This window comes from Elaeis guineensis, chromosome 6, assembly GCF_000442705.2.
Source record: "Elaeis guineensis isolate ETL-2024a chromosome 6, EG11, whole genome shotgun sequence".
Classification (NCBI taxonomy): domain Eukaryota; kingdom Viridiplantae; phylum Streptophyta; class Magnoliopsida; order Arecales; family Arecaceae; genus Elaeis; species Elaeis guineensis.
The window spans coordinates 36,614,734-36,686,822 of NC_025998.2; the positions used below are offsets into that span (position 1 = coordinate 36,614,734).

The following is a 72,089-nucleotide window of genomic DNA, read 5'->3' on the forward strand; positions in this document are numbered from 1 at the left end:
AGAGATTCGTTTACAACTATTTGAAAGCTTTTAAAATCTTTATATATATATATATATATATATATATATGAAAAAATAATAAAATTCATGCTTCATAAACATTAATTTTATAAAAACATATTCATAGAATTACTTATCACAATAAAATATATTTTTTCATATTTCATATGCTAATTCTTATTTTATAAAAAATATAATTTTATACAGTAATAAATCAATTACATAAAAAATATGATAATTTAAAAATAAATAAAGAATATAGGATTTATTTATCTTATCTATCCTAAATTTTTAGACTTTATTAGGAAAATCAACTAATCCTATTTAAAATATTAAATCATAATCAATTTTTTTAATTAATTAAATAAAATTAAATAATAATAAAAAAAAGTTGTTGACCAAATGATCGATCTGATAGGCTGGATACCAAAGTGGTTCCAGATTTTCTTACTAGGATCAACATAGGTCCCTATAAGAGGGAGCTATGAGTCGCTTATGGGTCCATAGATCTTTTTAAAGAAAAAAATGAATAAAAAGAGAGAAAGTAGAGAGAATAAGTCTTATTCTTCTTATTTCTTTTTTTTTCTCTCTTTTTTTTCTTAAGAGAAAAAATGGTGGGCTAGGATCTAGTCATTATCTAGAGAGAGTGGAGAGAGATATTAGAGAGAGAAAGTAAGAGGAGAGAAAAATTCTAGAGAGAAGAAGAGAGGGACATAAGAGAGAGAATCCTTCTCTCTTTATCTTTATCTTTACTTTTCCTTTCTTCTCTTTTTCTTCTTTCTTTTTTGCTTCTTTTTTTTTTAGTTGAATAGGGGAACACTACAAGAAAACAGATTATTAGCGATGGCTAATTGCCATCACTAATAACCCAATCTCCATCGTTAATAATATTAGTGACAGACTCCCATCGCTAAAAGTTCGTCAGAAATACGATCGTCACTAATTACCATTATTAGCGATGGCAATAAGTCCATCACTAATTCATGTAATTAGCGACAGTATTAGCGATAATAAAGCCATCGTTAATATTTTTTATTTTATTTTTTTTAAATTAAAATTTTAAAAAATTATCAGCGCTGGTATTGTCGACACTAATACTATTGGCAATAGTCTTTACCGACGTAATTAGTATAGCTAATGCCATTACTAATAATTTTTTATTTTTTAAAAAAAATATAATTAAATTTTTTATAATCTATTTTAATCATAGTAACAAGTAATTATATTTTTTAATTTTTTTATAAATAAAATAATAATTATTTATCATAATCATAAATATAAAATTAATTATATTATATTAAAAATATAAATTATATAATTTTATAAATTTATACTGCTTTACAAATATCAAAATTACTACATATCCAAAATAAAAAAATTATGTGAGATCCTTCTCGGCATCTTTCTCATCCTTCTTCTGCTCCTGTACATCCTCTCCAGTAGCTGGTGGATAAGAGTCAGATGTCCCAGCATTCTGTAATGAAGAAAATAAAATATTATTAATAAGTTTCGATATGAAAGTGTATATATCGATACAGAGACATATATTTCGATATACTACTCCGATTCTGGAACAAATTATTCTTATACGTTTCATTCGATGATACCGAGCTATAGACATCCCGATCTATCGTTTGGATAGTTAGATTAAATTTTTATCTAATAGATTTCTTTTTAGACTCAAGCCTAAACATGTGAAGCTTCTAAATATAAAAATTTAAAATAAGTAAAAAAAATTATTAATAGACTTATCTACTTTGATGGCTGTGACCACGAGCCTAGTTGATCGTGCAGATACAGATCTTGGAGAATTTCAATGACTGTATCGTGAACGATGTCTTGGAAGCTCTGAGGTTGTTGGCTCCAAAGCCTCTGCACGATCTCTTCTATATGTGCATCACCCCACATTTGGGTTGTCGAGGCATGAGAGAAGGATGTCGAAGAGTTTCGAGCTACTGGAGGGTCGAAGCTATGGCCGAATCTTATGATCCGACTCCTACTCATCCTTTCGATAGCCCTGAGCCATCCCTCGAGGTCGAGGGACAAGCATCAAATTTTTTTTGTGCCTCGCTATCCGACGGATGACTCATCGTATCGATGAGCTTACGAATCCCTTCTTTGTGCCATCTCATTTGTCTAATAATACTCTTTGATAAATAGAACCTCCAAAGTCTAGGAGTGAGGGGAAGTATCAAAGAACCTTATATGGTATATCTTTCTGATTTTTACTTTCTTACTTTGGCTTAAATCGACTTTCACCATATACGTCACATGAGCTCTTCAGTTGGTCTTCTTTGTAAAAAAATACACAATCATTAAGGCATGCATCTATCTTCTCATATCCCATGCCTAACTCTTTCATCATTTTTTTGAAGCATAGAAGCTCTCAACAAGCTTCTCATCCTTTGGTAGCATCTTTGTTATTATTGCTACCATCCCATCATAATAATTGACCATCATATTAAATTTAGCCTTCAAGTTTAATAACTCTGATACAGCTGATAATATAGTGTATGTTTTACATCCCAGCCATAGTGGTTCATCAGCATCTTTCAACATATGATAGAAATCGTCACTGCCAGCTTCTGTATCGTCCTCCATATTTCAATCAAATTTAGGACCAGCCATATCGATAACTATATCTATCATTTTATCTGTGTCACTGTCCTACTGACTTCTAACCATTGCAATTGTCTCCCACATCCCCCGATGTAGGTACCGATACTTGTAGTTTGGTATAAATCCACTCCTATATAAATGGGCAATTATTGTATCCCTATCAAATATTTCTTTATTGACACATCTCTTATAAGGACATAAGCCCATCTTTGAACTAAGAGTACCATATTCCTAAAAACATAATCATAGAAGTACTTGACACCCTCTTTATATTCAGCAAAAAATATCCTGTCGAGTACTCGATGGTCCATCCAACTACGGTCTATGGTACACTATCTAAAGATTCTGTATATACAAATATAAGATAAAATGCTTATCAATTATTTTATCATTTAAAATAACTTACGTAATAAATGCATCCTATCATCAACTAATAGGTATAGAAGATCCTATCCCATTCAAAAATTATATTAATTTTATAGATCAATTACAGTAATTAAACGATATATAATAAGGACTGAAAAAAATTTCAGCAGTATTTCTTCTTAGTTCTTCCAACATGGCTGAAGATGTGTGAAGAGAACTGTTGGGTACAAATTACCCACAGCCGAAATCGACAGCAGAACGGCTCCGCCCGGACTCCTACGGAAGCCGGGCTCCTCCTTCAACAGCAGAACGGCTCCGCCCGGACTCCTACGGGAGCCGGGCTCCTCCTTCAACAGCAGAACGGCTCCGCCCGGACTCCTACGGGAGCCGGGCTCCTCCATCAACAGCAGAACGGCTCCGTCTGGACTCCTACGGGAGTCGGACTCCTCCATCAACAGCAGAACGGCTCCGCCCGGACTCCTGCAGGAGCCGGGCTCCTCCATCAACAGCAAAACGACTCCGCCCGGACTCCTACGGGAGCCGGGCTCCACCATCGACAGCAGTTGCAGCTCCTCCCGGACTCCTGCAAAGGCCGAACTCCGACCACTGCCGAGCCTTGATCAACAGATCTGTGTCCCCTGGCAGATAACAATAACTGCCATGATCCTGTAGCGGATTCCACGCGGCTCCACCTCCCCCTGCGAAAGGTGCGGCACGATCCCACTACTCTCTGACAGGCTGTGTCGACAGCTATAATGCTGCTCCGCTCCCTGCGGCAGGTGCTGCACGATCACACTACTCACTGACAACTAGCAGTAACGGACGCCGCCCCACTACCTGCAGCAGACCCTATGTGGCGGGATATGATGATGGCCACGTGTCTGCTCCACTATCTTTCGCAATCAATTCCCCTGACCATGGGCGGCCCACTACCAGGCGGTTGCAGACGTCGCCATCAGTCCGTTGCTTCCCCCGCCTATAAAAGGGGGGACTCAGATACGTTATTCCTTAAGCCCTTTTGCCTTATCTCAAAACTCTGCTAAATTCTCCGTTCGAGCACTCCATTCTTGTTGAGGCAGAGAACTGACTTGAGCGTCGGAGGGTCTTGCCGGAGCAACCCCACCTCCGGTTTAGACTTCCCTTGCAGGTCCCGGCGGCGACCGCGGCTTCCTCAACTCCAGCTTCTCCGGCGCAGGCGGATTTTTGCACCAACAGGATTGACGCTAGAGGAAGGGGCTGTGTCTTCGCAGCACCCTTGTTCTTGAAGGAGCGCTCAACGGACCCGCTTCCGACCATCTTTTCCGGCACCCAATCCTCTTTTTCTCATCCGATGCCCTCCTGTGAGGTTTCCGCACAACTACCTCCGGCTATGGTTGATGATAAAGGGGGGCCAGATAACCAGCCTTCGCCGGATTTCGTCAACGTCATCTCGGGAGAATCTCGACCGGAGGCAACCAGCACATCAGCTGCACCCCTCAAGCGGCAAAAAGTTGAAGAGCCCATAGCCTTCACTGAAGAAGACGCCCGGAGAGTCCAATTCCCTCATAACGATGCGGTCGTAGTTTCCTTGAGCATAGCAAATTATGATGTCCGTCGTATTCTCGTCGACAACGGAAGTTCGACCGACATCTTATTCTACAGCGCCTATTCGAGGATGGCCACTCTTGACGGTCATCTAAGACCGATGTGCTCTCCCCTGATAGGGTTTACTGGTGACGCCGTTCCGACGGAAGGAATGATAGCTCTAACTGTGACCGCTGGTCAGCATCCAAAGCAGTCCAGAGCCCTGGTGAATTTCCTGTTGGTAAAGGCGCCGTCTGCCTACAATACAATTCTCGGCCGACCCAGCCTCAATGCCCTTAGGGCCGTTGTTTCAACCTACCATTTGAAGTTGAAGTTCCCCACTGACAAGGGGATTGGAGAAGTTCGGGGAGACCAAGCGCTGGCCAGGCACTGCTACAATATTGCCCTGCAAAGAAGCTATCAAGCGGACCTCTGTCCAGTCGACGGGTTGGATGCGCGTGACGACCTCACTGAAGAGAGGGGCGGCCCGATCGAGGACTTAATACCAATTCCTTTGAATGATGGGAATGCGGAGCATGTGGTGTTAATTGGCTCTAACTTGGAGGAGGAGGTGCGGACGCATCTCGTGGATTTTCTCCGAAGGAATGCGGACGTTTTCGCATGGGTCCCGACGGATATGCCGGGGATTGAGATGGAAGTCATGGAACATCATCTGGCGGTCGACCCTAAACATCGGCCAACAAAAGAAAAAATCCGGAGTCATGCCCCGGAGAGGCAGAAGGCGATAGCCGAGGAAGTGGATAAACTTCTCAAGGCCGGATTCATCAAGGAGGTCAATTATTCAGAATGGATCTCCAATGTTGTCTTGGTCAAGAAAGCAAACGGCAAGTGGAGGATGTGTATCGACTTCAAAAAGCTGAATAAAGCTTGCCCGAAGGACAGCTACCCCCTTCCCAGGATCGACCAACTGGTGGACGCTACCTCGGGCCATGAGCTTCTCACTTTCATGGACGCATTCTCCGGCTATAACCAGATTAGAATGGCATCGGAAGATGAAGAAAAGACTGCTTTTATCACTAATCGCGGCCTTTACTGCTACAGGGTTATGCCATTCGGCCTCAAGAACGCGGGTGCAACCTATCAACGACTGGTGAACAAAATCTTCAAGGAACAGATCGGCCGAAATATGGAAGTTTATGTGGACGATATGCTCGTGAAAAGCAGGTCTTCCGGGAATCATGTCACCGACCTCGAAGAAACTTTTGGCGCTCTTCGAAAGTATAGAATGAAGCTGAACCCAACCAAATGCGCCTTTGGGGTAACCTCGGGGAAGTTCCTGGGCTTCATGGTATCAGGGCGCGGGATCGAGGCCAATCCGGAGAAAATCCGCACCATCCAAAATATGATTGCCCCAAGAACGATCAAAGAGGTTCAGTGCCTCACGGGAAGAGTTGCGGCTCTCAATCGCTTTATCGCAAGGTCGGCCGAGCGATGTCTGCCCTTCTTTCAAACTCTCAAGCAGCCGAAAAACTTCTGTTGGACCCCTGAATGCCAGCAGGCATTCGAAGAGTTGAAAAGCTATCTTGGCTCACCCCCGCTGCTGGCAAAGCCCGAGCCCCAGGAGAAATTATTTTTGTACCTGGCGATCTCTCCCACAGCCCTTGCAGCCGTCCTTGTTAAGGAGGAAATGAAAGTCCAGCGACCGGTCTACTACGTTAGTCGCGTGTTGAGGGACGCCGAGACCAGGTATACTAAATTAGAAAAACTGACCTACGCCTTGTTGATTGCAGCCCGGAGACTCCGACCTTACTTTCAAGGGCACACGGTGACGTTACTCACCGACCAACCGATCAAGGCGATTTTACACCGAGCTGATATCTCCGGAAGAATGGCTAAGTGGGCCATCAAGCTCACAGAATTCGACATCAACTACAAGCCTAGACCGGCGATAAAAGCCCAAGTGTTGGCGGATTTCATAGTAGAATGCACCATCCCCGAGGAGGCCGAACCCGAGCAAAGCAAAATCGACGACCTGAGGACCCAACACCAGTCCCCCGACGAAGAAGCCAGTTCGTCCGATGACTTTTGGACCCTCCATGTGGACGGATCATCCAACATGGCGGGCGCGGGTGCAGGACTGATCTTGGTCAACCCGGAGGGAGTCGTCGCGGAATACGCTCTGCATTTCGAGTTCCCCGCAACAAACAACGGAGCGGAATATGAAGCTCTGATTGCAGGATTAAGGGTCGCCAAAGAACTTGGAATAGGTCGACTCCGGGTGCACAGCGACTCCCAACTTGTGGTGGGGCAAGTCAGCGGAAGCTATGAAGCACGAGAGGACAGTATGGACAAATATCTTGAGAAGGTGAAGGAGTTCATCCCTGCCTTTGGCGATTTCGACATCAGGCAAATTCCAAGGTCGGAGAATACCAGAGCCGATCTTCTCTCCAAACTGGCGACATCGGTTCCGGCCGAATTGCCAAAAGGCGTCCTCTTTGAAGTTCTAAAGCATCCGAGTACGGAGGAGCCGCGACTCGTAATGGAGATCGACCATGAGCCCAGCTGGGTCGACCCGCTAATAACCTATCTTAGAGATGGGATTCTCCCCCAGGATGCGAAAGAAGCCCGGAAACTCCGAAATCAAGCCTCCCGGTACATCCTTTATGAGGGCAGATTATACAAAAGATCGTACTCCTTGCCTCTCTTGAGGTGCCTCCGACCCTCAGAAGCTGACTATGCTTTATGGGAAGTGCACGAGGGAGCTTGCGGAAGCCATTTAGGTGCCAGGTCTCTATCCCACAAGCTACTCCGTCAAGGGTATTACTGGCCAACAATGCACCATGATTCAATTGAATATGTTAAAAAGTGTGATCGATGCCAGAGATACGCCAGCATCCAGAGACAACCTGCTACCGAGCTTACACCCTTGAGCGCCCCATGGCCTTTTGCGCAATGGGGAATGGATATTCTTGGCCCCTTTCCCATGGCGTCTGGTCAGAGGAAATTCCTCCTTGTAGCGATCGACTACTTCACCAAATGGGTCGAGGCCGAGCCACTGGCCAAGATCACAGAAGCGAAAGTGCAGGATTTCGTCTGAAAATCGATCGTGTGCAGGTTCGGTTTACTTAGAACCCTCATCACTGATAATGGACGGCAATTCGCGGGAACCAGATTTGCTGAATTCTGTGAAGACCTAAACATCTCCCATAAATTCACATCAGTGGCCCATCCTCAGGCGAACGGCGAAGCCGAGGTAACGAACAGAACCCTTTTGCAGGGGATTAAGACCAGGCTCGAAAGAGCAAAAGGGACTTGGGCAGACGAACTTTATCATGTACTATGGACTTATCGGACCACCCAGAGGTTGCCTACAGGAGAGACTCCCTTTGCTCTAGCCTTTGGTACGGAAGCCGTCATCCCGATCGAGCTCAAGCTCCCGTCGGCACGAGCCGTGGCATTCGACGAACCCCAAAACGCGCAAAGTCTCAGAGCCAACCTCGACCTACTGGAAGAAAGGCGGGAGATTGCTCAGGTTCGAATGGCAGCCTACAGACAGAAAGTTGCCCGATATTACAACGCCCGAGTGAAGAACAAGGCATTCAAAGCAGGGGATCTAGTGCTCCGACGAGCTGCTGTCTCACAACCTCAGAGCCAGGAGAAGCTTGTCCCAAACTGGGAGGGACCTTATGAGGTCAAGGAAGTAGTCCGACCTGGAACTTGTTATCTCAGGGAGCTTGGGGGAGCTGACCTCCCGCGACCGTGGAGCTCAGAAAACTTGCGGATGTACTACCAGTGATTTCGTCCTAATCAAAAAATGCGTGCCCATTTGTCTTAGGACAATTCAAGCAGGCGGTATCAAGAACAGGAGGGCAACCTTATAAAAGTCGAAGGCCCGGTTCTTTTAGACCGGATGAGGGGAGAGGCCTTACAACGCCCATATGTGCCCCCACAGCCCTGTTAGGGACAGGAGGAGAACCTCGCCCTAACTTGAGCAAAGTCGAAGGCCCGGTTCTTTTAGACCGGATGGGGGGAGAGGCCTTACAACACCCATATGTGCCCCCACAGCCCTGTTAGGGATAGGAGGAGAACCTCGCCCTAACTTGAGCAAAGTCGAAGGCCCGGTTCTTTTAGACCGGATGGGGGGAGAGGCCTTACAATGCCCATATGTGCCCCCACAGCCCTGTTAGGGACAGGAGGAGAACCTCGCCCTAACTTGAGCAAAGTCGAAGGCCCGGTTCTTTTAGACCGGATGGGGGGAGAGGCCTTACAACGCCCATATGTGCCCCCACAGCCCTGTTAGGGACAGGAGGAGAACCTCGCCCTAACTTGAGCAAAGTCGAAGGCCCGGTTCTTTTAGACCGGATGGGGGGAGAGGCCTTATAACGCCCATATGTGCCCCCACAGCCCTGTTAGGGACAGGAGAAGAACCTCGTCCTAACTTGAGCAAAGTCGAAGGCCCGGCTCTTTTAGACCGGATGGGGGGAGAGGCCTTGCAACGCCCATATGTGCCCCCGCAGCCCTGTCAGGAATGGGGGAAGAACCTCGTCCTGACATGAGCAAAGTGGAAGACCCGGACTCCTACGGGAGCTGGGTCCCTACGCCAGGAAAACTCCGCCCGGACTCCTACGGGAGCCGGGTTCCGCCGCCGAGAAGACTTCACCCGGGCTCCTACGGGAGCCGGGTTCCGCCGCCAAGAAGACTTCACCCGGACTCCTACGGGAGCCGGGTTCCGCCGCAAAAAAAAAAAAAAAAAAAAAAAGACTTCACCCGGACTCCTACGGGAACCGGGTCCCTACGCCAGGAAAACTTCGCCCGGACTCCTACGGGAGCCGGGCTCCACCGCCAACGACAGCTACAGGACGACTCCGTCCGGACTTCTACGGAAGCCGGACTTTACTTATGACTTTGATTGCAGAAAAACTCTGCCCTGGCTCTTACGAGAATCGAGCTACTCCAACTCCCGGAGGGCTTCTCCGTTCGGACTATCAAGGGGGCCGAACTCGGCCCCGACTTCAGCGGAGAAGAATCCGAGCGAACCTGACAAGTGGGTATCTCCGAACGGCACAAAAGCCGAAAAGGAGCTCGGCAAATGACGACCCCACATGAACTGAAAAAGTCGCTGACGACCTTGGAACAACGTAACACAGACAGAGAGAACGAAAGAAAAACGAAGAAGTCCGGCAGACAACTATTTAACACAAGATGCAAACAAGGTACTGAAATCACTTTTTCATTTAACAGAAGTACACATTACAGGACCCGGTGGGTCAGGAAAAAAGAAGATACACGTCATCGCAAGTATCGCGGGCACGGTTCGGGCAGGACGAACCGGAGACCGCTCCGAGCTACGAACTTCGTCTCTGTCCTTCTCAATCGCATGCTCCAGTGCGTGTAACAGCTCTCGCCATCTCACCTCATTCTGTTCCCGAGGTCCCAACCTTGGCAGAAAAGGGGTGGGGTAGATCCCCGGAGGTGGAGGAGGCAACGACGGCCGCCACCCGAGACACTCCGGCAAGGTCGGCATGCGTTACTTCCACCGCCCCCGCAACAAGTTCTACTGCCCCACCGTCAACGCCGACCGTCTCTGGTCTCTCGGCCCCGACGGCGTCAAGGATCCCGTCATGGCTTGTGACGTCTATTCTGCCCTCTTGACCGGTATCACCCCGCCTTGCTGCCCCGAGATTCGCGGGCAGAATAGCTTCCCCGATAGCCCCCGTTATTAAACCCCTGTTGTTGAAGGAATTCTTCCTTGGGCTCCCTCTAGAGCGACGGAGATTCTCACCGGCCGCCATTCTCCTTCTCTCCTTCCTCCAAACCCTAAGAACTCCCTCGAGGACAGCCTCCCAAGTAGATAACATGGTTTAAGGGAAGGGGACAAGGACTGGGGCGAGAGAAGCAGGGCTCTCAGATGAAAGAACAACGCCGGAATGAAGCTACGAAGGGGCCGAGGGGTTTAAATAGCCGATGAATCCTGGCGCAGTTATGGCGGCGGGTATTCCTGGGCCAACTAAGGTGTGCCGCGTGGCGCGCTTATCCCCTTCACCGCCATCGAGGGTTGACCGCTCGCAAATTCCCGCAAAGCGACGCTTGGGATCGCGTTTCTGCGGGGGTTCCGAAAAGACTTTTCAAGTCACCTTCACCGAAAAACGGACTCTGACGTGCGCGCATTAAATAGGGGCGGCAGTGCGCAGGATTCGAAGGGACAATTCCGGCTGCGCACATCCCTCTCTGCATACTTCCTTCGCTTGAAATTCAAACTCGGAAGTAGGGGGACTGGTGTTGGGTACAAATTACCCGCAGTCGAAATCGACAGCAGAACGGCTCCACCCGGACTCCTACGGGAGCCGGGCTCCTCCTTCAACAGCAGAACGGCTCCGCCCGGACTCCTACGGGAGCCGGGCTCCTCCTTCAACAGTAGAATGGCTCCGCCCGGACTCCTACGGGAGCTGGGCTCCTCCTTCAACAGCAGAACGGCTCCGCCCGGACTCCTACGGGAGCCGGGCTCCTCCTTCAACAGCAGAACGGCTCCGCCCGGACTCCTACGGGAGCCGGGCTCCTCCATCAACAGCAGAACGGCTCCGCCCGGACTCCTGCGGGAGCCGGGCTCCTCCATCAACAGCAAAACGACTCCGCCCGGACTCCTACGGGAGCCGAGCTCCACCATCGACAGCAGTTGCAGCTCCTCCCGGACTCCTGCAAAGGCCGAACTCCGACCACTGCCGAGCCTTGATCAACAGATCTGTGTCCCCTGGCAGATAACAATAACTGCCATGATCCTGTAGCGGATTCCACGCGGCTCCACCTCCCCCTGCGAAAGGTGCGGCACGATCCCACTACTCTCTGACAGGCTGTGTCGACAGCTATGATGCTGCTCCGCTCCCTGCGGCAGGTGCTGCACGATCACACTACTCGCTGACAACTAGCAGTAACGGACGCCGCCCCACTACCTGCAGCAGACCCTATGTGGCGGGATATGATGATGGCCACGTGTCTGCTCCACTATCTTTCGCAATCAATTCCCCTGACCATGGGCGGCCCACTACCAGGCGGTTGCAGACGTCGCCATCAGTCCGTTGCTTCCCCCGCCTATAAAAGGGGGGGACTCAGATACGTTATTCCTTAAGCCCTTTTACCTTATCTCAAAACTCTGCTAAATTCTCCGTTCGAGCACTCCATTCTTGTTGAGGCAGAGAACTGACTTGAGCGTCGGAGGGTCTTGCCGGAGCAACCCCACCTCCGATTTAGACTTCCCTTGCAGGTCCCGGCGGCGACCGCGGCTTCCTCAACTCCAGCTTCTCCGGCGCAGGCGGATTTTTGCACCAATAAGAACTAAAGAAAAATACTGTCCAAATTTTTTTTTGAACCTTCAATATACCGATTAATTATGTAATTACCTATAGAATTAATTATAATTTTTAAACTATCTAAACTGGACAGTCAATTGATCAATATACATAATTCTCTTATCTGTATAAAAATATATAAATGTACGGATGTTGTAGAATATGTATATTAATCAAAAGATGGATCTATAGTTCTATACAATGTAAAATTTTTAAAAACAGATGATTGAATAGAAAAAAAAATAAAAAGTAGAGTAAAGCAAGAGCAAAAAGAGACTCAGAAGATACAATATCCATTCTAATAAGGATCATTAATTGAAAATTAGTCATTCAAAATCATCATCATAGTTAAATAAAACACCTAATTAATTAATTAAATTAATATCTAATTAATTAATTAAATAAATATTTAATTAAAATTAATTAATATATTAAAATAAAAAGACTTTTAACGATGGCTCTGCATGAAGGAACTCTAGGTGATTCACATGTAAATTTTTATCACATGAAAGGAAGCAGCAGAAGATAAATATTATAATAATTTTAATATTAAAATAATGCCTTGATCTAATCAAGAAATCATCTAAGGATCGATTAACATGAATGAATAAATTTTACAACTAGATTTGAAATTGGAACCAGGAAAGAAAAGGATTATACCTGAATCACTTTCTATTGTCTTATTCGGATCAGATCGTGCAGATTCTTGGGGTTCCTAATGTAGCTGTGCAAGCACTTGGCCTTTTCTGGTATCCACATGAAGATGACTTGATTGGAGCACCGAGGCCATTAGAGTGCTAGCACTTTATAGGCCTCGCTCCTTTAATTACTTGGATCTAGACTGCTTCAAGATTTCGAAGAATAGGACTGCAGCACGATTTCATTACGCTGATCTGATGGGATCTGAATGGAATGATCAAGAAGAGAAGAAAATCTCTTTTTCTTCTCTTCCTCTCTCTCTCATATCCTATCTAGAGGGAGAAGGGGCGTTGGGATGTGGAAGAAAGGAGAGAGAGGTGGCGTTGAGAAAGTCTTGCGGCAAGTAAGAAAACATTTTGAACCCCCCACACGCTAATACATGCCACCCTTTTTAATTTTGTCACACAAAAATCTCTCAACCTCTTACCATATGGGATAGGATACTCTTCCTAATCTGAATTAAATTCAAATAGAAAAGAGTGTCCAAAAAGAAAAGAGAGATCTAGAGAGGTGGGGCGCCAACTATTGGCGTCCCCTTTTCCTTTCATGCATGCAAGGGCATGCTCTCTCTTTCTCTTGTTATTTTGTCGCACAAAATAAGTCTCCTACATCCAAAATTGATAAGAACTAATCCAATTCAAATTTGAATTCGAATTGGATTGGTTCTTATCCAAAAAGGAAAGGGGAGGTGCCAACTAGTGCCTCCACATACCTTCACACGCACAAAAGAAAAGTGGCATAATTTCTCATGCCCCAGCACCTCTTGATCGACCAAATAAGGAGAGAGAAGCTCAGATGAAAGTGGGCTCAGGTGGTCATCTTCAATTGGATCCAATTTGGATTCAAACCAAATCCAATTCAAGTCTGATTCGAATCCAATTTGAAAAGACTATCAAATCTGATCCAATCAGGATTGAAATTCAAGTCCTACTTAGATAATTAAATCTAATTAATCTTAAATTAAGTCAAATCTAATTAAATTAAATCTGATTTAAATTAATTATGACTTGATCCATAATTTAATCAGATCCAATTTTATTGCAATACTTGTAATTAAGTCTCTTATGCTAACAATTAGCAGTTTCCAAATTTGTAACTCTTACAAATTGATCCAAATCATCAATCCAATTGATAATTTGATTATGATTCAAGCTATTGATCAAGACGAGCTCCTTTTGTGTGAGATCCCTCATGTTCTATTTTGTCTGGTAGTGAGACATACTATGATCTCCATTACAGTATCATAAAAAATCTTTTTGATGGGGTGGAACAATTCCAACTCACCCCAATAAGGATCATTGATCCAAAAATGATCATAGTAAGTTCTCACAATCTACTAGTGACGTTTAGCAGCATGTAGTGACAATCCAGCAGAATAGAAAGATGAACCCTTAGGTATAATTACCGTATAATCAAGTTCTTCTATCAAGAATCCCAATAGGATGCAGGTCATAGAACCTCGTCAAATCTTAAGCATCCATCATATGTCAGACTTAATTAGCTCGAGTCAATCATGAATCCTATGAAAATTTTTTTCTATAATCACAATGTTGTGGCCACAGACTTATGGACTCATCTTTTTAGGTCACATAGCACTACTCTTCAACTACTAAGGTCGATAGATCTCTTATAAGTGCATTCCTACTCTTAAAGTGAACCTACTGCAGCTAACATCCACTACAAGGATCTATATTGCTAGGAACCTTATTTATGTATAGTCAAACTATAGCAATCCTGCTATGAGCAGTCAAGACATCGTAGATCAAAGAACCACTAATATAACTATAGCATCGAAAAGTCACTGATAAGTGAGTGATATCTATGTGACTTCTTATTCTTGATAATACTCAGTACTATTGTTCTCTAATAACCACCTACACTCTCATTCTAGTGTTCGCACACTGTAGACTCAAGACTGTCTACCCAAAGGAAAGCGAGTCTTATCGGATCAATCTCCATTTTCGTGATGATAATCGACTGAAAGTAATTTAAAAATTAATCTATAATGACATATATCTTAATTCTCAACTCTTGAGAATATGTGTCATTGACCATTAATTCTTTGAACAATTCTAGGACACATTACTTTAGAATAAAAATAATTATCCATAATTTTTAATTTCAATAAATCAAGTACAAACTTATGTCTTGAAAATTATAATATGTCAGTCAATAATTATTTTTTCAGATCACACATATAACAATCTCTCACTTGATCTAAAGTTAATTTACTGTAAAACTAAGTCCCATCTTCTCAAGATGAATATCAATCTTTAGCTGGCTAAATGACTTAGTCAGTGGGTCCACCACGTTTCCATGGGATCTACTCTCTTCGTCATGACATCTTTCATGTCGAGGTAGTCGCGTATTATTTAAAGTCTCTTTTTTCATATGGTGGGCATTCTGGTGAGACCAAGACTCTATTAGCTAAGGGCTATGGTGCCAATATTGTCACTATGATGATATCTCATGACATCAATTGCAACAAAGTTACTTGGATCAAAAGATCTTACTTAGCATCTTTGAAAATGATGACTAACTAAACTTTCTATAATGATTGATTATTTAGAACTCTTTCAATCTATCAATTTTCTCATTATATATATCCTGATGTAGACTCTCTACCATCAGTGTCAGATACAAAATCTGAGCATGTGAACCCATAAACCCCGCAACTCAATATTCTCCTCCAAAAATCAAGAACAAATCCTTAGTACTTTTCCAATACTTAAGAGTGTTCTTCACAACTATCTAGTATATACACTCGGAACCGACTGATATCTGCTCGTGACCCTTACAGCAAGATTATATCAAATTGAGTACATAGCATGACATTCATAAGGCTCCCTATAGTCGAAGCATAAGAGATCTAGCTCATGAGATCATGCCTTGCCTAAGGGGTAGAAGTCTCCTTTTCAAGTTTCTATGCTGAACCTCTTCAGCACCTCCTTTATGTACTTTTCTTGTGAAAGGTCTAGCATCCTATTAGATCTGTCTCCACAGACCTTCAATCCAAGATGCTTACCCTTAGTCTTTCTTAGAGGATCTTCTTGATAACCAACTCTTGACCAAAGTCAGCATGGGAATAACTTTTCTAATCAAGAGAATCTCATCCTCTCACTGATCCTTTTTAAAAAAAGGTTCTTTCTTATTTTTGATGAAATCAAACTATTTGATTGCAGTAATCCAACACCGAGATGCTTGCGTTAATTCAAAAAAAATAGATCTATGTGGCTTGCAAATCTTATGATCTTCATCATCGAAAATCCATCAGGCTGCTCTAGATAGATATCTTCCTAAGATATCCATTAAGAAAATAATTTTCATATTCATCTGCATCTAATTTTTTTTTGTAGATTTATTTACATCCAGTGGGTACAATACCCTCTGATGGATCCACTAATGTCAAACTTGGTTGGAATGCATCAAATCAACCTTTGACTTTAGTGCTTTCATCTATTTTTCAGAATCGATGTCGTACATCGTCTCATCATAGGTCTTAGGATCAACTACTTGATTCCTATCTCTTATAAGAAACACTTCCTCTACATCCTTTGAAAGCATACCCAAGTACCCTTCATGAGGATGGAGACCTTTATATGAGGTGGTGGAGATCCTATACTAACTAGCTCAGAATAAATAGGTACAATCAAAACTCTAACTTATTGCTTTTTAGAGACTTTCTCTTCGAGCTCAATTTTCTCTCACTACCACTATCTTAAATAAACTATTTTTCTAGAATGTGGTATGATAGATCATAATCATATTGTGATCCACTGAAAAGTATAATTAGTATCCTATTTAATAGATTAAAGTATGTCTCTAAAGAGGTAAGGGTTAGTGAGTGAATCCCACTATGGACCGGACCATATCTAATAGGGTCCTAATTCTCTATTTCGATATCCTGTTAAGTTGAGGTGAATCAAGAAGAGTCCACTGTGAAACTCATCATTTTCATAAGATAATTTTAAAATTTTCACTAAGGTATACACCTCCTCGATCCAATCGAAGAACCTTAAGAGATTTTTCATCAAATGGATCTATATGTAATGATCCTCTCCTCATGTTTTATAAGAGATAGTTTGGTCAATTTTTCTAGAAGGCAGGATCTACAAACTCAGAATTCATGTGTCAAGGAGATGATCTCTTTTAAAGTTTGTATATTCTTTTCTCTTCAAAGTGACCTTACTTGAGGCACCATATATACTTAAGTTTATCTCATCCGTAGATCTCTCAGATCCTACGGCAAACTCACTGTCCAAATATATCAATATGCAAACAGATCTGACATACCTTCACAAGGTGTATCACCTTTCTTCTTTAGGCTATCCAGATAGGAGGACAATTCCTATCTGAGTGGCGGTCAGTACTGTAGTGAAAATACTTTCCTTTGACTGATGTCTTCTCCTTGAGAAGATCCTTTCTTGGCTCATTATCCTGTAGACCTTTTATTCCAAGAGACTCTCTCCTTAAATCAGATTTTTCATAGTAAGAACATAACCCCTTGAAATTTTCAAGATCTCTATAATGATCACCAATATGTTCAGCAATTTTGGTAATGCGCTATCATTCTCGTTCATATGGAAGTTTACTATAAACTGATCAAATGAACCATTGAGCTCATAAGGCCCTTAGTTCCTCATGCATGGTCATCTTGAGCTCATAAAGTCCTTGAATATTGTCAAACAATGATCATGGATGGACTACTCAATATGCAGTCTGACTCTGCTCACTACATAATTATTATAGATGAGTTATCATAGTCCTGAATTCTTGATGCCCTCATACTAGCACTAAGGTGAAGATATAGTGCCTAACTTAATTGATGTCATCCATCTATTTCTCAAGCACTGAACGTTTCTGCGGTTGGATGGTTTGGTGACCAAAAAGAATCCTGATCTAGAACATACCCTAACCCTTTCCAGTGTTTAGAACTATTTTGAAGTCCTCAGTCAGTTCTTTATAGTTCTTCTCATTCAATTGGTTATATCTTGGACTTGGTCCAATCCGATTGGGTTTGGATTTCAAAATAAGTCAAACACTTATTAAGTCTAATCCTATTAGACTAATGAAACCCAGTCTGAGTCAAACTCAAACTTGAATCTAACCAAATTAAATCTGATTCAACTTGATCAGGACTCAATCCTATTATTTGATCAAATCAAATAATTTAACAACTATTACAATTTGAGAGAGTCCCAGTCCAGTGGGATTTAGTTCGGGTTATGGGGTTTGAAGTTGAGTTAAACTAAAGAGAGAAGAGAATTCTAATTAGATGTTTGTACAAGATTTTAAAATTTATTCTAAAAAATTTAAGAAATAAATTAGACTCCCACTATTTCTTCTAATCCTAACACTTCTCGAGTTGGAAAGCAAAAATCTCTACATGAGTTAAGGTTTCTAGTAGGTACTGCGGTCTCACCGATTAGCACACCATCTCATCTGACAGATCTTAGTGAATGGTCAACCATTGGGTGGATAGCTTTTGCCCAATGCTTCTCAAGTAAATTACAACAAACTTGATCTCTAAATTCTGAGATCTCATCTGATAGATCTTGATCTCATTTTTTAGTTAAGTTAAACCCACCATTGAGCACGAGTGAAGCCGTCACTGGACCATCACCTGATAGATTTTGGACCTAATCCTATCTCCATCCCGTATATAGAGTGGTTGCTTTTCTCCTGATGCAACTGAACTACTGTATCCAATCGAGAACAATCAACATCGGAGAGGGCATGGTACTCTACAATGGTGAAAGACCCCTTGACTTAATAGTATTAAAAAGGTTTTATTTAGGTCTCTTTTACATAGTCATACCCATCTTATGTAAATGATAGGTCTAGTTTAGATCAACACATCTCATGACTAACTAATCTGATTTAAGTCAGCACATCTCATGTCTGATCTAACTTGATTTAGATTAGCACATCTCATGTCTGATCTAATCTAATCGGCATGAGTGAACTCGAATGACCAAGTAATCTTACTCAAGACTTAATCGATCAAGTTGGCCGGATAAGAGAGATCGATGGGAGGGTCTGTCGATACTTGCCTTAGACACCAATGAATTGGCTAGATAAGTATGCTCCCAATTAAAAACCATCGATAAAAAATGCTAAACTTATCTTAGACACCAATTGATCAATTAGAATCGAATAGATCAGTCTAGCTATTCAGACTCGATCCACTGAGCTAAATTCGATCTTGAGTCAATCAATTCACATTAAAATATGAATCGATGTGACCAACTATAACTAAACTCGATTTTGAACCCCTTTGATCTAATCTTGATCAACAATTGATCAGATTTGATGAACTGCTCAAATCGACAAGGATTCTAACCTGATCTAATCAAAAAATTTAATTGTAGTCAATCACTAGACCTAATTTATTCAACCCATACCCTAATGTATAACCTAAATTGCAGATTCTAAAAATAATTTTTAGATTAGGTTCAAGTGCATAAATTGATGGCTTATGATCTCGAAATAATTTCAGATTTAAACCTAATGTCATATATCATATATATATTTATTTTAGGCCTACAATTAACTATTACATATCGCATATATGAAAATTCAAATCTAAAACTAACTAAGCATATATCACATACATACAAATTAGATCATAAAAAGATGATTAAAACAATGTGAAAATACTTTTTGTTAACCATTCAACATCTTAATTTTAGATCTAATGTTTAGGAATAACTTGTTTTGAAAATGGTTTTCAACACTGATGAACTTTTTGTGGTTCTTCTTTATGAGACATCATAAGTGGCACCCCTATATGCCATAAGAGAACTCATCGATTAGACAAGAGAGGGACTTTAATCCCTGCTTCTTCTTATGACCAGATGACTATGGTGATGTACCCATTTCGAGTACTAGGCTACTAAGATATTAAACTAGATATACATCATGCATCATATACATAAAAATTTAGATCTACCACATGAAAATTTAGATCTACCACATGTATCATATACGTGAAAATTTAGATCTACTACATGTATCATATATATGAAAATTCAGATCTACCACATAGATCACATACACGAAAATTTAGATCTACCACATGTATCACATACACGATCATAAATTTCAGATCTAAAGCTTATTCCATGCATGTTAAAAATCAACGTGGCTCTGAAACCACTTGAAGGAATTCTAGGTGATTCATATGCAAATTTTTATCACATGAAAAGAAGCAACAGAAGATAATTATTAAAATAATTTTAATATAAAAACTATGTCTTGATCTAATCAAAAAATCACCTAAAGATTGATTAACATAAATAAATAAATTTTACAACTAGATCTGAAATCAGAACTAGGAAAGAAAAGGATTATACTTGAACCGCTTTCCATTGTCTTACTCGGATCAGATCCTGCAGATTCTCGAGGTTTTTGACGTTACCGCATAAGCGTTCGACCTCTACTGGTATCCATATGGAGATGATTTGATTAGAGCATCGAGACCATCAAAATGCTAGTATCTTGTAGATCTCGCTCCTTTACTCGGATCTAGATTTCTTCTTCAAAATCTCAAAGAACAGGACTGCAGCATGATCTCATCACGTTGATCTGATGGGATCCAAATGGGACCATCAAAAAGAGAAGAATTTTTTTTTCTTATTTCCCTCTCTCTTTGATCTCTCTCTCTCAGATCCTATCTAGAGGGAGAAAGGCATTGGGATGTGGAAGAAAGGAGGGAGAGGTGGTGTTGAGAAAGTCTTGCAGCAAATAAGAAAACATCTTGAACCCCCCACACACCAATACACGCCACCCTTTTCAATTTTGTCGCACAAAAACCTCCCAACCTCTTACCATATGGGATAGGATATTCTTTCTAATCTGAATCAAATTCAAATAGAAAAGATTGTCTTAAAAGAAAAGAGAGATCTAGAGAGGTGGAAAGAGTGTCTAAAAAGGAAAGAGAGATCTAGAGAGGTGGGGTGCCAACTATTGGCGTCCCCTTTTCCTTTCACGCATGCAAGGGCACGCTCTCTCTTTCTCTTCTTATTTTATCGCATAAAATAAATCTCCCACATCCAAAACTAATAAGAACTGATCCAATTCAAATTTGAATTCGAATTGGAATGGTTCTTATCCAAAAAGGAAAGGGAAGGCGCCAACTAGTGCCTCCACACACCTTCACACACACAAGAGAAAAGTGATGTGATTTCTCACACCCCAACACCTTTTGGTCAGCAAAATAAGGAGAGAGAAGCTCAGATAAAAGCAGGCTTAGGTGGTCTTCTTCAATTTGGTCCAATTTGGGTTCAAACCGAATCCAATTCGAAAAGGCTGTCAAATCTGATCCAATTATGATTGAAATTCAAATCCTACTTGGATAATTAAACCCAATTAGCCTTAAATTATATCAAGCTTAATTAAATTAAATCTGATTTAAATTAATTAAGATTTGATCCATAATTTAATCAAGCTCAATTCCATCACAACACTTGCAATTAAGTCCCTTATGTTAATAATTAGCAGTTTCCAAATTTGTAACTCTTACAAATCGATACAAATCATCTATCCAATTAATAATTTGATTATGATCCAAGCTATTCATTAGGATGAGCTCTTTTTGTGTGTGACTCCTCAGATTCTATTCTGTCTAGTAGTAAGACATACAGGGATCTCCATCACAATATCATCAAAACTCCTATCGATGGATTGAAACAATTCCAACTCACTCCAACAGGGATTGTTGATTCAAAAATGATTCTAGTAAGTTTTCACGATCCATTAGTGATACCTAGTAGCATATAGTGACTACCTAGTAGAACAAAAAGATGAACCCTTAGGTGTAGTTACTGTGTGATCAAATTTTTTCATCGAGAGTCTCAACAGGATGCAGATCATGGAACCTCGTCAAATCTTAAGCATCCGTCATATACCTGACTTAATTAGCTTGAGTCCAATCATGAATTCCATAAATTTTTTTTTTCATAATCACATTGTTGTTGCCATAGACTTATGGACTTAGCCTTTTAGGTTGCATAGGACTACTCCTCAACTACTAAGATCGATAGATCTTCTATAAGTGCACTCCTACTCCCATAGCAAACCTACTACAGTCAACGTCCACTGTAAGGATCTAAATAGATAGGGATCATATTTCTATGTAGTCAAACTATAGCAACTCTATTGTGAGTAGTCGAGGCACCATAGATCAAAGAACCACTCACACAACTATAGCATCGAGAAGTTACTGATGAATGAGTAGGCATCCATGTGACTTCTTGTTCTTGATCACTCTCAATATCATTGTTCTCTAATAACCATCTGCACTCTTGCTCCAGTATTTTCATACTGTAGACTCAAGATCCGTCTATCCAAAGAAAAGCAATCCATGCATCAGTCTAGTCAGATCAATCATCGTCCCCATGATGATCATCGACTGAGAGCAATTTAAAAATTAATCTATAATGCACATGTCTTAAATTTTTAACTCTTGAGAATATATGTCATTGGCCATTAATTTTTTAAACAATTTTAGGACACATTACTCTAGAATAGAAATAATTATTCATAGTTTTTAATTTTAATAAATCAAGTATATACTTATGTCCTGAAAATTATAATGTATTAACCAACAATTGACTTTTTAGATCACACATCTAACACTGCCATCGTTGTCGCTGTCGTCACTAATACTCATCGAAAGAATGGATGCACGAGCGTCGGGACGATGATGTGAAGATGGAGACGGTGATCTGACATGGGTATGATCGATCCGACAGGGAGAGCGGATCTGGCAAGGGAGGCAGTAGATCCGACAAGGGAATGGTGATCTGACAAGGGAATGGCATCACTGGTGTAGGGAGAGTGGATCCGACAAGAGAAAAGCGGCATAGGGACTCCAACGGTGTGGGGATGGTGAAGGGGGAGGTAGTGGCATATGGATGAGGAGGGCGTGAGCTGGGGAACCGGGAGGGGATGCGGTGCAGAAAATCTGACAGGCGAACAGCAGCAATGGAGAAGTGGCACAGGGATGCCAGTAGGCACGATGGCACACATGAGCTGTGGAACCGGGAGAGGGGGAGAAGGGGGGTCGGTCAGTCGCCAGTAGGGGAGACGAAAATTGAGGGTTGGGGGATGGGGGAATAAGGGGATAACAAGAGGGTGGGGGGAGGGTTGGTCGATCAACAACGGGGGAGCCAAGCTAGAAAATCAAGAGGGAGGTGGGAAAAAATGAGGTTGGGGACGTTAATAACCATAGGGAAGCCAAAAACTGAGGGGGGGAGGGAGGGGAATCGATTGGGGGGGGGGGAGTTTAGGGGTATTAGTGATGGCTAAAGCCATCACTAATATTCCATTGTCACTAATACTATTTCGTTTAAAAAATTAAAATTTAATATTTTTAGCCACACTTATAAGCATCACAAAAAAAATAAATTAGCCATCATTAATAAATTTGTTATTAGTGATGACTTCATACCATCGCTAATACCATTTTTCCATCACTAATAAGCTTATCGATCAAATAAAAAAATAAAATTACTAGTTATTAGTGATGCTTATAAGAGTCGCTAAAAACTAAAAAATTCATCGCTAATAACTTTTTTTTTTTGCAATGGCTTCTCTTTTGGTTGCCATTGATGGTTGGTAAAAATGATTATTAGTGATAGCAATATTGCTGTCACTAATGGCCATCGCTAAAGGTTCATTTTCCTGTAGTGGAAGAAGGTGGGTGGTGGCTAGTTACTAGAGGACCGACAAAAGGCGATAGCGGGTAATGGTGGATGACTGGTGCCAATGGCTACGGCCAAAAAAATAGGAATTTCTTCATGGTAGATTTCCAGCAAAGCTGGTAGCCGGTAGTGGCACCTAAGGCCAAAAAAAGAAGGGAAAGAGAGAAGAGGAAGGATCGGGTTCTTACATTGGCTCCGACGGTGTCTCCGGCTCCAATTTTTGGTGGGCACAAGAATGGTAGGCCGTGACTTCAATGGGAGAAAGGGAAGAGAAAGAGGCTTAATGTTCATCAGTGAAGGGCCATAGGGAGATGTGGGGGCTATTGATTATAGAGAGCCCTAGGGTCCTAGTTACCCCAGGACTTCGACTCTTCCTAGAATCAAACAGAGAAGAAGACTGGGAGTCTTCTTCCAATTTTATTTTTATTTTTTTGTTATTTATTTTTTTGCTGATGGGTTTCAATTTTAGGATTGGACTGAGTTAGTGATGGGCTGGTCCAATGGACTAGGCCATCATATTCTACCTTGTTATAAAAGTTTTGTCTTCAAAACTTATTGTATATTCATTCTCAAACCAATAGGGGTGCTTAGTCTTCATCAAATACTCCATAATGCTTCTATTACATAACTCTGACCTAAGCTCATGCTTCTAGAACTTAGTTCTCTAGATCAATTTTTATCAACCTTAGCTTCGTCATCTAGAATGATATAATTCTTAAACAAAATATTGATGAAAATAACTTCTTAAGAGAAAACATAACATATAGTGGCTTATTCAATTCTACAAATATATAGTTAAACTTAGAAGACATAAAGGAATGAGAAAAATTTATAATCAAATAGTGTATGAGCATCTATGGGTTGATTAGAATGATACCTGTAACTACTTGATTGCTTGTGCCGGCATCCTGTTGGGTCAAAGCAAACATCCATACATTTTCTTGTTGTTTTTGATCTACCAATTTGGATGACTTTGAACCATTTTTTTCTTAATAGGATAATCTCGTGCCATATGTCCTACTCCATCGTATGAAAATCATGCTCCTAGCTTTTTGAGATAAGATCCATAATAATTTTTACCACAATATTCAAAGGTCACAACTTCTTTATTTTTATCTGAGTTATTTATTGAATTTTTTGTTGGTCACTTAGATTTTCTACTGATCTTAGCTCTTTTTGTTATTTCCTCTTTTGTTTCGATTCTTTTATCTCGGATTCTACTTTCAAAGTTCATTCTAATACATCTTTACAATCATTAAAAAGATGAGAAGATAAATGAGACCAAATCTCATATCTTAAATCTTGCCCAAAATATTAGCTTTGCTTCTTCCAAACTCCATGAGTTGGGGGCAGAAATGGCTTAACTTGTTGAATTTGTTTGCAAACTTCATTACTGTCATATCATCTTTCTATCTCAAAACCAAGAACTCATTCTCTTTTATAATATTATTGACTTCGGGAAATACCGATCATAGAATATTTTCTTAAACTCCTCTCATGTTAGCTGGTTACCATTATTTTCATATGTAGCCTTTATTGTAGTCCACCAAAACTTAGCATAGCTATGGCTAACCTGACCTTCACATCCTCTGGATACTATAGGGCATCAAACGTCTTCTCCATTTTTCAAATCCAGATCTCTGCGACCAAAGGGTCAAGTCCACTCTCAAATAGTGGTGGGTTGAGTCTTCTAAATCTCTTGTAATATGATTCCACAGATAGTGTAGGTTGAAGAACAGCTTGTGTCTACTATTATTGCTAAATAAGCTGAGTCACCACTTTGCATATAGTCCAGCAATGTCTATTTGAGTGGCTAGCGTATTAGGAGCCTGTTCAACTGATTGGTTGGTGTTGGCATCTCACCTCGTAGTCATTCTTGCTCTTTCTATTGGCAAAGTTCACTAAGACTTTATAATCTCTGTTGCTCATTATTCATCATCCAAAATGTTTAACATTAATCAACCTCCATAGTTAAGCAATACTAGGATTAAGAAAATCTATCTATTCTTATTCAATTAAATAGGATTTAACTAAATATAACCTAACTATCTACTTTAAGTTCTATTTCTGATCAAACCTATTGCTCTGATACTATAAAATATTATACCTCAAATTTAGAACATAACACGACCATGCTACCGAGGGATGCCGCCCTCGATAACATGAAGCCAACATACATTATATTAAATAGAATAAAAAATACATCACAAATAAAAAATAATAAAGAGGTTCAATTCAAACCATTAATTAATCCAAAAATACTTCAGAGTATATAAATCCAAAATCAAATATTAAACCCATATCTTATAATTCATAAAATAATTGACTATAAGTTCATAATAATCCAATAAATTAAGTTCAGCTATAAAATTTTTAAGATTGCTAGCGTAGACCCCCAAGTCTGGATCCTCCATTGTTCCTAACTTTATTTATTTGTAAAAGAAAAAGAAAAAGAAGGTATAAGTTGCATAGTTCAGTAAGTAAAATCTATACCTCTTTATAAGATTAGGTATGAAGTTTTCTATAATAATACAATATTAAAAAAATAATAACTAATATAAAATAAAATATTTCATAGAATATATAATAAAATAAATTATAAACTAATCGTGCATACATAAATCATGAATTTTTTTATAAATATGATTCATAAGTTATTCTTATCATATGTTCATGTCATTGTTTAAATTACTCTCAGATATTTGTGCTACGATCACTTTATATCTAGGACCGAGCCCTTGTTCTTAATTGATAAAATTTTTGTATGTGAACTTTATACTTGTTGGTAGGACTTATGTTCATATGAATACTAGCTTTGGATATCAACCTTGCTAATTTTAAAAATTCATTCATAGCTATCTGAAAGCTTTTAAAATCTTTATATCTTTTTTTTAAAACATACATATATATGAATGAAAAAATAATAAAATTCAGACTTCATAAATATGTTATTTTTTATCAAAATATATTCATAAAATTATTTATCATAATAAAATATATTTTTTTATATCTCATATGTTGATCTTTATTTTATAAAAAATATGATTTCATTCAACAATAAATTAATATATAGAAAATATGATAATTTAAAAATAAATAAAGAGTATAAGATCCACTTATCTCATTCATCCTAGATCTTTAGACTTCGTTAAGAGAATCAACTAATCCTATTAAAAATATTAAATCATAATCAATATAATTTTTAATTTAAATAAAATTAAATAATAATAAAAAAAAATTATTGATCTGATGATCGATCCGATAGACCATCCAAGATCAAAGCGGTTCCAATTCTTCTTGTTGGGGTCAACATAGGTCTCTGGAAGAGGGAGCTATGACTCGATACGGGGTCCACAGATCTTCTTAGAGAGAAATAATGGATGAAAAGATAAGAAATAGAGAGAGAAAGTGGAGAGAGAACGTCTTATTCTTCTTGTTTCTTTTCTTTTCTCTTTTTTCTCAAAAGAGAACATAGTGGATTAGGATCCAGTCATAATCTACAGAGAGAGTAAAAAGATACTAAAGAGAGAAAGTAGAAGGAGAGAGAAATCCTAAAGAGAAGGAGAGAGAGACGAGAGAAAGAGAACCCTTCTTTCTCTTTTCTTCATTTTTTTTTCCATTCTTTTCCTTTCTTCTTCTTCTTTTCTTCTTCTTCCTTTTTTTGGCCAAATAGGGGAAGGTGGGTGGTGGCTAGTAGTTGGAGGACCAACAATAGGCGATGGTAGTAGGCGGCTAATGGCAGGTAATAGTGGAAAGCCGGTGCCAGTGGCTACTGGTCAAGAAAATCATAGCAAAACTATGAAAGATAGGGGATTCGACCCCCTCTTCTTAGATTTTTGATCATTGGCCGCTTATCAGTGCCATAGCCTTATCGAGACAAAGTTATAGGAAGGCCGAGCAACCTGATTGAGGGTCCTACATCAAGTGGTGGTAGCACTTATGGTCAAAAAAAGCCAAAAAAGGCTAAAAAAATAGAAAATTTCTTTATGGTGGATTTTTGATGAAATCGGTGGCCGACGACGATGCCTAAGGCTAAGAAAAGAAACAGAAGAGAGAGAAAAGGAAGGATCAGGGTCTTACCTTGGCTCTGGCAGTATCTAATTTTTGGTGGGCACAAGAATAGTAGGCTATGACTTCAATAGGAGAAAAGGGAGAGGAGGAGGCTTAATGTTCACTAATGGAGGGCCATAGGGGGAGGTGGGGGCTATTTATAGAAAGTCCTAAGGTTGTAGTTGCCCTAAGACTCCGGCTCTTCTCAGAATCAATCAGAGAAGAAGACTTCATCAGGAGTCTTCCTTCAACCATTTTTTTTTTATTTTTATTGTTTTTTTATTATTTTTTTTGCTGATGGGTTTAGTTTTAGGATTGGGTTTGAAACCATTGCAGTGGGCTGGCTTGAATCCCATAGGGAGAGAAAGGACCTCGGTATGTATAAAGGCCTTTTATGAGATTTGGGCCAGCCTATTGCAATAGTTTTCTCTGTATATATAAAGACAGGTTGGGTTAGATCTCATTTTGGTGGTTGAATTGGCCTAAGCTCATGATTCCTAAGAGATTTTGGGCCCAGACATCCAACATGCCTTTAATGTTTTAAAAATCCAGCGGTGACACTTGCCCATATCTGGATGAAAATTTGCTTTTTCACGGCCTTAAATGGTTACCGCTCAGCTTTATAACGGCCAAGAACCTCACACCAGAAGGTACTGAATTGCTGGGCTATGTATAAAGGTCTAAGATCTTCTCAGCATATTATTAATACCTAATTGTAAACATCATGATTAGCTCAAACTTTGCTTAAAAGGACTCCTGCTGCAGCGATATCTCCTTGTCCGGATGAGCCACGCTCTTATATTATTTATAACGATCTATAATCTCACTCAAAAAGATTAGTAAGAGCCAGTAATCTTCTCAGCACATGACCAAATAGGAAATAAATATATACCTGCATGGTTTTCCCTTTGTTTAGTCTGTGACTCCTACTGTGCACCCAAAAAAAATACATACCTGCATGGTTCCTCTCAGGCCCAAGGGTGTGAGTCTCTGCGGTTCAATACTATCATATTGCCAATGACCATCTCATTCACACGACCCTATCACCTGGATGCTAGCCCATAAACTGAATAACAATTGTGGATGGCTGCAATCTAGCCCATGAATTGCATGACCAATGTGGCCTGAAGAGTTGGAGCATGCATCTGTCTCTCTCTCGTGTGTGTGTGACCCAGGGATAGATGCACCCTTCGACCAACCAGGCTTGATGGCATGCCAAGATTACAGCCATAACGGGTCCACTATCCTTCACAAATCCTACACATGGACCGGATTATTATGTCAGCGCAATTACAATAATATCGCATTTTCGTTTTTCAGTAGAAGAATCGTGTAGCATTTGTTGCGTTTTCTCACATTTCTTAAATATTTTTGCTGCCAGCAAATCATGCATAATGCACCTCATAAATATGAACAAAGAGTAACGACGTACAATGGATTGGGGGATAAGATCTTGTACCTACCCACCACCTATCCAATAAAAATAACAACACACTTGCAATAGTCTTCTTGATCCTATTTGGACATGACCATGCTTACCATATTTCCCTTTTAAGGTGGAATATTGTGACCACCTTCAGGTATAATATAAGACGAGCATAAACTGAAAATTACTCAAAACACCTTGCAAGGAAACAGAATCCGTTGATACCACCTGCACTCACGACTGGGATACAACAAGATGTACATAACAAAAGCGGACATGATAAACCTAGCTATTGGTATGCAAAATACTTTCAAATAATTTGAGGGAAGGAACAACACTATTTGTAACTTGCTTTACAGATTCTCCATGAACCCGAATATAGCTACTCATGGAAAGTAAGGGAATATACAAATTTTCCCCAACTGCAAAATGTTTGACAGCCTATCATGCTTCACGTACAAATGTTGATAGTGCTAGTTGAATAAGAAAATAGACACTTGATATGAATCAAATGATAACAAGCTTTTTTTTCTTTTTGGAAGTCTTGCCGATCATAAATTAGTTCATAGAATCGCCAAAAATATACATCCAGGCAAATCTGCATCACATGGCCTACCACGGAAGAGTATACAATATCGGAAAAAATATTTGATTCCATTTCTTTTTCCATACATACCACAAAAACCATCCAAATATAAAAGAATCACCAGCTCTCGTGGAACTCATCACGCGAGATACTCGTAATATTGTTCTCTCTGGCAGAATTTGCAAGCCAGTCAACCACATCCCCTTCATTATCATCAATATAAGTACGTAACTCCGAATTGGAGTGTTTATATTATTTCAACTTAGACCAATCAATGTTGTCAATCTCTTCCCTGTCAAACCCTACTGTAAACAGTAATTCTATTTCTATTATTCAGTTGCAGTATAACAGCACATTAGCCGCTAAGCTCATCATACATTTCATCTCTCTCAGCTCAAACATGTCAGTCTTCATACATGGATTCCGATAAACTAAGAATTTTTAGTTAAATATAAACCAGAGTAACCAAATTCATGCATTCTTAATGTGCTTCAACATAAGCAAGAACAGCACCTCAAAGAATTCCACAATTCCGGTTCAAGAACAATATATTAAGAAACTTGTGCCAGGAAACATTTACAAGTCTCCCTTTAGGTTTCACATAATCCCTACAGTAAGGTAAATGAATGCAAAGAAAAGGAGAGTAAATTTAAGAAGTATCAGCAGTCCTGGAAGCAAATTTAAGCCTATTATTGGCCAATCAGCTGCTTAGACTTCTCAAGGGGATTGCTGCATTCCAAAATTTCAAAAGCAGCAAAGAGGTACAATAAGTTTCAGAAATATTTTGATCACATAACAATATTGATGAGGTTAGTAATAAGCTTCCAAAATCTTGAGACGAACTCAGAAAGGAAAGATGTTGCAGTCCGACTCCTCTGTGGAGTTCATTGCTGCTAGTAAAGGTCCCCTTACTCAACCTGATAGGTTAAGACCTAGCTGGAAAGAACTCGAGCATGAATCAACTTTGTCTGGGCCCTGACACAGCAATATAGACAGGGTTGTGTCTGCAAAGTAGTCTCTACAAAGCAAGACATTTACAGAGAGGTGTCCATTGGATAAGAGCCGAGAACTCGAAGGAATGTCGCAAACTCCTACACAAGCACAGTCATGTTTCAAGTGGTCATTGAAGAAACGACGACTTACCAAGCAAAACCATATTGGTAATACAAAGCTCGTGACTCCTAGGATGAAATATGTCAGAAAAATATAGGCAAATAAGCAAACAGATTCTCAAAACAAATTATTGTTTCATGGACATTCTGAATGGTTCATCAACTACATCATTAACTAAATATACTAACCTAAATGAAAATCTTCTTCATGATTGTTATGCACACAATCACTGCAAATAAGAAAAGCTAATAGAGAATGCTATAAAAACAAGAAGGATGTGCATAGGAATTGATTAGATACAGATTTGATGCCATTATACCTACATACATATTTCCCATAGTAAATTTGCATCATTTTTCATCATAAGAAGCAAGAATTTCATTATTTTGAGATTGAAACATATTGTAAACTCATTAGTTGGATACCAGACTTTAAGAGGAATGCAGCTTTTAGTCCAACTCAAACTAGAGCAGAAATGCACATGCAAACTCCAAGCATGACACCAAACCAAAATGTGCTTGTATAGAACCACTGCAAAAACTCTTCGTCAGATACAATCTATGCACATACATACATAAAAAGATGCATATGGACAGCACATACCTTTCTTTTATTTTATTTTTAGATAGTATGGAAACATCATTTAATAAATTCTGAACCACAACAATGAAAACAGGGAGAAACATTGCTGAAATCAACAAAATTTTCTCTTTTGGCATCAAAACACTTAGCACCATGCTCTTTAATAGAAAGACAATTTACTTCGAGGTGCTTCCTTTGAACTATTCGCTGAGTGCTATTAGTTGTTATTATCATGTAGATGATATACACAGAATCACAGTCTAGAAATCTATGATGTCTTTCTCAAATATAAGAACTTCACGTACTCCTTGTGCCCTAGATTTGTACTATACTGTAGTTGGCAATAGAGGATTGTTATCACTCCTCTAGGTTGCATGGAAACTCCAATGAAGTGTTACACCCCCAAAGAAAATTGCCATGGCAAAGTCAAGTAATCAACACTTTGTATGGGTCAACATTCTTAGATGCCAATAATTGTGAAGCACCTCCTCCTTCCTAAAGAACAGTTTAGTTAAAGGCAGTTTTTCTTACAGAGCAGTCTTTCCAGAATGGATGAAAATAAAGGGAGAAGCAATAGTTGTTTAAGGTCGACCAAAGATATAAAATATGGATTTGAGTAAAGATATATGTTGTAAATATATTCCTATATTTTGGAAAAAGAAACTATCAACATCCTAAGCACCCACAGTTACAAATGGGTCTGTGTGTGTGTGTTTGTATGTTGTCTGATATTTGACAAATAGCCAACATCAAGGTCAGTCCATAATATTATGATATGAAACAGAGATGTCAGAGGGTCTTTAACAGAGAGCTCTAGCTTGAGGCTTCTGGGTGGTCAGAGGGCCTCCGGTCGGTAACAACTAAAAGACTTCTTTTTGATGCCTTTTACAGTGTCTGACTCAAGGGTGAACACTTTTGAAGGGTCTAATGGGCTCTCTTATTGTTTAGAGTCCCACCCATCCCACCAGCGGCCCCCCCCCCCCCCCCCTCTTCTAGATATCATGGACACACTCTTAGCATCAGGCGTAGTGGTTATAGCCTTCTAGGAAATGGACCAGTGAGTTACAAACTTGCCATCATGTTGAGTCCCCGATTGTGGGAGGAAAATGGATAGTCCCTTGAAGCAGCAGGTGTGGGCTGCTCTATTATCTAGTTCACATGATGAGGAAGCAGCATTGTCCTCTTCTAGTGGGCAGCAGGTACTTCGTTACTCTTTAGAAATCTCATAAGTGGATTTTTAGCATCCTGCCTTTAATCGTAGACTTTGCACTTGAGTTGGTGTTGCAGCAATTTATGCTTGAAGCCTAAAATGCAAGTGTCAAACGATTGTTCGAAGCGAAGGGGATTTTGATATTCATCCATTTTGTCAGATACACTTGTTGGACTATTTGAAGGGACTTAGAAGCTTTAGCAGGGATCTTCGTATTAGTAATGGGGTAAACCAGATGGCATGTGGACTACTTTGAGGCCTATATCTCACCAGCTACTTGGCCTATAGAGACTGAGGTGGTGGGAATATGGTCCGCTGTTGGGCTGACTTACCAGAACTTGGCCATTGATTACTTTAGCGGACTAACCTAAGTTGTAACACCCCGCCATTTTGAATCAAAATCACCCTATCTTGTTTGTTTAGACATGTCAAGAATGCTTGCTTTAAGTTCAATCACTTACGTAGATGATCCATATCTCAAACTACCTAAAATTCTAAGAAGCAAAAACAGGGGCAAAATCAGGATTTTCTACTTCACGGGGGCACTAGCAAATTTCTTCATGGAAACCTAGCACTATAGGGGTGAGGATTGAATATAAGATTACAAACCATATTTCATGATCCAAACTAGCATTTGGCATTTCAATGCACATGACTTATGTGCCATGTATAGGAGAGGAGTATCTGATGGATAGTCTCGGTCACATAATTATTTGTCATTTATTTAATTATGCGAACATTCATGCACATGATTCCCAGCATAATTGTTAACCTATCACATTTGATGCACATGAAGCACGTAGTACTATACTTCAGGATGAATGGTCTGCATATGATACACATAATGGTGGGCTCATATTGTGATGCAACTTGATACTCTTTCTACTAAGGGAGGAAATTGCTCAAAGGAAATGAAAAGAGAATGACTTTGGTGTACTGCTTATGATTCCTAGATAAATTTACTAAATACAACCTAATGGGGCTATAGTAAGGAATGCATGTTCCATTGTTGCAAGCATCTATTCTTTTAATCTGCCAATCCTTATATAAATAAACAAACTACCTCATAAACATGAATTAAGAAATTGGGCATTTTTGGTATGCTATTAGAACTTTATCAAGAAAAAAGCGTTTCTGTATACTTAAACATTCCATGTAATATATACGTCAAACAACATAATAAAATATAAATGGTCATAGAGAATAGACTTCTGACCTGTAGGTGAGCCAAGGCATTTTGTGCACGAGGTTCAGCCATGGATGCTTCAAAATCAATGTAGAATAGATAATCAAAGTACCTAAGAATAAAAATTCTCACTTAAGTTGCATGGCGAAACATTACTACAAAGGAATAGCTACAGTAGTTCTTATAACAGATTTTTCTTTTAGCAGCAAAAGATCACATGTAAATAGTGTAGCCGAAAGTGCTCTAGAATTACAAGCAGCTCCATAGAATAGCAACACTCACTTGGCAGTGCCATAGTTTGAGTCATCAACAACCCTCAAAGGACGCTTTCTTTGTGGCCTGCTTTCAATCTGCAGTTGCACAACAAAAATTGTCATGACTTCAATTTAAAAACTTAATTATGCCAAAAATGATAACATCAATTTCTATGTCAGATACCTTTGTCAGATTTATATTCCTTAGAGCAAAGACTGCCAAGGCTTTAAATAATACTCCAGAACCTTCTTCAAGAGTGAAGACAATGCTTGTCTGTAAAGATCCATGAAAATTTTGTTTTCTCATTCCTTTCATAGCGTTGAACTTGAAAGAGAATATAATTCATATTAATACCTTAAAGAGCCTATCTGCTCTTGGAATTATAGGCTCCCTGGCCAAAATAAGGAAACGAGTAATGTTGTCGGGTGTATCCTGTTGTTACCAATACATCATATCAAAATAGACAATCATAACCAGAAACTGTAGCACCTATATAATATGGACTTACATGTTGGGCACCAGTGCGGGTATGTGACAGATTCTTTTGGTATCTAAAATTCCTTCTTGTGGAACTATAAGTGTCATGACAGTATCCATGTCGAATAATTGGGTGCACATAAAGAGTTCCAGGCAAAATAGGATAACAATGGAAACAACTGGCAGGGCTCATGAGGGAATACTTGGAAATGGAAGAAAAAAGTTGACCAATTAAAAAAAAAAAAACATTGCAGAACTAAAATTTGATAGTAGCTCTGATCTATGATAAAATGAATGAACTGCTATAGTTGACTCAAGCTTCAAAGAAGAGTTGAGCAAAAATATTTTAAGCGTCAATCTACAGTACATGAATGCTAGACGGTCCAAGATATTTTCATGTTTGAATCGAACATTTGTTGAATTTAAATACAAGCTAAATCATTAGAAAAAATGTCTATCATAATAAATATGGAGTCAATTCATTAAAGAGAACTAAGAATATATGAGCATGCAAGTAAAATGATAGTTCTAAAAAAAGGTTCATTTCCTGAATCCTTTCTTCAACTATCTTGAGCCCATATATTTCTGCAGCTCGAGCGCTAGCAACTGCTCCAGCATCCTTTAGATCATTTGAGGCTACAAGCTGAAAAAATGTAGGAGTTAAAGAAAGGGAATGTTTGTGGCTATATTGACTAAAATAAATGCATAAAAAATAAAATAAAATAATAAGAACAACCTGAGCAGCAAGAGCAGTATCATCAATGCTTTCTCGAATAACACCTAACTTGCTCAATGCAATCTCACACTGAGCAAGTGCCTGCAAGTGAAAAGGTATAGATTAAAATCTTAAAACTGAGGCATTTTGTTAATCAGGTTGGTACAAAATAACCTGTGGGTGGCTTAAAACACGTTTTATCTCCTCCTTTTTCACACCTGGAAGAGTCATAAGGCAATGGTTAACAGCCATTTGCACCTCACCCACAATATGCAACCTATGGCAGAGAAGCAAGTCATAGTTCCTATGGATGCTTCCACCTACAGAATTCTCAATTGGAAGAACTGCTTTATCAACTAGCCAAAGTTCAACAGCCTGCCAGTTACAAAATCAGCTTAAAATGGGTGCAGTTTGAAGACTGATGAATTTAAATGATCTGAAAATGATATTATATTGAACCTTGAATGCAACTTCAAACTGTTCACAGGGAACAGCTACACACCGAGGGTAAGCTTTGAGGGCAGCAGCCTCACTGAATGCACCTGGACAACCCTGAATTAAATCATAAATTAAAATAAGAATATGGTGCATGATTTTCTACATATGCTACCCATAAATAACAACACAGGATGAGATTGGGCAACGAAAAGTTATACCTGATATGCCACACGCACATTAGATCCATGGCTAGAAACAGTTAGATCAGTTAAAGATAATGGTTCTGCAATTTTAAGACAATAATTGTTAATATGATCAAAGTTGCTGCAACTTGAAATAATCTTGAACTGAAGATCAAACAGAAAATATAAGAATTAATCTAAAACACCTAATATTCCAACTATTGACCAAGTATTTTGATAGAACTGCAACCAGACTAAGCTTCATATAAATTGAAAATTATGCAGTTTCGGCATCCACTTTGCTTAATGATACACACATGGACATATAAAACATTAAGAGCCTTTGGATAAATCCAGCTGGATACTTGGGACTGGAAACAAGATTTCTGGTATTATAAAATGTAAGGCCTGGTAGGTGAACCAGACCTCTCCAAATGCATTTCTGCAGGGTGAAAAAGAAAAAAGACCCGGTAAGGTCTTCTTTTCCTCCCTGTGGTATATGGGCCTCTTCCACACTGACCTTGCCCTCTCCCTCTCTCCCTTCTCGCCTGCACTCTCTCTCTCTCCGACTGAGGATACCAATCTCATGAATCATGTTGGACTGCATAGGATTATCCAAACAGATGGGTTATACAAATTGGAGATGAACACCATTGGTCTTAATCTACATCTCTGGAAATGTCTAGAAACAAAAAAAGATCTTATATTTTTTTAGCTGTCTCCTATCCATGCATCAAGTTAGCGCAAAAATTGACGGAATTAATTGTTTTACCATGCAAAAATACATGATAGTGCATAAGGATCGAACATTCACACCATGGATCATGTTGTACACAGTACACATCTAAAACATGTATAGGTTGCATCCAATAAGTTTTGAGCAAGCAAAGAAGGAAAGAAAAAATTATAGGAACCAAAATGTCAAATAAATTGATAAGTCATTTCCAAATAGGAGAACAACAAGATCGATCATTATTAAATGAGTTTAAATATGAACGAATGTATTGGCTACCTTTAAAGAATTCAAAAGGTGCCTCTTTAATGTCAATATCTCAAGGTCTAGACTAACTAATGATTCCAGATTACCTATTTACATGCATAGTTGAACATAAATGTCCTAAAGTATTATATGAGGTCAATGTGTTTGACGTGTATAGGTCTATGCATGTATTATTAAGATTCCCAACAAAGGGCTAAGTGTCAATATTATCGAGTTCATTGCCCCAAATGTAATATTTACATATGCATGATATGATTATATATCTGTTGGAAACCTCCAACAGATCACTAAAATGGATTACATGAAATATGTTATTACTGTAAAAATTGAACAAAAAAGAGAAAACAACAGAATATACTTAATGTTATCTTCTGCTAAATTATTCAAGATAATAGCCAATAAGTTGCCGTCATATACCTCATCAACCCTATATGCCTGTTAAACAGGATGCCGAAAATACTTGTATAGCAAAACACACCTAAACCAACTCAATAAACTAGCATCAATTAATTTACATGGCAAACACTACTTAGTCAGTATCATAAACTATATAATTTTTTATGGAAATGCACTAAAAGAAACAAATACTTGCCAACATTGCCTTCAAGTGACAAAACAAACCAGTGCAGATTATTCTACAAGACGCCTGCATGGCAGTCTCAAGGTCCAGTCTTGAGATGCCCTAATCATGATGCTGGATAGCCTAAAATTTCCAGATCTAATCAATCCATAAACCACATGCGGTTGTGATTGATTTAATCATAAAGCATCCCTAATTTTTGGTGATTTGTAATTCAAGTAAACCCTTTTAAATTATTCATTCAGCAAACAATTTGCCAATCTTCTATATAACTCTTGGAATTAAGTTGCCTTTCCCATCCAAATTCAGTCTGTGGAGGACAACCTAACATCACAAGCAATCGGCACAAAGATTTTAGATCTATAACCAGATATCACTTAGATGCCAACACTCCAATAATTGGTAGAGCCATACAAAATTCCTTGCAACCGCAAATTTTGGCAAGAGAGTGACCTTCATGAAACATAAAATGGTGGGAGGCCGGCAAGGAAACCTAACTGGAATAAGTAAAAAATATTTGATTTATTCAGACAAGTTCTTACTTGCATTAGAATGAGATGCTCTTGTTTGTTCAACCCCACCTTCCAATTGGTTTAGGAACAAAAAGTCTCTTTCTTATAGCCTGGCTATATTGTTCAAATTCTCCATGTTAATGTAAAATTATCTCTTTTCAAGGACTAATCTCAATGAATTTCAAAGACAGCATTGCTTCCTAGTTCTAAATGTCCCATTTTTTTGTGTAATACTTGGTAAAGCCTAATTGATATCTAGAAAATGGCAGGTTTCTAATTCCCAAATGTGAATACCAAAAACAAAGGTATGTCTAGAAGCATCATGTAATATGCATTAAATAAACTTTCTACCATGCCAATAGTTTATCTGAATTTCTTTAACAGGTTACGTGGCAATAATTCCTTGAAACCACAATCATTAAGGAAAACTGCTTTAGTTCGAGCATTTCCTTGGATTAAACATACTAAATATATTTTTCTTTTTTGAAAACATATCTAAGTAATAAGGTGAGAGCCCTAGAGTCCGGCACAAGATCCATGGAACCGGTATCGAACTCCATTCGGCTGGCATGAGTCGGTATGGATCCGTATCGGACCAGTATGAACCAATACAGAAGTGAAGAAAGGAATCAGGGAAGAGGAAAAGAGAAAAAGAGAGGAGGGAGAGGGAGGGAGAGGGAGAGGGGGAGGGGGAGGAGGGAGGAAAAGGGTGGTCGGAGGAGGCATTGGCCACAAGCGGGCTGCAGGTATGTTCGGAGGGCTACCAAGGCCTCCACTTCCTCTGCAAAATCACGGCAAAGAGAAAGATAGAGAGACAAGGGACAAAAAGAAAAGAAAGAAGGAGAAGCCAGTGGAGAGGCCACCAGAGGGACTTCGATTGGCCGTCGTGGCTGTCGGACAGCGAAATCGTAGCCCGCGGCTCCGTGGGCATGAAATAGAGGCGATCACCCCTTTTTCATGAGATTTTTTAAAAAAATCCTGATCACAATGAAACCGACAATTGATTTGCCAGCTTGACTATTTATCATCGTTTAAAAAAAAATATGATGAACAAGAGTGGTGGCCTATGATCTGTGGTCGTGGCTCCACCTATGCATTTTCTACCATCCAATGACCATGGTGGCCATCGGCACCTTCTGGTAGCCTCTTCACCAACTACTCCCCCTCTCTCTCTTTCTTGATTAAACGCTCTATTGGGTGACACGGAGTCGTGGAGACCTTCGAGGCCCTCTAGCGGCCTCGATGGGCTACTGCCAGCCCTCCGATGGCATTGTCCCCTCTTTTCCTCTCCTTCTCTCTCTTTTTCTCTCTTTCCCTCTTTTTTCCTTTCTTTCATCCGGCATTCCGATTGGGAAGGCTGAACCATCCCGGTTTGCGGCCGGTCGGCTTGGAACGCTCTGAACCACTTGGTTTGGAAAGGTTCAGTGAACCATGGTCCAACATGTTGTGGCTGGACATTTTGGACTCTACGGCCTTCTGAGTGAAGCTTTTACCATATTTCACTGATATAAGAAATCCTGCAGTAACATGAAAGGACCAGTGAACATGGAGGGCATATCTTTATAGGATTCAGCTTCATGTCACCTCCTAAAAAGATTCTAGTGAGCATTCAATGTGCCAAATGCTAGCTGAAAATATAAGATACAAAATTTTGTAACTTTAGAAGCACACTTAAGATGTACAGAAACAAGCAATTTGAACATTAAAGTATTTGGGAGAGGGAAATGATAACTTTGTAGCAGAAAGGAGAGCAGATATTCAAGCTCTGAATGACAATGGAAGACAAGAAAACTGATATGTGTTCATAAATGTCATGAGTGTCGTATGTGTTTAATTTAGAGTTGTAGCATTTGCACATGGAGATCATGTTTATAATGGTCACTGTTTAGCTGCATTGCAGAATATGGGTCAGTGTTGCAGAAATATCATACCAAAACTTTGGCAGGTAAGTTCACAAGGGTGCAAAAACATAAATAAAAGAGGTAATGATAAAACTATAAACAGCTTTTTCTTAAAGCAGTCATTTGAGGGGAAGATCAACAGGAAGTCAATGAAGCTTTTAGGGATGGATTTCAAAAAAGTAACGAGTAAGAGGGATTAGGAGATTTACAACTATCAATAATTTTCAAGTGAAAAAATAATGTGGTTTGTCAGAAGTTTTAAGGTTAAAGAAAAGATATGGTCCAACATTTGGAAAGCACTTCAAATCTAAATCAGAACTCAAAAGAATTCAAAATGGGAGATGGTGATTTTTCAGTAAAACTACATGTACCATCATTGATATGCACTTCTTTTAACAACTTGCTAATCTACAGACCCAAGACAAGTATATTTGAAAAGGGACTTGAATCATATGCAAGGACAACTGAGTTCTACTTTGTTGAAGAAAAATTGGTGAAGCAGCTACGATCACCTAACCTTAGGCCCATGTATTTAAAACCTTAAATGAAATAGTAAGGAAGTCATGATGGTAGAACCTGGTGGATTGTATGATTGAGATAAAAGTTCTAGTTGCACAATAAGACAGTCATTTTGAAAGAAGTAGGTGTCCCAATTATTAAAACATAAAGGAAACTAAGCTTTGGCTAGTATGATAAAAGACAAAACTATAGATGCATCCAATTTCATGTACACAAACTAGCGTGAAGTGTCTCCTTCCTTTCTTTTCCATGTCATTATATCTGATATTATAAGAAACCCTTTCATCACAAAAGAAAGATATTACAAGAAACCCTTTAGCACATTTACAACCCAGAGTCCTAGTGTCTAGCATGGATATCCTTGCATCAAGAACCATGGCCATTTTAGTTGAGCCAAGATCTGAAAATTTTTCTGCTTAGATATTTCTAGTTGTTACTATGGTGCCCACAAACATCAAGCTGCCCCACATGAAATACATCATACCTACAAGATGAGTAAAATATCAACAGCAATTATGTTCTTTAATATTTTATATCGCCGAATTCATATTCACTGCTACACTTAATGAAGAACTTTTTTTATTTTTTCAATATGACAAAATTGAGACTTTATATGAAGTTGCAATTATGAGTACCCGTGCAGATGTGTATTTAGTCCCATATCGATTATTTGTTGGAAAGATTTTGGGTATTTATACAAGATCAAAGAATTCAGATAATACCTTTTGACTAACCTTTTTGAATGAGGTCCCAGATTGTTATTACAAATGGTATCTGAGCCGACCTAGCCCATAGCTTATATGGACTAGGGGATACTTCAGCATTGGTTCATTGAGGCTAACCAATGGACCGATTGTGGTGTTTATAATTAGATGCATAGATTTGGACCCATAGCCTGATGAGGATACCAGAATTTAAATGGGAGGAGTATATAAGGATCCGTGTAGGCATATATTTAGTCCCACATCGGTTATTTGCTAGAACTTAAATAATACATTCCAATTAGCCTTTTTAGATGAGGTTCTGGGCTATCACAGCAACTTTTCCTCATTTATGAGGATTCGTTGAATTTCACAAAAAAAATAAAAGTCTAAAAAGCTTTTCCCTAATAGATCGTAACTTGGCTTCTCAAAGAACATGCAAAAAATTATTATTTTATGCACACAGAACCGCATTTTGCAGTAAATAACAAGAATTCAAATTGATACTTGGTTTAAACATCAAAGCAAAATTCACAGTCAGAAATAAATAAGGAAAAAACTTCAGTTTAGTCATCAACACCAAGAATCGATCACGAGAAATAGAATAAGGGAAAAAAAGAAATTGTAAATGCTAAACCAATAACCCACTTGGCAATAATCCACTTGGGAGATCTCTGTTCAACTTGCCGAGCTGCTTGTCTGCACCCCCATTGCCCGCTTCTCCATCCACCTCCGACGAGGGCGGCACCGACGAGAAGTTCTCATCTTTCATAGGCTTCACATCCTCCACAGGCTTCATGCACACACCTGCGCGCTCCAACCTCCCTCCGACCGTCGACACCTCCGACCTCCAATTCGGACCCGCCGCACCGGCAATGGCCCTCCTACCCCCAATATCGCTCCGCCCTGTCTCGCAGAACCCCGCAACCCACGTCCCAACCGCCTTCACAGCCATCGCTCGCCCTCCCCTGCTCCCAATCTATGGTCAATCAGACCCGCCAAGATTTCATCGTACAAACAAAAAATCAGAACGATAAAGGAAAACAGAGAGCTCTCCAAGGATTTTGGGTTGGGATTTGAGGGGAATATTGTTGAACGAGTGGTGGGCGGAGGTAGGTGAGCGGATCGTCGGCAACACCTAGTTTTCAGCGGAAGAACTGGGCGTTAAAAGGAGATAAAAAGCGGTGGCTTTTGGTTTTGGACTATTGCGTGGACTGTGGAGCTGATACTATTTATAGCGTGGTATCATACCGTATTTGGCTGGCACTTTGCAAAGATTTTTTTTTTTTTTGTTCGGATGGAAGCGGGCACGCCGTTTTCTCCAGGTACTTTCCCCGGGATCCCTTCCACTCCATGCTTGACTATTTTGGTTCGTTTGCTGCCACGGAACTAGCAATATATGTATATCCACCTTACCCCGCGCCAACCACTCCCCGCCCACCCCCCACCCCCCCCAAAAAAATAAAAAAAAATTAAAAAAAAAAAAAAAAAGAAAAGAAAAGAAAAGAAAAGAAAGAGGAAAGAAGAAGAAGAAGTAGAAGAAGCATATCCATATATATAAATTAATGGCCTGTTTAATACAGCATTTATTTTCCATTTGTATTTTTATTTTAAAATTCTAAAAAAATCAGTTGCATTGAACAAGCATGATGAATGATGATATTATTTATTTTAAATAATTGATAAAATTCTTTGAATTTTTGGTAGCAAAACTTTATTTTTTTAAAAAATAAAAATAAGGATTGATAGATGTGCAAATGCTCTTTTCAGCACCAATCTGCATATGGTATTTCAGTTATACAAAAAAAAAATAAAACAACAACAATACCAAACAGGTCTAAGATTCTCGCAATAGTTGCTTGTATAGTTTAATATTTTTACTAAAAGTTATTACAGCTATTTGGTATTTTATTTAAAGTCTCAAAGTTGAAATGGAGAAAGGAGTCTGTTAAAAAATAACAAGAATTTTCCAGATCTGTTTCAAGGTGATGTGATGTTGAGGACATTGTTCATCACTTATATTGAGTTGTTGAGGACATTGTTCATCACTTATACTGAGTATGTTGCGCCACCGTATCATTACTTTAAAAAGCATAGAAGATGATTTTTTGAATGAATTCTTCATTTATCTTTATCAGATAGGTGTTGACAGCTGAAGCCGGATAGCAACATCGGGACTGACTCCGGATTGTGACTTTGAACTAGTCTTGATTCTAGAAGTGCCCGTGTGCTAGGAATCTTACTGCCCGATGGAGATTTGGTGAGGTGGTGGCTTTTTTTTTGCCCACGTTCGACAGTCTTTGTCACCGTCTCCGTTCTTAGCCAGCTTGATTACCTCGCCTACACGGCCTAAATAAATTTTAGCGCGTGGAATTCAAGACTCCGCACCAAAGTCACGAGGTCAATTTCAAAGTCCTATTGATGATCTTTTCAAACTACTTGGAGTCATTGCTGACAGATGATGTGCAGTTTATCTTCTATTAAGATATCAAATATTTACAGAAAAGCTAAAGGTGCTGTTGATTGGATGATGAACTATATTGGCAATCATACTGAAACTACGTTGTGACATCCTTTAACAAATTCTCCAACCCAATTTTGAATATTTTATTTTTTGGATTCCCATAAATATATATTTATTCTTGTATTTATGATAATATGATCCAATTAGACCAGCTACATGAATTTTAAAATGCCCGAAAAAAAAAAATACTGAGAGAGAGTCATCTTCTTCAATTGAATTGGAGAAGGGCCGGAGTCCTAGGACAAAGAGGATATTAGGGCTTTCTATAAATAGGCCCCACATCCTCCTATGGCCCTCCATCAATGAACATTGAGCTTCTTTCTCTCTTTTTTCTCCCATTGAAGTTGCAGCATACTATCATTGTATCCATCGAAAATTGAGATCGAAGATGCCACCGAAGCCAAAGTAAAAGTCCCTGTCTTTCTCTTCTCTCTTCTTCTCATGACCTTAAGCACCACTGACAGCCACTAGTTTCATTGAAAATCCATCGAAAAATAAAAACTCTATTTATCCCCTATTTTTTTGAGTTTTTATTCGCTTTGTTTGGTTGTCAGTGTTGTCGTCCCCTGAAGCTGGGCTCTAAGTTGAGTACCTCGGCCTCCCCACCACACTTTATGGTAAAATCATGGCTGCTAGTGGATGGCCATTGAAGAAAATATATCCAAGAACGGCTCAAATCCCTTATTTTTCATGCTTTTTCCTATGATTTTTCTTGATCGACAGCTACTGTCGCCAGCTGTCCACCGCTGCCTACTATCGGCCACCTATTGTCGCCACTTATTGGCGGTCAACAACTAGCCACCACCCCCTTTGCTCCCCTATTTGGCCAAGAAAAGAAGAAGAAGAGAAGAAAATAAAAAGAAGAGAGAGAGAGGGGTTCTCTCTAAGATTTTTCTCTCTATTCTCTCTTTCTCTATCTATTTGATCTATGGATCCTAGTATGACTTGAGATGATTTTTCAAAGAGACTCAGAATCACTTCGATATTCATGTAGTATGTCGAATCCTAGCCCAACCTTTGCCAGTTCTTCATAAAATCTAGTCACTATTAACCCCTATTAAGTCATCTTGGTATGACCTTGATGATCTCGATTATAATTTTTTCTTTTGAGGGATACAAAAATTTTTTCTCTATTTTTTCTCTAAAAGGACTTATGAATCCTGGTATCGAGTTCCGTCTCCTTGTCTTGTGGATTTATATTGACCCTCGGCTGGGAGGCTCTGAACTATTCTGATGCTTAGGTAGTCTATTAGACTGACCACCTAATCTACAATCTTCTTTCTTTATAATTGAATTTATTGCATAAAAATTAATTATATTTTTAATATATTAAATAGATTCGATAAAGTTGTCTAGCAAAGTTGGAAATGTTAGGACAGAAGAGGTAAGTAATCCTACACTTCTAACTTATTTTTGAATTATTGATTATTTATCATAAAAAAATTTATTATCTATTTCATAAAATAAGGATCGAGCATATATATTATGAAACTTATGATTAATCATAAAATAATAATTTTATAAATAGTTTAATATGAATGAATTTATGAAATATGAATTTTATTTTTATGAAATTTATGTTTGTCATGAAAAGAATGATTTCATGATTGTTTTACTATTAAAAATTATTATGGCTCATAAACTCTATAAAATTATCTAGTATCTTATTTACGTATGATTTAATAAAAAATATAATTTGATAAAATATGGTTTGAGAATGCTTATTTAAGAAATATAGTAAAAGGCTCTCAAATAGTTACGTATGACCCCTAAAAGTGGAAAAGATCGACATTCGGAGCTAGCATCTATACAATCCTATCAGCGGATAATAATAGTTGGCATATAATCCTTCCAATGGATAATAATTGTTGACATATGATCCTACTAATGGATAATAATAGTTGGTATATGACCCTACCAGTAGGTAATAATAGTTGGCACACGATTATGCTAATGGATAATAGTAGTTGATATTTGTCGATGATGATCTTGTCATAAATATAATAGTGATCTTAACATTTAATCCAAAAAAATAATTAAGAATTATAATATAGCAAAATAACAGATGATTTATGACCTTATCTATAAAATTAATATGATTTATAAATTTATTTATGCTATGCATTGGAAACTATATTTATGTAAATTGCATGATTTATGTATATACAAGAGCATCATTGATTTATGATATATTATTATTATGAAAGTTTTATATTCTAATAATAATTATCTTTTTTAAATAATTTATTAGTGCATGTATAAACTTATACTTGATCCGATAAGGTAGTATAACATTTACCTACTGAGCTGGTGTAGCTCATACTTCTTTATTTATCTTTTTTTATAGAAAAATAAGGTTAAGAATTATGGATGAACTAGGCTTGGGGGTCTACGCTTGCAAGCTTAGAAATTATATGATGATTATGGATTTATAGTCAATTATTTTTATGAATTTTGAGACATGAATTTTGGTATTTGATATTGGATTTAGATGCTCTAGACCAATCTTGATTTATTTCTTAATGAATTATCCAAGTGAATCTTTTATTATATTTTATTTATAATAAATTTTAGCTGATTATGATTCATAGGCTTTGTGGTATTGAACACAATATCCGTTGGTATCATGATCATGTTATATTCTAGATTTGGGACATAATATTTTATGGTATCAGAACAATAGGTTTGATCGTGGATACAAATTAGGCTAAAGTTTATGTTTTGTAGGATTAACAAAAATTGATCAAGAGTACTGAGTTCTAGTTAAACATAGGTTTAGATCATAGTTGCAAAGCAAAGTATGGTAAAAATGATTTGAAGGCAAAGTATCATTACTTATTTGAAAATAAAGATACGTTAAGTTTCGAGATGAAACTCTTTTAAGAGAGGTAGAATAAGATAACCTAGTCTAATTAGACCAGCTGTATGAATTTTAAAGTGGCCAAAAAAATGAAAAAAAAATAGAAGAAGACTCCCTTCTTTGATTGAACTCGAAATAGCTAGATTTCTAGGGCAAAAAGAACCCTAGGGCTCTCTATAAATAGCCCTCACATCCTCCTATGGCCCTCCACTAGTGAACATCAAGCTTCCTTCTCTCACTTTTGTCCCATTGAAGTCGCGGCATATTATTATTGTGTTCATCAAAAATTGGAGCCAGAAATGCCATCGGAGCTAAGGTAAAAGCCCATGCCTTCTTTCTCTCTTGCTTTCCTTTCTTTCCATGACTTTAAGCACCACCGATGGCCGTCGATTTCATCAAAAATCCATCAAAAAAAATAAAAACTTTATTTATCCCCTACTTTTCCAAGCTTTTATTCACTTTGTCCGATCATCGGCATCGCCATCCCTTGAAGCTAGGACCTAGGCTAAGTACCTTGACCTTCCTACGACCCTTTACAGTAAGATCATGATCGTCGGTGAATGGCCATTGAAGAAAATCTAAGAATGGCTCCCCTATTTTTCATACTTTTTCTCATGATTTTTCTTGATTGGTAGCTATTGCCATCGATCATCCACCACTGCCCACCGTTAGCCACCTATTGTCAGTCCTCTGACAACTAGCTGCCACCCCCTTTGCTCCCCTGTTTGGCCAAGAAGGGAAAAAGAAAAGAAAAGAAAAGAAGAAGAGAAGAGAAGAGAAGAAAAGAGAGAGAGAGAGAGGGGTTCTCTCTCTTTCTCTCTAGAATTTCTCTCTCTACTCTCTCTTTCTTTCTCTATCTAATCCATGGATTCTAATATGAACTTGAGATAATCTTTTCAAAGATACTCAAAATCGCTTCGATGTCCATGAAGTATGTTGGATCCTAGCTCGGTCCTTGCTAGGTATTCACAAATCTAATCACTGTTAACCCCTATTGAGTCACCCTGGCATGACCTCTGATGATCTCGATTTTCTCTTTTTAGGAAGATGAAGACACTCTCTCTACTTTGTCTCTAAAATGATCTTTGAACCCTAGTATTGAGCTCCATCTCCTTATCTTGTGGAATCACATTGACCCTCGGCTAGAAGGCCCTGAACTACCCCGGTGCCAAGGTAGCCTGTTGGGCTAATCGTCGAATTTACAATCTTCTTTCCTTGTGATTGAATTTATTAAATAGAAATAATTATATTTTTAATATATTAAATATGTTCGATAAAATTATTTAGATAGCGAAGTCTGAAGGGCTAGGGCAAAAGATGTAAGTAACCTCGATACTTCTTATTTATTTTTGAGTTATCGATTATTTTATCATAAAAAGATTTATTTTATATTTTCGTAAAATAAGGATCGAGCATGTGTATTGTGAAACTTATGATTTATCATAAAATAGTGATTTTATAAATATTTTAATATGAATAATTTATTTATACAATATAAATTTTATATTTATAAAATTTATGTTTGTCAAAAAAGAATGATTTCATGATTATTTTATTATTAAAAATGATTTATAGATTATGAACTCTATAAAATTATCTAGTATTTTATTTATGTATGGTTTAATAAAATATGACTCGATAAAATATGATTTAAGAATACTTATTTTAAGAAATATGGTAAAACGCTCTTAGATATATATGCATGACCCCTAAAAGTGGGAAAGATCGATATTTGGAGCTAGCATCCATATGATTCTGCCAACAGATAATAGTAGTTGGTCTATAACCCATCTAGTGGATAATAGTTGTTAGCACATGACCCTACTAATGGATAATAGTAGTTGGTATATGACATTGCCAGTGGATAATAGTAGTTGGTATACGACTATGCCAACGGATAATAGTAGTCAGTATTTGTTGATGACCATCCTATCATAGGTATAATAGTGATCTTCGCATTTAGTCCGAAAAAATTATTAAAAATTATAATATGATAAAATGATAGATAATTTATAATTTTATCTATAAAGTTAATGATAATTCGTGCGATGTTGTCGTTAGGACAGCATGATTATCAAATTAAATCTAACTTCTAAACAAATATAAAAAAATATATAAAAAATAGTGAGTTAGATCGAATCCATAGAGAAGACAGTACTTTGATTTGATAACTTTGATTTTTATAAAAAAAAAAAGATTTTAAAAATAAAATTATAAATAGAAGATAGAAATTAAATAGTACAGAAAAATAAATTTGGTATCAAGATCTACTATTTAGATCTTAGCTTCTACTTGTAATAAAAATAAAAAATTAAAATTTAAAGAGTATAAAAATAAATTAGTACTAAGATCTATTAACTAGATCTTAGCATCTACTTGCAATAAAAATAAAGAGTAAAATTTAAAAGTGCATAAAAATAAATTTTATATTAATTAAAATTAAAATTTAATTATAAATTTTTTTTAAAAAATAATAAAATAAAATAAAATAAAATTATAATAAAAATCTGAAGTTGATTGGTGCAGTCTCGTCGGGAAGATGGTTGATGACCTCTCTTTCTTCCTTCATACTCTGTGGAGCGAACTGACTTCTCTCCTTCTCTTTGGATCCCTACACCTCTCTTATTTTTTATTTTTTTATTATCTTTCTATCTCTTTTTTACTATTCTCAGACTCTCCTTTTATAGATAGATTTTTTTCTCAAATTTTGGTGGAAATCGGATTCCTAAATTATGTCAAAATCATGTCCAACCCACGTCCCTTGCTTCTGGCCGTCGGGTCTCGCATCAATGCTCCAGATCACATCAAAATACTCCCAAATCAATTCAGGATCAATGTCAGCCATTAGATCGGGCGATGATGCTTTTTGGACCATTGATCAGCACTTAAAAACTCTTATGTTTAAGTTCTGTCGATCGAAAATGACCACAGCCATCCGATCAACTCTTTAGAGAACTTCCAACCATTGGATCGTGCAAAGGACTGGGCCACCACTGATGGATATGGAAAGAAGCTTCCTCAACCGTCCGATCAAGTGTTCCATGGCCTCTCAGCCATCGATCAGTGCTTAATCTCCTTCTGTTGTTTAGTTCTCTCAGCCAGATAAAACATGGACCATCTGATCGAGTCTGAAAATCAATCCAAGCCATCCGTTAGCACAAAACCCCCTTTCGCTCCCATGCGCTACGATAAAAAGTCGAAGGAACTGTTCCTATAGATCGCATGTGGACCCGATGTGCCGTGGTCTATGGACCATTCTGTGAGCCACGCCCTGTTTTGTGGACCGCTCATGGATGGAGCGCCCAATCCATTATGCATCGAAGGTCATTTTTAGATGATTTTTGGATGATTTTTGTTCTTCTTGACTTGTTCTCTATTCTCAATATTTCTTGCTATGAATGTGATGAATTTGAGCTTGAATTTGGGCTTAATTGGGCTTAATGTGATAAAAATCTTTGTGACTAATAATTTTTGAAAAAGAACATAACAAGTATCAAATATAAAATAATAAAGATTAAATATCTAATATTTTAATATTTTTATATCAAATTTAATGTACTGATCATATCTTCCAACTGAAACTTGCTCATCCTCGAGTAAAGAAAGGATTTAGAGTTAAGTACCTTTTAACTTAAAGTTTCAAATTTTATTAGGTAATTTTCAAAAGGGCCACTGATGTTCAGTAAAGCATGAGTGAGGTATGTCATTGGAGTATTAGTACTCATCAATATAGGAGTTAAGTGAAGAATATTAGATCTTTTCTGAACTTTTTTAAATTACCTCTATCTTTATCTTCAAATCATTAACCTTCATATGGGCAAGTGTATTGTCACTTTCGTCCTTCATTTATTGATTTTTTTTTATATTTATTTAATATTATACCGCTATTGAGTGTCTTAATCCTTTAAGCTTTTTGGCTGATCCATGTAGCGAGTTTTCAGTCAATGACTCCCAAATCAGATAATTTTAGGGTACTAGATATAAAATATCCTTCGAACTTACTTGCTTGAATCAAATAAGTTACGGTTAACACTAGCTTTACAATAAAGCTTCTTTGCCCTTCATACCTTTTGATACGAAATTCAATACTTACTTAGGCAAAAAGATCCAGTTACTCAGCATGAAGTACTTGAAATTTTTTTAATATTTATATTTATAAAAAATTATATAGTTATCTTACACAAGCTCATAGGAAGTAAACTCTTCTTTGATGCTAATAGGAGGATTTAAAAATACTCAAAAAAAATTATTTAAGTTCTAAACTTAACTCTTTATTGATTTTTCTTAATACTTGATCTCTTGATATCTCACAAACTTTTTAGTCTATGCATCAATTTACTTTAAAAAAAAATTACTTGGCTTAACTCGATTCTTAAGTGTAATTAGATGCTTAAATGCTAAATAATAACTTATTCGAGTATTTAAAAAAAAAATTATTATTCTTTCTCTCAACTTAATCGATATTGTCCTCAATGAAGTAAGAAAAATAAAGGGTGTAGACAAAGAGGAAGAAAAAGAAAGATGTCATCTGACCCAAAATTTTTTTCAAAATTGATTCTCCTCCCAACTTAATTAATATTATCTTCAAATTTTTACAAAAGATACTTAGTAAGACTCGATTAACCTAAACAAAATACAAAAAATATCAAAAAATAAAAGCTGGATTGCTTTTCAGAAAGTACTAAGTTTACCATCTTCAGTCAGACCAATCGACTCTTATATATCCTGTGTCAAAAATTAGATTGATAAATTTTAATAATTTTGGATTACCAATCTCAGAAAGATAGCTTACAATCTTTTTATTGATAAATTTTAGTATTTTATTGTCAATCTTCAGAAAGTAGTTCACATCCTCATTCTTAGTCATTTTTATTTTTTCAATATTAAGAAGATAATTTACAAACCCATTCACAAACCCTTGTTTATTGAGAATTTCTTCTATTTATTTTTTTAAAATGCTCATGAATTGAGTTTTTGGATTAGAAGTTGAGTTCGATACAATGGATACCTGAAGGGTGTCACTTGCTTCTAAACATGTGTACTCAGATGTGACCAAAAGCAATTTTAGATCTGGAGGAGATAATGATTCTAGAGAGAAAGAATCGACTTCTAGGACTGAAGAAAATGGAACTCTTGATTTATATATCTCGAATAACTCATCCACTCTCTTCTTTTCTTTATCTTTCTCACTTGGATTAGAACTAGCATCAGTATGAGTTTTGGACTTAGATTCTTCTATTGGGTTAGTCTTAGTAATAACCTCTTCTTCTAAGTTTGTATTTTGGCTAGCATCAATACTAGCCTCTCTCATCTGATCTTGGTATGGATCCTTAAGAATCCTACCACTTCTAAGCTCGAAAATTACTTTGGCATTCTCAAATTGAGGATTCTTAGGTGGGATATTGGATTGATGACTAGGTTCAGGTGGTTGGTGGGTGGGTGGGTTATTTTTGAAATTCGATATTGGTTGGCTCGGTAATTGATCTAGTTCTCTCTTCATGGTAGACTCAGCTAACTGACCTATTTGTGCTTCTAGCTTAATGATGGATTGCTGTTGGATCATAATCATTTGTTAAAGTTGGCTAAATCTATTATCGACTAGAGAGATCTATTGAGTAGGTGGGTGTGAAGGTTGATTGTAATAGGATGACTAGATAGGCTGACTAGGCTGACCTCTATTATAGGCATAATTTTGATACTGGGGTCTATTTTGAAAGTTATGTATAGATGGCATTTGAATCTGAGCCTGAGTCTGTTGAGGTCTTCAAGAAAAATTAGGGTGGTTCCTCCAATCTTAGTTATATGTGTTTAACAGTGGATCATTAACTAGTTTGGAGTAGCATTGAACATCTTGAACTTGTTCTTGGATAAAAGGTGAAAACTGTGCAATCGTAGGATATTTACTCATATGATAGGTTAGGCTAGCATAGATAGAACAAATCTTCTGATAATTGAAAGGTGATATATATTGTGTAGGAGATTGTTGATCTAGGACTAAGAACTGATCTAACTTTTAGACAAAAAGATCGATTTTATTTATCAGGTTCAAGTCAGTCTTAGAATTAGAGTCTGAATATTTGATCTCAAAGATTTCTGCCCACTTTTGGTGAGGAATCGATCCTTCATAGGAAGATAATGAAACATAGTTGATCGAGTTTTCACTCAAGCTTTCAAACAAGTCATAGGCTTCATCCTCACTCTTGCTCATGAATGCACCTTCGCAAGATGTATCTACCATCTATCTATATTGATCTTCTAAACTCTCGTAGAAAGCTTGAATAATTTGCCATTTAGGTAGACCATGGTGTGGGCATTTTCTAAGAAGTTTCTTATGTCTCTTCGATGATTCATGAATTTGTTCTCCTGGAAGCTGAGCAAATCCAGTAATGGCTCGCCTCATGGTGTTGGTTCGACCTATGAGATAAAATTTCTTAAAAAATTCATGCTGTAATTCAGTCCAAGTTCGGATTGGTCTTCCTATTGTACTAAGCCAGTACTTAGTTTTGTCCTTAAGTGAGAAGGAGAATAGGGTCAGTCTAAGTGCATTATCAAAAAAATCTTGAATCTTTAGCATAGAACAGATTTTTAAGAACTCATCTAGATGCTTGTAAGGATCTTCATTGATGTTCTCATAGAAAGATAGGAGCATCTGGATTGTGGTCGACTTGATCTCATGATGACTTGTAGGAATATTAAGTAAGTGAATACAAGTTAATGGGTTATAGGTGGAAGGAATAAAGTATTCCTTCATTTGCCTAAGTGGTTCAGCCATTTGATTATCGGGTTTAATATGGATCAGCTGTTCAATTTCAGGATTGGATTCAACTAGATCAGAAAGAGATCTCCTACCATGCATGTATCAGTACAAATCCTAATGTGTGTGGTTCAATTTTTTTTTAAATTTTTTTTAATTTTTTTTCAATCACAAACAAGTTAGCAAATAATTAAATCTAGATACCTATAAATTTTTTAGACCAAACAGTTCAATGTAGAGTGGCTCAACCTAGATACAAGTTGGGTCTGTTCTCACGTCCTTCAACTAGCCAGATAAGAGGCGAGATCGTGGAAGTCTCGCCATTGCTTGCCTTAGACACCAATTGGATTGGCCAGATAAACTAACAGAATTAATTAAATAACCATGAGTCCACTTAGGCTTAGTCTTTTTAACCTCTTGTCTTAGACATCAATTTCAGGGGTGAGTCCAAACTCACTTTGAACTTGACTTCACCATAATACTCGAAATGAACTCAATTGATCCTAGGGGTCAATGTCTACTGAATTTTAATTAGGCTCTGATTAATGCGGGATGTTGGTTGGTTATTTTTGGATCAAAAAATGATGATGAAATTTTTACCTTATCTTATTAATGAGTGTTGTCTTTAATTTGATTTGAGATGAATATGCACAACCAATTTCAAACAAGAGGTTCTATGCAACTAAATTAGATGCATGAAACTGATTAAACTTGAAAGGCTTATCTTGTCTCCAGCAATCATCATAAAAAATAAATCTAAATAATGGATGCTCTAAGCAGTTAGGGTTTCTACTCTTATGATGAAGTTTTAATTAGGTTTAAGTGGGTGACTTTTAAGTTAATTTGAAAAAAAAAAAGCAACTACTACTAAAAAAAATTTAGGGTTAGGATTGATGTCACCAATTGGAAGCTTTTTGTTCTCTTCCCCTTTTTTTTTCTACAAAAAAAAATAAAAAAAATTTAGTAAGCTATATTTACAAAAAAATCAAAGAAATCAAAAATCTTAGCATTCGTACCTTCCCCAGTAATAATGCTAAAAATTGATAATATTATGATATTGTCGTTAGGACACCATGATTATCAAATTAAATCCAACTTCTAAAAAAAATATAAAAAAAATACGTAGAAAGTAGCGAGTTAGGTTGAATCCATAGAGAAGGCAGTGCTTTGATTTGATAATTTTGATTTTTATCAAAAAAGATTTTAAAAATAAAATTATAAACAGAAAATAGAAATTAAACAGTGCAGAAAAATAAACTTGATACTAAGATTTACTTTTTAGATCATAACTTCTACTTGCAATAAAAATAAAGAACCAAAATTTAAAGAGCATAAAAATAAATTGATACTAAGATCTACTAACTAGATCTTAGTATCTACTTGCAATAAAAATAAAGAGAAAAAAATTTAAAAGTGCATAAAAATAAATTTTATATTAATTAAAATTGAAGTTCAATTATAAAAAAATTAATAAAAATAATAAAATAAACTAAAATAAAATTGTAATAAAGATTTAAAGTTAATTGGTGCAACGTAGTCGGAAAAATGATTGATAACCTCTCCTTCTTTCTTCGTACTTCGTAGAGCAAACTGGCTTCTCTCCTTCTTCTCTTTGGATCCCTACACCTCTCCTATTTTTTATTTTTTTTTTTATTTTTTTCACTATTTTTCTACCTCTTTTCTACTATTTCTGGACTCTCCTTTTATAGATGGATTTTTTTTTTTCAAATTTTGGTGGAAATTGGAGTCTTAAATCATGTCAAAATCATGTCCAACCCACATCCCTTGCTTTTGGCCGTCAGATCCTGCATCAACGCTCCAAATCATGTCAAAATACTTCCAAATCAATTCAAGATCAACATCAGCCATTAGATCGGGTGATGATGCTTTCTGGACCATTGATTAGCATTCAAAAACTCTTCTGTTTAAGTTCTGCCGTTCGAAAATATGGATATATACTTCATAAATTTTAATGAATAAACATATGAGCATTTCAATCAATTTAAGAGCCTTTCAAGTATTTTAAGCATACAATCATCACACATCTCTCCCTTTTTGATAGCATCAAAAAGCTCAAAGAGGGATTTAAAAAAAATCATCAAAATCAATTCAAGTTTGAATATTCTCACATTCAATTTTTAAATTTAGATTCTCTAACTTGTGATATGATTTCCCTTTTGGGATAACTTCTCCTCTTTTTGAAATTTTATAGCAAATTCAGATTGAATTTCTTCCTACTTTTGATCAATATATATTAAAAAAAACCTTCCTATTTTTGAATAAAGTTGATGCATTAAATCGATTTTCAAATTCAATTTCAAAATTACTTTGAGCTTCAAGAATTCAAGAAGGATAGAGCTTGTCAAAATAAAGAAGTTTGAGTCTTAAAGCCTAACAAAAGATATATTTCAAAATTTATCTCTTCCTTTTCTTAATATGTATCAATTAATTCAATTCATAAATGATATCATGAATGTATTAGAGCAAAATATGGTATCACAGTAAAATAAACTTGAGACAAAATATTCTTAGGTTGTTTGATAGCAATTGAGCTAAAATTCTAATTAAATCATAATTTTCTTAAAAATTTGATACCACTTAAAGATCAAAGAGAGTTAATTTTCAACTTCATTACTTGAAAAAGATCAATCTGAATGAAATAAGAAAACATATTTCAAATTCAACTTGATACCAATTATAAAAATTATAAAATATTTTTTAAATATCAATTAATTATCAAAAATGATGATACAATCAAACTATGCAAAGTATAAATGAATAAATCAAATGATTGAAAACCACATGAATGCTTAAATCAAGACAAGCAAAATACAAATGTTCAATGATTTCTCTTATTAAGTTGTAAAAATCATTCTCTCCCTGTTTTTTATAATAAATGCTGGATAACTTAATTTTCGTAATTCTCCCCCTATTTTTAAGAATTGATGCCAGAATATTATTTTTCTTGATTCTCTCTATTTCTCTTTTAAATTATTCATATTCATTTAAAAGCCAACATTACAAGAGCATGTTTTTCTCCCTCTTAATAGATCTTCCAATAAAAATATACACATTAAGTATATTGAATTTTTGTTGAAAATTCATATGGTGCTGGGGTATGCAAATTTCAAAATCCTTTTTGAATAAGAACACAGTGGAATAATAGATCAAAATTTCTTTTAATCTAAGCATGCATACATGTGATCAAAGCCCTTAAAGATCTAATACATATGCTAAAAATAATATATGCTGATTTTAATCTAAAAATAAAACTATGTGATCGGATCACATATCTATTTCACTTTTTCTTTCTTCAACCTTTGATATAGAAGAAGAATAAGTTCAACTTTAGCCATGCAAATGCCCGACCTCTACAGATATCCACACGAAAACAAGATAGATTGATCCTCTTAATTTTTTCACATGCAATTGATCAACTCTTAATTACCCTTTGGATCTCTAGATCAATTCCTTGATCAGCCTTTTTCCTTTTCTTGGATCTTCCTTGATGTAGATCAGCCACCAACCAAAGAGAGAAAGGAAGAGGGGACATCCAACTAGATTTTGAGCATGGAGAAGTGGATGCCCAACCCTTTGGGCATTGGAGAAAGAGAGCGAGAGAGGGGAGGCATGGAGACACTTAGAGGGGTTGGTTTGAGGCTTTTATGTTATGCCATAAGGCTAAGAGGGGGTCCCTTTAAATAGGCCTTGAATTGAAGTCCAAACCAAACTCCAATCTTTGTTTAAAGAGGATTACTAATCTCATTAGGAGTCCTTCTTTTAAACCCTTAGACTTATTAATTAATCCTAATCTCATAAGAAAAGGGGAGGGGGCACCAACTATTGGCGCCCACAAGGAGTCCTCATGCCACAAGGGGATGGGGTGTGCGCCCTCATAGCCCCATGCCCCAATCAGATTTAAAGGGGCATAATCCCTCTAATTGATCCCCATATAATGCACCCAATTTGATCAAATCAAATGGTACAATTAAGGTTTGATCCAAAACATGTTGGTGCCTAACAATTGAGCTCCATGAACCTAATTCTAAATTCAATTTGGATTAGGTTTAATGTATGTAATTTAACTTGATCTAATCCTTATCAAATAAAGAATTCAAGTTCAAAGGAGAATTGGATTTAACCATATGCTAGCAAGACTTTCTTAAATCTAATAGAATTTCTTTAAATCCTAATCTAATTAGAACTCCTCAAGTCTCATTGGTCAATCTAAATTAGTTTCCTTGTTTGAATGATCTCATAGGTTTAATTCTGTCTGGTAGTGAGATATACCACGATCTTTATCATGATATCATTGAAACTCTTTTCAATGGATCAGAATGATTTCACTCTAACTCAACAAGGATCGTCGATCCAGAATAATCCTAGTGAGCTTTCACAATCCACCTGTAACATCTAATAGTTTGTAACCTAGCAAAATCGAATAATAAACCTTAAGGTATAGTTTTCGTGTGATCAAATCCCTCTATCATGAGTCCCGACTTGATGGCAGGTTATGGATAAATTATCAAATCTCAGCATCAGTTATATGATAGATTCGATTAGTTTAAGTTCAATTATAATTCTCATGAAAATTCTTTTTCATCAATCACACTGCTGTGGTCATAAACTTATAGACTTAGCCTCTCAAATCCTATAGGACTACTCCTTTCTATCAAGATTGATGGATTTCATCTACATGCACATCCTACTCTTATAGTGGACCAACTATCGTCAATAAACACTACAAGACTCAAAGAGGTCATATTTCTATGCAGTCAAACTCTAGCAGCTTTACTATGAGCAATCATGCCACCGCAGATCAAAAGACTATTCACACAACTATAGCATCGAGACGATCATTAACGATTGAGTAGAAATCTATATGATCTCTCATATGGTCATGCTTAGTACTAGTTGTTCTCTAACAACTATTCGCACTTGTCGCTCAGTATTTTTATTCTGTAGACTAGAGAGTCATCTACTTCGAAGGAAGTGATTTATATATCGATCTATCTGGATCAATCACCATCCTCATGATGATACTATGATCGGAAGCAATTTAGAAATTAATTATACTGTTGGAATTTGAGTTTGATGCATGCATATGTATTTCAAAATTTTTATTTTCTAAACACCATAGTAGAAAATAAGATTAAAATAATTTTAATCTAAATTATGTATGTATAAAAATATAAAACCATATGGATCTATTTCATATGCTGAAATTGATATATATACTGAAATTCAGATTGTGATCAAATCCCATACCTGTTTTGCAATTCCTTTCTTCAAAACTGGATCTGGAAGAAATGAGGCTCTCTGTTAGCCATACAAGTATCTGACCTCTACAAGTATTCACTCAGGATCAACTTGTAACAGTCCTCTATAATTTGAATTTTGATTCTCCAAAATTTAGCCTGTTGAATCTGAATGAAGCCTGGATCGCGATCAACACTTGATCTTTCTCTTTGATCTTCTTTTTCTTCTCTTCTCTAGAGTTTCTCCTTACTATGTGCTGCTACCAGATGCTAGAAATTAGTAAGAAAGAGGCATCCAAACTCCTCTGGGCATGAAACTCCTTGGGATGCACATCCCAAGGAAGGGGTGTATAGAACACCTAAGAGAAGAGAAAAAGAGAGGAAGAGAGGGCGTGGGGAGAGCCTTTGGGTGTGAGGGGCTGCTGGTTTTGATGCTCTAGAGATCTTAGGGGAGGTTCCTTTAAATAGACATAAGAATTGAATCCTATTCAATCTCATAATACAAGTCCTACTTGCATTAAAATTCCTATTAACTTAAGTTATCCAACTTATATTAGGAAGCCCATTAGGTGCCAATTATTGGAGTCCTTGTACCCATAATTAGACACTCTCTTTTACACCCAAGAGACACTCCATATGAAAATCAAAGGCCTTTTAATTAATGGACACGTCCAAATTGATCAAATCAAAGTGGCGCCCCATAATAACTATCAAGAAGATTCATAAGGGACTTGCATCCTTAATTTATATGATCCATAACCTTAGACACCCAATAATTGAAGTCTCATGAATCTTATTTATGTAGGTTATTAGTATGTAATTAAGTTAGAATTAACTTATCAAATAAGTAATCCTAACAGAAAGAGAAATTGGGTCTAATCGTATGCTAGCAAGGTTACCATGAACCCAATGGGTTTCTGTAAACCCAATTGATACTTCATAAACTCAATTACTTATTTCAGGCCTAATCTCTTTGTTGTGTAATCCCATAAGTTCAATTCTATTTAGTAGTGAGATATACAATGATCTCTATTATTATATCATTGAAATTTTTTTCAATAGATCAGAATAATTTCACTCTAACTCAACAAGGATTGTCGATCCGGAACAATCCTAGGAAGCTCTCACAATTCATCAGTGATACCTAGCAGTATGTAGTGGCAACCTAGTAGAACTGAAATAAAATTCTAGGTATAGTTAACGTGTGATTTAGTTCTTCTATCGTGAGTTCCAACTAGATGGCAGGTCATGGATAAATCATCAAACCTCAACATCAGTCATATGATAGATTGATTAGCTCAAGTCCAGTTGTGACTTCTATGAAAATTCTTTTCCATCAATCACACTGCTGTAGCCACAGACTCTTGAACTTAGCCTCTCGAATCCAATAGGACTATTCCTCTCTATCAAGATCGATAGATCCTATCTTGATGCGCACTCCACTCCTACAGTGGACCAACTGTCACCAATATTCACTACAAGGGCTCATTGAGACCTATGTTTATATGTCAATCAAACTCCAGCAGTCTCACTATGAGTAGCAGTACCATCTCAAGTCAAAGGATCAGTCACACAACTACAGTATTGAGACAATCACTGATGATTGAATAGAAATCCAAGTGATCTCTCGTATGGTCATGCTCAGTGCTAGTTGTTCTCTAACAACCACCTGTATTTGTCATCCTGTATCTCTACACAGTAGATTAGAGATCTATCTATCTCGAAGGAAGTGATTTATATGTTAGTCTATCCGGATCTATCATCGTCCTCATGATGATCCTATGACCAGGAGCCTTTAGGAATTAAACACATGTCTCTAATTCTTAATACTTTGAGAATATATATCGAAACTAATTTCATAGATGATTCAAGGATACATTATATTTGAATGAAAAAGAACTTATCCCTTTTATTGATCATATCAATATATTAAGTACAAAATTATATCCTAAATTTATTACAATGGATCAACCATATTGGCTTTTAAGACATATATCTAACAATCTCTTACTTGGGCTAAAGTCAATTAGCCATAAATCTAAGTCTCATCTTCTCAAGGTGGACTTTCATTTTTAGTTGCTCAATTGCTTAGTCAGTGGGTTTGTCACGTTGTCTGCAGAGTCTACTCTTCGCACCTCGACATAAGGTAGTCACGTACACTGCTGCTCTGTGTTTGAACTTCTGGTGAGATCTTGGGCTCTTTAGGAAAGGCTATGGTGCTATTGTCTTTGCAATACTGTGTTATAGCATGACATCTAGTTCTACAACTAACATTAGAGCTATAATTCATCCTACCTTTCTACAGTATATTCAGCCTCCATTGATCGTATATTCAGAATCTTTCTAATATATCGAATAAGAATACACCCTCGAATCGCAACTCAGAATCACCTCGAAAGATCAAGAACAGATCTTTAGTCCTTCTTAAGTACTTAAGGATATTCTTTATAGCTATCCAGTGCTCCTCATCTGGATTCGACTGATACCTACTCATGACACTCATGGTAAGGATAATATCAGGTCGAGTACACAGCATGGTATACATGAGGCTTCCTACTGTCGAAGCATAAGAAATTCTACTCATGCACTGAATCTCCTCAGATGTGGTTGGACACATCATCTTGGAGAGACGAATATCATGCCTAAGAGGTAAAAGACCTCTCTTGGAGTTTTTCATGCTGAACCTCTTCAGCACTTTCTCTATGTATAGCTTTTGTGACAGATCAAGCATCCATTTAGATCCATCCATATAGACTTTTATTTCGAGAATATAGGATGTTTTTCCTAGATCTTTTATGGAGAATTCATTGGACAACCATCTTTTGTCCGTGGTCAGCATGGGAATATCATTCTCAATGAGAAGAATATCATCCACGTACAGTACGAGGAAGGTGATTACACTCCCACTGACTCTCTTGTATACACAAGGTTCTTCTTCATTTTTGATGAAATCAAATGATTTGATTGCCTCATCAAAATGATGGTTCCAACTCTGAGAAGTCTGCTTTAATCCGTATATGGACCTTTACGGCTTGCAGACTCTGTGATCACCATCACCGGATGTGAAATCCATAGGCTGCTCCATATAGATATCTTCCTTAAGATATCCATTCAGAAAGGCAGTTTTCACATCCATCTGTCAGATTTCACAATCATAGTAAGCTACAACAGCAAGCAAAGTATAGATGGATTTCAGCATGGCTATGGACGAAAAAATTTTCTGATAATCAATGCTCTCACGCTGACTATAACCTTTAACCACAAGCCTATCTTTATAGATCTCTACCTTACCATCGGCACCTATCTTCCTTTTGTAGATCCATTTACATCCAATAGGTACAATACCTTCAGCTGAATCCACTAAAGTCCAGACTTGGTTCGAATGCATCGAGTCAATTTCTGACTTCATAGCATCTAATCATTTCTCAGAATCAATGTCAGACATCACCTCGTCAAAGGTATTGAAATTATCACCATGATCCCTATCTCCAATAAGGAACATTTTCTTTACTTCCTCCATAAGCATATTCATGTACCTTTCAGGAGGTCAGAAGATCCTACTAGATCTACGAGGTGGCTGAGGAACATCAACTACTGGCTTATGGACTATGGATTTCTGAGGATCTATAGCTCTAGACTCTTTAGAGACCTTCTCTTCGAGTTTCACTAACCTCCCACTGCTGCCATCCTGGATAAACTATTTTTTCAGAAACACGATATTTTGACTCACAATCATATTGTGGTCTTGTGGAAAGTAGTAGTATCCTATAAATTCTTTTGGATACCCTATAAAGCAAGCTATAATAGATCTATCCTCCAACTTTTTAGCCATCTGTCTCTTCACATAAATCGAACATTTCCAAGTCTTGAGATAACCCAAACTTGACTTCTTACTGAACCATATCTCATACGGTGTGGTAGGAACGGACTTTGAAAAAATTCTATTCAATAAGTGAATGGCAGTTAACAAGGCATGTCTCCAAAGAAATAAAGGTAGATCAGTGAAGCTCATCATGGATTTGACCATATCCAATAGGGTCCTGTTCCTCCTTTCGGATACTCCGTTGAGCTGAGGTATTCCAGGAGGGATTCACTGTGAGACTATACCATTGTCCTTAAGATATCTCAAAAATTTTTGACTAAGGTATTCACCTCCTCGATCAGATCGAAGAATCTTACCGGATTTGCCTGTCTGCTTTTCTACTTCATACCTAAATTTTTTAAACTTTTTAAAGGCCTCAGACTTGTGTTTCATGAGATTCACATATCCATACCTAGACAGGTCATCGATAAAGGTAATGAAGTAGCTGTAACCACCCTTGGCCTGCATATCAAATGGCCACACACATCGATGTGTACTAGAGCAAGTAACTCTGTGGCCCTTTCTCTATGTCTTATAAAGGGTAACTTGATCATTTTTTCTCAAAGATAGGATTCACAAGCTCAATATGACTTTGGATTAAGAGAGCTAAGGATCTCATCTTTTTTCAATCTGTTTATCCTGTCCTCTCCAATATGATCTAGTCTATGGTACCACAAGTACTTCTGGTTAATCTTATCTCTGGATCTCTTTTGGCCTATGGTACTCACTATTTGCTCATTTAGGTTTACATTCGCATCAACATATAAGTGATAAAGACTGTCAATTAAAAGATCTCATGCAATCAATTTATTTCATAAATAAATAGAATAAAAGTCTTTATTGAAACTAATTTCAAAATATTTTTGTGCTAGCACAGGTACGATAATTAAATTCTGACTAGCTACAGAAATATAATAATAGTCTTTTAAATCTAATCTAACACCAGACGGTAATCAGAGAGGATAAGTGCCAACAGCCTCTGCAGCAATCTTTGCTTCATTTCCGATCCGAAGGATTATGTCACCTTTTCTTAACCTTCTACTTTCTATCAGATCCTGCATAGAGGTGCATATATGAGCACTTGAGCCAGAGTCTAATATCCAATTAGAAGTAAAAGAAACTGTAAGGTTAGATTCAATTAGGAGCATACCTTTAGAAGGTTTGTCATCCTTTTTGGTCTTTAGGCTCTTCAGGTATTTAGGACAGTTTCTCCTTCAGTGGCCTTCAGCATAACAATGGAAACACTTTCCCCTTACTTCAGCCATCTTAGGACCATCCTTCTTTGGCTTGCTCTCTCTCTTCTGCTTCTTTACGGATTTAGCCTTTTTCCTTCTAATAGACTTTCTCTTGGAAGAAGAAGTTCACTTCACAGCGAGAATAGTGCCCCTTAAACTCTTCAAGGTGCCCTCCATTGTGACCAACATGTTGACAAGTTCGAAAATAGTGCAGTCAAATTTGTTCATATGAAAATTCATGATGAATTGACTATATAAACTGGTAAGGGATTGAAGAATCAGATCCATTTGCAATTTCTTTTACATATCAAACCCAAGCTTTCCAAATACCTCAATGTCCTTGATTACTGTCATACAGTGCTCATAGACAGACTGTCTGTCATGCGTCTTAAGGTTGAAGAGTCTTTTGGACACTTTGAAGTGCGTAGTATAGTTTTGCTCATCATACAACTCTTGCAGGTGAGTGATCATAGCTTGAGCAGTGGGCATATACTCATGCTGGCTTTCCAACTCATTTGACATGGATGCCAGCACATAACACTTGACCTGACTATCTTCATCCATCCACTTCTCAAAAGCAGCTCTCTGCTCAATAGTAGGATGATTTGGTAACACAACGGGATCTTAGTTGAGAACATGGCTTAACTTTTCTGAGGTCAAAACAATCCTAAGATTTCTGAGCCAGTCTTTGTAATTATTACCAGCCAAACGATTAGTTTCAAAGATGCGATCTAGAGGGTTTGAGGCTGACATGATAGTTTAACTGTAAGAGTAGAGATTCAAGTTAGATTTTTATACTTAATATTTTAATTTACTTTTGGAGATTTTAAGATGCAAATTATGACTCCCACTAATTTTTCAGATTTCTCCACTCTCTTAGAAGGAAACAAAAACCCTAATGCGATAAAAGATTCTTAGTGAGTGCTGTGGTCCCACGAATGACATGCACCTCACCTAACAGTTATTAATAATATGCACACCGATGCGCAGGCAACTCTTTATCCAGATGCTTCACTAAGCATATTGCAGTCACTTGGTCTCTAAGTCATGTGGGCTCATCTAACAGTTATTGCCCATACTTCTTAGTTAAGTCTGACCCACCATTCACAAGTAGTTGCAAGGCCGTCATTGGGTCCCTCACCTAACAGTTATTGGGCCCAACCCCATCATTACCGTGGAGCAACTCTTTGCTAATAGAGTGGTTACATATTTTCGATGCAACTGAACCTCATAACCAGTCGAGAACAATCAACACTGATAACATGCCCGCACATCTACAACGATGAAACATCTATGGACTTAATATTTGTAGAGAGATTTGAGTTTAGATCTCATTTAATCAGTCATCATATGACTAATCTAACTGGCATGGGTTAAACCAAACCGCTAAGCAACCTAATTCAAGATCCAATCTTCCAAATTGGCCAGATAAGTGGAGAACGGTGGAGGTCCCCCCATTGCCTTCCTTAGACACCAATGAATTGGCCAGGTCGGCTAACAGAATTAATTAAATAATCATATTTTATTAACTTATCTTAGATATCAATAGGTCGATTGAACAGAATTGGTTAGCTCAAGTGAATCAAGCTCAAACTAATGAGTCAAATTAGGTCCTTAGGTTAATCGATTCTACATATGAGACTCAATCAATTTGATCAACAATAATTGTATGATCATTAACTTAATTGATCTAACTAAATTCAATACTTTATTCGATTTGATCAATTACTTAATCGAATTAGATCCATATGACTCAAATCAAAAATCTTAGATGTAATCATATTACATGATCTAATTTTTGATTTTCTCATGACAAAAATCCTCATGCACAAATATAAATTTTAGATTCTAAAATCATATTTTAGATCTAAATTCATTGCATGAAAGTAAATTTTAGAATATAAAAATAATTTTTAAATTTTAGCATATAAACATATATCATATATATGCATGTAAAATTAGATCTAAATAAAATTTTAGATCTTAGCATGATGTCATATATCTCATATACTAATCATAGATCAGATTAAAGATAAATTTATGATATAAAAATATAATCATATATTATATATATGTATCAAAATTTAGATCATAAAAAAATTTCAAATTTTATGTATGCATCTATGTATCACATGAACATGGACTAGAACTCTTTCTAAATCAAAATTCAGATCTATGCATGCAATTACATATCATCTATATGTTGTAATATTAAATTTAAAATTAAATTTTAGATTAGTTAATCCATCTATACATCTCATGTATCAAAAAAAACTAATTTTAAATTTTTTTTCAAAAATATGTATGTCAAAATTCAGCATATAAAAATCTGCAGCTCTGATACCACTGTTGGAATTCAGGTTTGGTGCATGCATATATATTTCAAAACTTTTATTTTTTAAACACCATAGTGGAGAATAAGATTAAAATAATTTTAATCTAAATTATACATATATAAAAATATAAAATTATATGGATCTATTTCATATGCTGAAATTGATATATGCTAAAATTCAGATTGTGATCAAATCATATATCTATTTCACAATCTTTTTCTTCAAAACTAGATCTGAAAGAGACGAAGCTCTCTGTTAGCTGTACAAGTATTTGATCTCTATGAGTATCCACTCAAGATCAGCTTGTAATAGTCTTCTATAATTTGAATTTTGATTCTCCAAAATTCAACCTGCTGAATCTGAATGAAGCCTGGATCGCGATCAACACTTGATCTTTCTCCTTGATCTTTTTTTTCTCTTCTTCTCTAGAGTTTCTCCTTACTATGTGTTGCTACCATATGCTAGAAACCTACAAAGAAAAGGCATCCAAACTTTTCTGGGCGTGAAACTTATTGGGATGCGCATCCCAAGAAAGAGGTGTATAGAACACCAAAGAGAAGAGAACGGGAGAGGAAGAGAGGGTGTGGGGAGAGCCTTTGGGTGTGAGAGACTATTGGTTTTGATGCTCTAGGGACCTTAGGGGAGGTCCCTTTAAATAGGCATAAAGATTGAATCCTATTCAATCTCATAATATAAGTCCTACTTGCATTAGAATTTTGATTAACTTAAGTTATCCAACTTATATTAGGAAGCCCATTAGGTGCCAACTATTGGAGCCCTTGCACCCATAATTAGATATCCTCTTTTGCACCCAAGAGACACCCCATATGAAAACCAAAGGCCCTCTAATTAATGGACACGTCCAAATTGATCAAATCAAAGTGGCGCCCCGTAATAACTATCAAGGAGATTCATAAGGAACTTACACCCTTAATTTATATGATCCATAATCTTAGACACCTAACAATTGGAGTCTCATGAATCTTATTCATGTAGGTTATTAGTAGATAATTAAGTTAGAATTAACTTATCAAATAAGTAATTCCAACAGAAAGAGAAATTAGGTCCAACCATATGCTAGCAAGGTTACCATGAATCCAATGGATTTCTTTAAATCCAATTGATACTTCATAAGTTCAATTACTTATTCCAGGCCTAATTCTTTTATTTTGTGACCCCATAGGTTCAATTCTATCTGGTAGTGAGATATACAATGATCTCTATCATTATATCATTGAAACTCTTTTTAATAGATCGGAATAATTTCACTCTAACTCAGCAAGGATTGTCGATCCGGAACAATCCTAGTGAGCTCTCACAATCCACCAGTGACACCTAGCAGTATATAGTGGCAATCCAGTAGAACTAAAATAAACCTCTAGGTATAGTTAACGTGTGATTTAGTCGCTCTATTGTGAGTTCTGACTAGATGGCTGGTCATGGATAAATCATCAAATCTCAACCAGTCATATGATAGATTGATTAGCTCAAGTCTCATTGTGACTTCTATGAAAATTTTTTTTCATCAATCACACTGCTGTGGTCACAGACTCTTGGACTTAACCTCTCGAATCTTATAGGACTACTCCTCTCTATCAAGATCGCTAGATCCTATCTTGATACGCATCCTACTCCTATAGTGGATCAACTATCATCAACATCCACTACAAGAGCTCATTGAAACTCATATTTATCTGTCAATCAAACTCCAACAGCCTCACTGTGAGTAGCAGTACCATCTCAAGTCAAAGGGTCAGTCACATAACTACAGCATCAAGACAATCACTAACCATTAAATAGAAATCTAAGTGATCTCTCGTATGGTCACGCTCAGTGCTAGTTATTCTCTAACAACCACCCACACTTATCGTCCTGTGTCTCTACACAGTAGATTAGAGACCCATTTATCTCAAAGAAAGTGATTTGTATACTAGTCTATCTAGATCTATCATCGCTCTCAGATGATCCTATGATCGGGAGCCTTTAGAAATTAAATATATATCTCTAATTCTCAACACTTTGAGAATATGTATCGAAACTAATTTCATGGACGATTCAAAGACACATTACACTTGAATAAAAAAGAACTTGCCCTTTTTATTGATCATATCAATATACTAAGTATAAAATTATATCCTAAATTTATTATAATGTATCAACCATATTGATTTTTAGGACATACATCTAATATATACATGCCTCTAATTCTCAAAAATTTGAGAATATATATCGTAAGTATTAATTTCATAAATGATTCAAAGATACATCACACTTGAATAAAAATAAAATATTATCTTTTTATTAATCAAATCAATATTTTTAGTATAAAATTATGTCCTAAAGTTATTACAATATGTCGGCCATATTGACTTCTAGGATATGTATCCAACAATCTTCCACTTGGATTAATGTTAATTGGCCACTAATTTAAGTTCCATCTTCTCAAGGTGGACTTTCATCTTTGGCTAGCTCAATTGCTTTATCAGCAGATCTGCTACGTTATCTGTGGAGTCTACTCTTTATACTTCGATATATTTTTTTTGAGATAGTCGCGTATGATGTGAAATCATTGCTCAATGTGCTTAGATTTTTAATGAGATTTTGACTCCTTAGCAAGTGCTATGGCTCTGTTGTTGTCGTAATACAGTGGTATGGCATCCGATATCATTATCCTAAGCTCCATGATGAATTTTTTGAACTAGAAGCCTTCCTTTGCAGCATCCAAAGTAGCGACATACTCAGCTTCTGTGGTCGAATCTGCTATGATGGGTTGTTTGAAACTTTTTCAGTTAAGTGCATCGCCATTGCATATGAACATATATCCTGATATAAATTTTCTATCATCAGGATCATGTTAGACCTCTTGTGGTGCTCCCAAGGCTCAGGGGACCAAGGCTAAGGCCAAGGTCCAAAGTTCATGAGGTGGTCATGGGGTTTCTAGGGCTAGTTTGGGCCTTAGGACGAAAGGCTGTCAGCCTTTCAGATCTTGAGGTCCAGGAATTTTGGACCTTGAGGGGCTAACTTATATTTAGATTAGGATTAAGTCTAAGATATGAAATTGAATCAAATCATAGGTGTACATGGGCTTGGGTGAGCGCAATCTTGTATTGAGTTAGTCAGGAGAATTTTTGGGTTGGGTCACATTGACCCTGTATATAAACATACACTGTATTTGGACTCGATGAATCGAAGGAATACAAAATTATTTTCTTTCTATTCTTTCTCTCTCTTCTTTTCTCTCTCTCTCTGGTCTTCTTCACATCCTAGCAGCAAGAAACTGTAGGATTTCTTGGCTGCCAACCCAAAAAGGAAAGAAAGGAGGTGCTAGAAACCAGCGCCCTCCCTTTTGCATGCACCCCTATTTGTGTGCCCCCTCTTGGCTGCCCTAGAAGAGTTTCAGGTCTTATTTTTTATTTTTTGGAGGCTTCATCAAGAGTACTTCTAGATCTCAAAAGATGGATTTCATATCTGATGGAGAAGGGGTTCAAATTGCAGAAAGAAATCCTACCGACAGGATTTACAAGGCTGCTGAAATCCTGAAAGCTGTTTTTATTTTGCTTGGTTGTTGGCTTTCAGGGACCTCCATGACCTGATTCTTACCTGTTTCCTAGTATCCACAACCTGGAAAAGTTGCTCCAATAATTGATATCAGAGCATGAGTTGTGTGGAGAAAGAAGGAAACTCTAGAAGTTGAAGATCTTCAAAGGCTAAAATTTCAGCAAGGACCCTGTCAAGGTATTTCTCAAATCTCTTGGAGTTTTGTTATGTTTTTGGTTTGGATCCAACCATAAGAAGCAACATGAAGGTTGATTTTGAGAAGTTTGATGGGAAAAAAAAAAATTTCATGCGAAAAGTTTAGATAGAAGATCTTTTGGTTCAAGCAGATCTAGATCAGGCATTGGAGGAGAAGTCTGAAGGGATGACAGATCGTCAGTGGATGTCCCTAGAGAAGAAAGCTTATTCTGTGATTAGAGAATGTTTGACGGATGTAGCACTCTATTCGGTGTTAGAGGAGAGGACCCCAAAAGGTTTGTGGTCGAAGTTGCACACCATGTATATGAGGAAAAATATGTACAACAAACTGATATTGAAGAAGAGACTGTACAGCCTTCGGATGCAGGAAGGTAGAGATGTCTTGGGTCACATCCAGAAATTCGATCAGGTGTGCAATGAGTTACTGAATATCAGGATGAAGATAGAGGAGGAAGATAAGTCATTGCTACTGCTATGCTCACTGCCCCCTTCCTATGATCCATTGGTGATGATGCTGCTCTACGACAAGAAGACCTTGGAGTATGAAGACATGGTCTCGTTGCTGCGGTCCAATGAACAGCGGGTGAAGTTGAGCAAGAAAGGTGCTCCCCAAGAGGGCTTGATCATGGGGGAGAGATTAAGAAGAGGAAAAGAAAGAGACAAGTCAAGGGGATGGTCAAAGTCTCGAAAGAGCAGGAGCAGGAAGGAAGCTAGGTGCTACAAGTGCAACAAGATCGGACACTTCAAACGAGATTGCTCGCAGTGGAAGAACAAAAAGGGAGATAAGGGAGATCTGATGCACTAAGTATGGTGGCTGATAGTGAGGTGGAGGATGACCTCTTGGTAGTATCAGATGATCACAGACAAAACACAGATGTATGGACCCTGGATTCAGTCTGTTCACATCACTACACCCCAAACCGATCTTGGTTCGCTACATACACCAAGACGGATGAAGAGAGCACGACACTTGGAGATGATCACCCATGTTGAGTTGCTGGTATTAGGAGCATTTGGGTGAGGATGTTTGATGGGATGGTGTGGATACTTATTAATATGAAGCACGTCCCTGATCTGAAGAAGAATCTCGTATCACTTGGTTACCTGGAGCGGAGCGGCTACAGCTTCAATAGTCATGTCAGGAGTGGGGTGTTGAATATCTCAAATGGAGCTATGGTAGTAATGAGAGGTAGGAGGATAGAGAACAACCTCTATAGGATGAAAAGATCTGTGGTGACTAGGGAATCTGATACAACAGCAGTAGCGTAGGACCAGCAGGGGACTCACCAGTTGTGGCACTACCGCCTAGGCCACATGGGAGATCATGGGATGAAGGAGCTGAGCAAGCATGGTCTGATTTCAGACCTGGATGGAAGTATCTTAGAGATATGTGAGCCATGTCAGATAAAAAAGCAGAGGAGAGTGCAGTTTGCCAGCAGTTCAGCTTGCAGTGCAGCCCCACTGGAACTAGTTCACATTGATGTGTGGGGACTGATCCCGATTTCAGTCAAAAATGGGGTGAGATACTTCTTCACCTTCATAGATGATTTCTTGAGAAAGGTATGGGTTTACTTCATGAAGAAGAAATTAGAAGTCTTCACCAAATTCAAGATGTGGAAAGCTGAGGTGGAGAAGGAGACAGGTCAGAGCTTGAAGTGTCTGCGGTTTGACAATGGTGGGGAGTACACCAGCAAGGAGTTTCAGATTTTTTATGAGTGTGGCATCAAAAGGCACTTCTCAGTGAGAGAGACTCTTCAGCAAAATGGGGTGGTCGGGAGGATGAACAGAACCCTTATAAAAAAGGCATGGTGCGTGAGGCTAGAGGCAAGGCTTCCTAAGGTGTTCTAGGTTGATATAGTGGATGCAGCCTATTATTTGATGAATCGGTCACCTCATACTAAGTTAGATGGTGATATTCCAGAGGAGAAATGGTCGAAAAGAAAGATTGGGTTGAGCCATCTAAGGGTGTTTGGGTGTACGATATTTGTGCACATCAATGCTGATGAGCGGAGCAAATTGGACGTCAGGTCACAGAAGATGGTGTTCTTGGGATATCCATGAGGAGTTAAGGGATACCGACTGTGGGATCCCTTGAAAAAAAATATTGTCATTAGTAGGGATGTCACCTTTGATAAAAATTTAGTTCTCCAAAGATGAGATGGTATGGAGGAGCAGCAGGAGGTCTAGTAGGGCAGCACTGGACAACTAACATCCTATTCTGTTTTGCCACTTGTAGGTGCATCGAGAGGATTTGGTATTCAAGTGGAGCACTCTGTAAAGGTGTCTCCATAGGTGGAGAGAGTTTGGATGAATGAAAGAGGTCAGGAGGTCCAGTAGGAGCAAACTGGATCTAGGACGGATATCGGGGTTGCACTGCACAAGCCAAAAAAGAATGTCAGGCAATCAGAACGATATGACTTCGAAGAGACGGTGTCATATATCCTGGTGACAGTGAATGGGGATCCCTACATCTATGAGGAGGCTATAGAGAGTCAGGATAGAGAGAGGTGGGTCTAAGCAATATCCGAGGAGATGCAGTCTCTCCACAAGAATGAGATATGGCAATTGGTACAGTTGCCACAAGGGAAAAAATCTATTGGTTGTAAGTGGATTTACTAATACAAGAAGGGGCCTTCAGAGCAGGGAGGTATCAAGTACATGGCGAGGGTAGTGGCCAAGGGATACTCCCAGAAGGAAGGCATCGACTTCAGTGAGATTTTCTCTCCCATCGTCAGGCATACTTCCATCAGAGTGCTGCTTTGCATCGTAATAGCTCAGGACTGAGAGCTAGAGCAGATGGATGTCAAGACGGTATTT

General features: G+C 37.6%; 1 protein-coding gene across 3 annotated transcripts; it reads right to left on the minus strand.

Annotated features, from left to right (window-relative positions):
- Positions 1-29,849: 29,849 nt before the first annotated feature.
- Positions 29,850-42,066, minus strand: LOC105046827 (arogenate dehydratase/prephenate dehydratase 2, chloroplastic). Of its 3 annotated transcripts, XM_073259483.1 has the most exons (12): positions 41,339-42,061; positions 35,514-35,578; positions 35,317-35,409; positions 35,032-35,232; positions 34,879-34,959; positions 34,688-34,785; positions 34,020-34,095; positions 33,849-33,938; positions 33,693-33,760; positions 33,441-33,522; positions 30,858-30,963; positions 29,850-30,410 (listed from the first exon to the last, which is right to left on the minus strand). In XM_073259483.1, exons 1-11 carry the CDS (start codon positions 41,643-41,645, stop codon positions 30,892-30,894), a joined length of 1,233 nt encoding a protein of 410 aa, XP_073115584.1. In that variant the 5' UTR covers positions 41,646-42,061; the 3' UTR covers positions 29,850-30,410; positions 30,858-30,891. The 3 variants fall into 3 exon arrangements, with proteins under 3 accessions (XP_073115584.1, XP_073115586.1, XP_073115585.1); XM_073259485.1 differs by lacking the exon at positions 35,514-35,578 and having other exon boundaries at positions 35,317-35,399; positions 41,339-42,066; XM_073259484.1 differs by lacking the exon at positions 30,858-30,963 and having other exon boundaries at positions 41,339-42,058.
- Between the last annotated feature and the right edge of the window lie 30,023 nt (positions 42,067-72,089).

Coding starts and splice junctions, on each gene's coding strand:
- LOC105046827 (XM_073259483.1), bottom strand. CDS start 41,645: ATGGCTGTGAAGGCGGTTGGGACGTGGGTTGCGGGGTTCTGCGAGACA. Junction 35,579..41,338: donor CCCAAGTGGATTATTGCCAA/GTGGGTTATTGG, acceptor TTAAAATTGCAG/AACCATTATCTTTAACTGAT. Junction 34,786..34,878: donor ATACTGCTCTTGCTGCTCAG/GTTGTTCTTATT, acceptor ACATTTTTTCAG/CTTGTAGCCTCAAATGATCT.